General features: G+C 31.9%; 3 protein-coding genes across 3 annotated transcripts; 2 read left to right on the top strand and 1 right to left on the bottom strand.

The window, feature by feature from the left end:
* The first annotated feature begins 2,237 nt into the window (after positions 1-2,237).
* On the top strand, positions 2,238-4,498 carry LOC132745284 (uncharacterized). Its single transcript, XM_060734162.1, has 2 exons — positions 2,238-2,546; positions 3,619-4,498. The coding sequence occupies exons 1-2, from the start codon at positions 2,354-2,356 to the stop codon at positions 4,251-4,253; spliced, it is 828 nt and encodes a 275-aa protein (XP_060590145.1). The 5' UTR covers positions 2,238-2,353; the 3' UTR covers positions 4,254-4,498.
* A 7,022-nt stretch (positions 4,499-11,520) lies between these two features.
* LOC132745285 (uncharacterized) lies at positions 11,521-26,159 on the top strand. Its single transcript, XM_060734163.1, has 6 exons — positions 11,521-11,553; positions 14,136-14,336; positions 15,959-16,075; positions 17,051-17,206; positions 24,086-24,317; positions 24,517-26,159. The coding sequence occupies exons 1-6, from the start codon at positions 11,521-11,523 to the stop codon at positions 24,672-24,674; spliced, it is 897 nt and encodes a 298-aa protein (XP_060590146.1). The 3' UTR covers positions 24,675-26,159.
* A 776-nt stretch (positions 26,160-26,935) lies between these two features.
* Positions 26,936-32,351, bottom strand: LOC132745286 (uncharacterized). Its single transcript, XM_060734164.1, has 2 exons — positions 30,658-32,351; positions 26,936-28,201 (listed from the first exon to the last, which is right to left on the bottom strand). Exons 1-2 carry the CDS (start codon positions 32,290-32,292, stop codon positions 26,936-26,938), a joined length of 2,901 nt encoding a protein of 966 aa, XP_060590147.1. The 5' UTR covers positions 32,293-32,351.
* Between the last annotated feature and the right edge of the window lie 38,068 nt (positions 32,352-70,419).

Here is a 70,419-nt window from a genome sequence, read left to right on the forward strand (position 1 = left end):
GATAAACGCATTAATATCAGCAAAGAAGTCCATAATTTGTCAGTAGTACATTTGTTCTAGTATAAACGCAAAATGACCTATAAGCACATAAATATTTACACATTAATTATACTTACAATCATAGTTAATATACATTCAAAGTAATGCAGGTATATATCGGCTACCAAGGTAAAATTACAAGTGTATTAATTATACAAGAACATAAACAGAAATAGCATACTATGGAAAACAAAAGTATTTTCAGTAATAAAACATCTCTTTAAATAAGTTTATACAATTTAACTTAGGCGAGTGCCAATTCTGATAAACTTAATGACTATTCTTCATTGAACTATTAAATATCGATCAATTATATACTATGCACTTTAATTATTATAAAAAGAGAGATTGATATTACTTGAGTATTATAATTATTATAACGTTGATGTCAACATGTCAAATAACGCATGAAAACACAACAACGGGCATATTCGACTATCTGAAGCCGCGGTAGTACTTGATGATAGAGATATACAATATTTATTTTAATTTGATAAGATTTAATAATCAACTATCTATCATAATTTATTAGATTTTTAAAAAAGAGAAGCGAGACCTGGTAATGTTAATGGTATAGGTATACAATGTATTTGTTACAGATAATAATAAATAAAATTGTTCTACTAAGATAATATATCAATTACTTTGTGGAATGTTTTACAGACATAATGTCATAAATTATTACGCGCGAAGAGCAAGAATTTAGATCATGAAGATATATATAACAGTCCGATACATTAAGAAACGAAAAAAACCGTGATATGTGATCAGTCAAATCATAAGTACCGTTAAATTGTTAAAGTTTTCCCGTTTAAGTTATTTGCCTACAATAAGTAGGTCGAAAAAGTATGTTATGATTCAATACAAACTACTAACACTAAAGTATTACAGTAGATCACAGATGTTATAGACCGTAAATCGTATGAAATAAGGTTATATAATTCATATAACAATGTAGCACATATAACAGTCTTCACATTTCTCAATATTACTACATGCAATAAAACAACAACAACGACTGTTATATCATGTTCTAATCACTGAATGTAAATTGTATGACAAATAACAGTTATTAAAGTAGCATATCAATGAGTATTTTAGTATATACATGAATGTTGTCTTAATGAACTCTCATAATATGAGTTACATTATTAACTGCCAGAAGTTCCCGAGGTTAGAACCACTTCTGCATATGTATGTGTCTTAATGTGCGCTAGATCCTCTTCTGAGTTTATCACGTGCACTTGATTGAATTTATCTTTAGCCAGGATAGTACCATCAGAAGACCACGTGCTAAGTATCGACTTATGCTTGACCAGCTGTCGTGCTTCGAAGAGTAGTGAGCTTCGCTTTTTTGTAAGATCTTCATTAATATAGGAATTCTTATACCCTTTTGATTTAAGTGAAGCTCTTTTAGAGTAAAGTTTTTGTCGAGCTCTATATGAGACGAATTTAACAATAATGTCTCTAGGACGTGTTTCATGGGCCTTCGGTGTTCCAACCCTGTGACTTCGATCAATTTCGTCTAAGGCAAGATTCGAGCCAATAGTATTTGCCATGTCCAGTATAAGTGAATCGGTATTTTCTCCCGGTTTTTCTGGCAGGCCTGATACACGCAGACAGTTGCGTCGGCTATATTGCTGGGCACGATCCGCATCATTTTCCAGTTGAGTGACCCTTTTTCGCAATGTAGTGTTTTCAGCCTCGACGAGTTCGAGCCGATTGGCCATTTCCGTTTGAATATTGTTAGTAGGCTTTTCACCTTTCTATAACTATAATTTTGATAGTGGAGTTTTTTTATTATTATTTAATTTCATCGATGGTTTTGTATTTGGTACCTTATAGGAAGCCTTAGAATGTTGAATTATTTTTTTTCAGGGTTGTAGTAGGGGTCCAGGGGCAGATAGGGGTGGGGTGTCCAAACAATGATACTGCCACCTGTGCTTTGACCGACATTATCAATCACTGTATGGTGACATGAACACGCTGTTATTTCACACAGTCGAACGTATTTCGCGATGTTTTTTTTTTTTTAATCCGGGGTTTATATAACTAAGCGATTACACGAACTTAGCAATCACCCCACGCACATTCCATCACGATACATAATTCTATTCTGATAATAAATAGGCGTTTTATATTTCAGTGTTGGCAAAATAATCACTAAATGATTCTCTATGAATATTTATTATCTTTATTGTTAAATATAAATGCTTATAAAGGCCGAATCATTTCATACTTACTGAATAAATACTTAGCAACTATATACTTTCATAACAATAGACTCTCTTTATATAATTATATAAAAGTAAAGATGATTTTATGTTTTGTGTTTGGACTTGTATTGTTTGGAAGGACACTTTTGGCAAGCCAGGAAGAGCCGGTTTGTACTTCAAGATTTGACTATGATCATAAAATGTTACAGAAAATGGTCATGTTGGAAATAGAACAGAGAAATACTAAGATTGCTTTAGAGGAGATAAAGACAACGTTATCAAAACAAACAGGTAAGAAACCGGCATATATATCACTCATAATAAGTTTGTTATTTTTAATTATAATTTCTAGATTGGATATCCTTGTTATTATTATTTTTTTTTTTTTTTTTTTTTTTTTTTTTTTTTGACTTTTGATTTACCTACTTAAACTCGTGCGCAAAAACGTTGTTGCGTTTTGTTCCTCCTTATGGCATTTTGCTCTATTAAAATATCATAACAGAACTAAAAAAAATTTAATTAATTACTTTCAAGTCCGCAACCAGTATTGGCGTGACCAACTTGACTTTACTTTACTTCCCATGCATAGTTTATTCATCATTTTATTATATGGAGACATATTCAGAAAGAATTTCATACATTTCAATAAAGTTCCGTGAATAAATTTTAATCAATGATGAGCATGGTAAATCTTTCAATAAAACTATTTTTGTCAATTGTCACGTAGTGTTTTCGAAATGTTGAGTATCATAACTGTGGTACTTTTGGCATTCAAAAGATTGTCCTAGTGTGTGTATAATATGAATATATAAACGTACATGATTTATCATTTTGTGTTTAATCTACATGTATTATGACTGTACCTATGACTTTTACTACTAAACTGCATCTGAATGATATAGTCTCACAAAATTCAAGAATAACTTTTAAATGTCAAACACACGATTAACAAAAATAATTCCTTAAAAACTTAAAGATATACTATGCTCATCTTTGTGTAAAATATTTTTATCTTAGAAATGTATTGAAATCAATGAAATTCTTACTGAATATGTTAAATTTGAATTAAATAATGAAGAAACTATGTATGGGAAGCAGCATTCCTTATTACGGGTCAATTAAAGTTGGTATTTTCTTTAAAGAAAACTGCCAGTTTTTTTTAATGACACTATATATTCATATTGTGACCACCTGTAGTGTGTAGAGTTCAAAACATAACATATCTACTTTAAATTAAGCCGAAACCTGTTTATTTTATACATACAAAGAGACTTTGTAGCAATTATCAATATCTTTAAAAATCAAATTTGAGCATAGTATATCTTTAAAAGAAAACAAAAATTAAAATATTAAATGTTTCCAGACGGAAGCAGGCAGGAGAAGTTATTGCTGGCAAACATTGAGGAAAAGATAAAAGAAGTTGAAACAGCTACTTCAGTTCTTCGATCGGGAAATACGTACGTGCGTTGGGGAAGAACACAATGTCCAGAAAATGGAACAGAGTTGGTTTACAAAGGTTACGCTGGTGGTTCCCACTTTAATAATAAAGGAGCTTCCGCCAACTATTTATGTCTACCGGAACAACCGTTGTGGAATGTATACGAAGACGCTGAGCAGACTGCAAGCACTGTCTATGGAGCAGAATATGAATTGTATGGTAGAAATATGAATAATTTCTTCGGAAAAGGAGTGGCAGATCATAACGTTCCATGTTGTGTATGTCGTACGAACAGGGCAAGCATTCTAATGATCCCAGGCCGGAATAAATGCTATGATGGATGGACATTGGAATATGAAGGTTACCTATCGAGTGGTCATTACAGTCACGAAGCATCATCTGAATTTGTTTGTCTTGACGCAAAACCAGAGATCATAAATGGTGGTAGTGCTGATGAAAATGGAAAACTATTTTATTTTGTTGAAGCGCGCTGTGGATCGTTACGATGTCCACCATATGTGAACGGACGCGAACTTACATGTGTCGTCTGCTCTAAATAAGTTCTATATATATTACAAGAAAAGCATTAATGCAAAGCATCAAAGGGCGTCCAAGCAAGAAATGCAGAAAGTGTCCCTTATTATGTTATCGCTATTCGCTATTAGCGAAGACCCCCTCTTAAGGTATCTGTTCACACTTAGTAAAAATATGACACTGGTTATATTACCATGTTGATCATGTTGAGCATGTTGTTTATTATACAATAATTGTAATATCTATTTTATTATAAAAAATACAGATTTTATGAATATTGTTTTCCTCTCTTTTTTGTGTTTTATGTGCTATTTTAATACTGAGTTTTTTACGTTTACTACTCTTTTTTTATTAAAATTGTAAAATAAATTTTAAGAATTCAATTGTCATATTGACCGACGATTATAAGTCAAAACTTAACTGGAAAAAGTCAGTAAATTATGGTTAATCTTTCAATATATAATATTGTTTATTTTTAAACCATGTACATGTACATTTGTATTTTTCTTTATCATTTTTTAAAATATCAATCCATTGTAAAATTCATAAAATCTAATTTGTAACTTTGAAAAATTCCTCGGCATCTTTACTAAACACGAATAACAAATTAAATAAAATGTTTCAAAGTTGATAGTGTCATATTAATACCATAAAAATGTACCTTTTTGCTCAATTATTGTACATATTTATTGTTTTTATCTCATATAGAGTTACAAACTAAGTGACAAACATTTATTTTGGAAAAAAGCTTATTTATCTGTAAAAAATTGGTTCTTTTCTGAAACGATATCAAACATCTACTCCAAAACCGGGAGAGACCGGACAATAAACGTGTGATTCGGGGGCAGGGGACCTAAAAATGAACAATTTTGTATTTCAGTGTGACCAGAAACACAATTCCAAATATTTCAAAATCTGGTTCACAGGCAGATAACCAGTTGCACAGCATTATTCAATGATGTATGACATACATTGAAGAAAATAATAGTTTGCATGCATTGCTCCTTCAAAAAATGACTGACAGCAATTTATATTTACCCCCACCCAGCCAAAATCACACCGAAAATATACCAATATGGGCAATCTTCATGAAGGTGCAGCATACTCCAGAATCCGCCCGATTCCTTAAAAAATATCAGTAACACGCAGTGCAAGCTATGGCATTTTCAGAAATGACCAATAAAGTGTCTGTCATACGTTTAGATTTTTCACAAAATTTATCTAAAATTTCTTACTTGTTTGGCGCCAACTGTCAAAGCTTGATTTTTAACTTTTTCACCTCCATTCGGAGAGTCAGAAATACATATAAAGCTACCAAAATGCTTAGTTTCGGGTAAAAACCCAAAAATACTTCTCATTTCCTACACACAAACAAGAAAGAATTACAATGACAGAGAAATATCAGAAGTTATCAGTACCTTCAAAACACCATGTCTTAGTTATGAAAAAATTTGACCGGGGCCATCATTCGAATATGTCCCCTGCCCCCTTCTATTCGCCGGTCACTAGTAAATATCGGTCAAAATAGACCGGGAGAGACCGGGAATTAACGATAGGAGTACATCCTTCTATAAATAGATTTTCGGAATGTTTAGGTAGACAGTAGACATTTAGGTCATCAACTTATCATTCTATGTACTACAAAATGATAAATAAAAAAAAAACTGAAGAGAAAAGGTTATTTCATTTGAAAATGTCACTCGGAACTGCCTCGGCTATTATCTATAATAACCTCGGAAACAATACGGATTGAAAGTAGTTCTACAACGTGATTTACAGATGTAAACAGAAACAGAGATAATATAAAACGAATTCATATATTTGAAATCTAATGTCTTTTCCGGTACTCTTCTGCTTGAAAATATGTCTGACAACAATTTGTAATTTAAATATGCCCACTGATGTTCAATTTTAAACAAATCCGACTAAATGTAAACAGGTTGGTTTTTTGTACTTTCGGTTTCTTCAGCCATAATAATAAATATATAAATAATGTATTGTTTGCTATTGTACCTATGAATTCACTTATTTTAGGTGAACTTTTACTACATATATTGGAAACAAACTTGTCAAAAACTCCCAGCATTAAATTACTATTTGTTTACATGTTCAGTTTCTTAGCGTAAGTTAGACCGGAATACCGCATCCGTTCTGTGTATTCATACTATTGTGTTCGAGGTCCTTATCCGAAGACTTACGGAAAGGGCCGAGTAGTTGCGATTGTTGAAAATGTTTGCATTGCGAAATTCTCCAGTTCGCTATTAATTGTACATATCGCGACATTTCATTTTTAATTAATAATAATCAAGCACCCTCATACCGATCGGAATGATCGGCTTTTATTATTACCGACTAAAAGGCTCGAGAAGTTGCTATCGCCCTTTCACAAAATCTGATTTCATTCCATAAAGGGGCGCCGCGCTTCGGCGCGGACGCCAATCATTATTATAGAACGAGTGGAGAAAATTTGTCTAATCAAAACATTAAAATTTACAACAACATCGATATTAACTCACAAACCTTTTGGAACATGGGTATTCCTGAAGAAAAGTGAAATGTGTACTACAATATAAACAATCGAACATGTTGGTTATAGTCAAAAGCTGCCATCAATATGGTTGAGATTTAATTGTGTTTATCGATATTTCTTGAACAACGTGTAGTTTGAAGTTATATCTTAATTAAGAACATGTTTTTTGTTAATCATATCTGAAAGACAATAAAATAATACGTCTACAATATATCGGATTTATTTGTAGCTAGATTGACTTTGTAGTCAAAACATAGCGTATTGCATGTGTGTCATACACGAACGACAATTTCAGCTAAACCCGCCATTTCTTAATCTATAAGTAAAATGTACATATAAATTTTAAGTACATGATTATACTTCAACATTAAAGTCGGATTTTCAAAAAGAAATGTATTCATCTAAAATACGTGTGGATTTATGTTTTAACATGACGAAATTATGACTTTATGAGGTCAAAAAAGTCTAAGATATCAGAGATAAGATATACAGAAACTACGAAAAGGCGTGAAATAGACAGAAAAATTGTTGATTTCTTTGTAGTAGAGTTACATCCTTTATTTATCTAGTTTTATTTTATTTACCATCTTTTTAAACCCATTTTTTTAATCTTAACCCCCGTTTGTTTCTTCTTTTTTCAAATAAAACAGTTGCGTTATACTCATTGCCGCGTTACTTATGAAAAATGATCGTTGAGTCGGTATTTCAATCTTACAATGAAAGGGAAAAATAATTACGTACATGTTAATAAGGTAAAACATCATGGTATCTATACGGCGTGAGTTTCTGTGATGTGCGTTTGGGCAGAAAACTAAAACAACAGGTGGTTCAGGTAATAATATTTCTACGGAATACCGTTAGGGCCATCGTGGTTATACGTTAAAATACAGAAGGCGACAATGCGAGAGTGCGACAGTGCGATGACGACAATACGACAGTGCGATAACGACAATGCGACAGTGCGATGACGACAATGCGACAGTGCGATGGCGACAATGCGATAACGCGATAGTACGATGACGACAGAGCGATATTGTCGTCATCGCATTGTCGCACTGTCGCATTGTCGCACTGTCGTCATCGCATTGTCGTCATCGCGTTATCGCATTGTCGACTCGACTCTCGCCTTCTGGTGGACGGTTCTAAACTGCTGGCGAATAAGCTGTCGGTATAGAATATGGGCTTATTTTACTTTTGTCAATATTTTTTTTCTTCTTGTTTTTTTCTTTTTCTTTTTATTATTTATTTGTTTGTTTTTTTTCTGTATACTAATAATGTTTAAATGAAATCATAAATTAATAATAAGAATCATTTTGTATATAAATACTGAAAGAGTTATACATAGACGGAAAATGTAATAAATTGTGTGAAACTTTAATATACAATGTACAATGTAATAGAAATATTTCAGATGAAAATGATCTTATGTTGACATTAAAAAGATGCAAAAAAATTAAAATCATTGTTTATTACTTGTATAAAAAAGACAAACAAATTATATTCATTATTTATGTCAACATAAGATCATTTTCATGTGAAATATTTCAATTACATTGTATATGAGTGAGTGAGTGAGTGAGTGAGTGAGTGAGTGAGTGAGTGAGTGAGTACTCTATCATCCGCTACACTCTATTTTACTTTAATTTATACCCCGGTCACATATTCACGGAATACGACCACGGAAGAGCCACGGATTAAGTCCGGCATCGTCCGTAGCTACCCGTACTGGTCAGTAGCTCTCCGTAGTGTAGCCGTAATCAATCGTAGTAGTCCTTGTATATCCGTAGCGATCCTTGACAATTTTTGAACATGCACAAACATTTGCTACGGAAAAATCAATCGTAACGTATCCCTTCAAGTCCGTATTAAACCGTACTGATAAGTACTGGTCCGTACGAAAACCGTACTAGTCCGTACTGATTCGTTGGCCCCAACTTGTCAAGGATTTCTACGGTTTAATACGGAGAACTACGTATTTGTACGGTTAACCTACGTATTAGCTACGGTTTTAATACGGATTTATACGGCATTGTCACGGAATGGCACGATTGTAATACGTTGTACTACGGGGAGGCAGGGATTAGCACGGTCTTATACGGTTTATTGCGTTGCAACACAAAACGGCACGGAATGGTACGGTCCACCACTGTTTAGTACGATAAATAAAGTATCATGTACTTTTTCAAGGGTATAAATACTATCTTTTTGTTAAAAACAGACATTTTTGCCTTTTCATGTTGCGAACATCATCATGAACATTCAAAAAAAAAGATATTTGCCATTAACTGACTGTAACTGTATATTGATATGGCGCAGAATGCGGAGGCAGTATCGAGCTGCTTGATGACATGCATAGAGGTATAAAATATATTAATATTGTACTACAATGCATTAGTAATAGAATAACATTTAAGGTTTCATATTTTACAAAACATTGGATCGTGAAATTGGAATATATGTGAACATGAAACGTAGTGTCTCCTAAGCCTCGGACGCTGGCCCTTATGTGATAATAAGATTAGTTAACGTACTCATACCGTTGTGTTTCCGTACCGGAACCGTAGCGGACAACGGAATTTCAAATTTCCGTAGTAATCCGTGAACGATTAGACCGTAGCTCTTCCGTGGCGTTATCCGTGAATATGTGACCGGGTCATTACCTTACCTTGCCTTACCTTACCTTATTTTACTTTACTTTACTTTACTTTACTTTACTTTACTTTATTTTCTTTACTTTACTTTACTTTACTTTACTTTACTTTACTCAACGACTCAAAGTATTTTAAGTTAGATTATCAGCGCATTAAACTTACATGATAAATTTACGCTCGTTTTAACGGACTGTCAACTCTTTGAAAACGTTTTGTTCACACAATTATCTGGTCTATGACTTTAGTCTTGATTTTATTCTATTAGACATAATTAAAATTAATTTGCCGTAAACTTTGCAGTATTCCGTTACAACTGAGATTTCATTGCGACAAATTGACCGTAATCAATCCATTGTACATTTATAGGATATTCTGTAATTTTATACCATATTGTTCTTTAATGTTTAATAAATACTTGTGACCTCTTAAGAAAAAGAAAATATTAAAGATTGTATTAATCCGCTTTTATTTCGCTTAAACGCAGGCCTTTTAATCTTAAGTCAACCGCTATAAACTCTAATTACATGTACATGTAGAACGGCATGTTTTGCACACACTTTTGGATTATTGGAAGACAAAAGTTGAATTCATATCGCACATATGTGGGAGAGTTAGAAATTAGTTTAAAAAATATTATCATGGAAATATCAGCTTTATGATTATTACGTAAGTATTTCTTAATTGAAATTTTAATTAAATTTTGTTTCCAGATGTGTGTTTAATTTTATTACAATTTTAGTTTATACTGAATGAAACTATTAGAGTACTGCCATGCGTTAATCACATATTTAGAGGTAATGACATCATGAGTTTTTTCTTTCAATAAGCTTCGACACATAGGACCTATCATAGAACCTAAATCAGATAAACACTGAAAAAAGATACAAAAAAGTAATTTTGCTGCATAAGTAGTATAGATTAAAATTGATATCTATATCGTAAAATCTAAACCATATATAAAGACCATTTGTAGCTAAAATAACTAAAATGATTTTGAAAAAAAATGTTGCACCGAAACCGGGACTAGAACCCGAACCCTCGGGAATACCTTCCGCCGCCATACAGACGAGCTATCCGGCCACACACACCCTTTCCCCCCCTTAGTGAAACAGTATGAAACCGTGACATAAGTTGTCACGCTGAATACCTTTAGACGTTTCATTCATCATTTAAGATGTGCTCTTTATTATTTAGATGTTCCATTCATCATTTCACATGTCACTTCAGACATTACATTCATCATTTCACATGCTCCTTTCATCGTTTCTGATGTGCCTTTTATTATTTCAGATGTGCTTTTTTATTATTTCAGATGTGTGTTCCATTCCCTAGTTTAGATGTTCCTTTTATCGTTTCAGATGTGCCTTTTATCATTTCAGATGTTTTATTCATCACTTCATCTGACACTTCAGACATTACATTCGCCAATTCCTGTCATCGTAGTAGATTTGCCTTTACTTATTTCACATGTTCCTTTCATCATTTTAGATGTTTTATTCATCATTTCAAATGTCATTTCAGACATAACATTCATCATTTCACATGTTTCTTTTATCGTTTCAAATTTGCATTTCAGTTGTTTCATTCATCGTTGTATATGTACCTTCATCATTTCAGATGTTCCATTCATGATTTTAGATGTTCCATTTATCATTTCGTGCATTTCTTACATGAAAAGCATAATATCATATGAAATGAACAGGATATACATTCCATTGTAAACATCATATGCACGATAGAATCACAATTTAACCCGTTAAATTGTAATAAAATTTAAATCGATTACTATAGTATACTGAATTATCTTTAATATTTATATTATGGCGACATAAATGAGAGCGCAGAAGGTTACACAGAAAAATCAGTAAGATTAATTTAAGACATTTCAAAAACGGAATGAAATATCTGCGAAATTGTTTGTCATGTAAGATCAAATCATAATTGATACTAGCCTGTGTTCACGAGTGAAATATAATTTGATCTTACACCGAAACAAACAAATATCTTACATATATTTTTTTTCTAATTTTTCAACATGTTCCTTTACAAAAAAAAAATGAGTTTTCATTTAGACACGGAAATGACCGAAACTTGCCGAACATTTTAAGCGTAATGTCACACATTTATCGGTATGACACCCAGGAGGTATACCGATGACATTACTGTTTTATTCATGCTAGTGATTTATTAGTGGAATTGCTCTGTTATTGAAATGAAACGATCCGATCTTAGATATTAAAGCTCTTGTATAGACGGGTTTTGCTGATAGACCGCATTGTTTGTATTTCCTGTCAGATTATAGAAAATGTTCACGATTTAACGTCAGTCTGTGATGTGGGTTTAAAAAGGCAATCACCAGAAGGTCTTGCTAATCGATAGTCTACCACAATGCTTTGTTGTATGACTGATCTGATGTGACTTGTATAAATGTAATGTGTTTTTATTGATAGAATATACGCGAATACATTACAAAGAGAGGAAGGTATTCTAAAACAGGTTAATCAGAGATGGAGCACGAGCGTTTATCTAAATAAAGTCTTTTCATTATTTTAAAACGCCGCCGTTTACGGAAAAAGAACTGTCACCAATCACTGAATTCTGGATCATAATTGTGTGCTAAATATTGATTCTGTAAAAAGTTGAAAATGTTTTTTGTCGCGAATATTTTAGTAAATTTATACGACCATGGAAATGCATAATAAACAGTGCACGTGCGTTACGAGTTATTCATGTGTTTTTGTCAACAAGCTTAAAGGTAAGTGTGAAGTAAAGCGAAGTTCGAAGCGAAGAATAGATACACAGTGTAGCATAGGGACTATTATAAATGGAAATGTATTTCAGTCGTAATTCGGGATCTCAGATTAAAAAGTAATCGGTTAGAAGGAAAGGGTAGTATAAGAATGTACTTACGAGGACTGTCCGGAAAGTTCGTTGATAAGGCTATAAAATAATTATTAATAGTCACATCAATGATGATCATGATTTGATAATTTTCTAAAGTATTTATTTGTTACATATTTCTAAGATGAAAAACATGAGAACAGCAATATTCGCAAAGCGCCGATCACCATGGCAACGTGATCAACGGTTCACAAAACACTTTGATTTTATTACAATATTTTTTTATTTCAACTAATGCATTAGATAGAGGATATTAAATGAGTGTAGTTTAATACTGAATTTATTGAATGAGTTGAATAAAATCATATTATGCGAGCCTCTGGCGAGCATAAAAATTTTTTTATTCCCCCGAGTTTAAAAAATTTTTGTATTGAACACCGAATATAATATTTTATTTACACAAAATTTTAAAATAGAACCCGAAACTGTTTTAAAAAGGGGAAATTTTTTAAAGACGGCCTCAGTGTAACCCCCCAACATTTGCGCGCTTAAAAACTATTTTTTTTAAAAAGCGAAATACGTCAATTTTTAAAGTGTTATTACAAAATTTGTGTAAAAAAACGTTTTTTAAATTCAATGCTTTTTTTTAAAACCCTGCGCCGGGGGTTTTTTAAATTTCTGTTTCAACTTTAAACAAAAAAATCTATCATCTATATAATGAAAAACAGGTTGATACAGCGTCCTTCTTCACCCGAAATATGGGGACTTAGGGCCAAAAACCATTACAACGAGGGAAATTTTTTTCCCGATTTTAAAAAAATTGTCTTTTCTGTAGGGTTTTATTTTCGGGCACTGATTGGGCCTAAAGTCCAGACAAGAAACAAAAATTCCCAAAAAAAATTTCAAAAAGTTTAAAAATCCATTTTGCATTTAAAAACCTTTTTTTTAATTTTTTAAAAGCTTTCTTTTTAAAGTCCGTTTATTTCCACAAAGACATTTTATTTTCCCAATTTCCCCGAGCAACATTTTTTTCTGTTCTGGGAATAGAAAAAAGAAATAAATTTTAGTATTAATTACGGGTATCCCCAAATTTTTAAAGTTTCCGAAAAATAACAGAATTTTCTGTGGGTTGAATGGAAAAGAGCAATGTTAAAAATAAAAAATTTCAGCTTTTAAACAAAAAAAACAAAAACAAACAAAAAAACAAAAACTGCATTTACAATTTATCAAAACCTTTTTAATTTTACATTTTTTTCCCCCATCATACCCAAAATTTTAAACTAAATAGCTTTGGGATGAAAGGGTAAAAAGTAACGCTTTTTCCCTAAAAACCCAAGGGGCTTTCCCTTTTTTGATTTCTTTTATGATTTTTTTTAATGTACCCTATTTTAAAAAATATTATTTCAGTATGAAAAAAGAAAGTATTTTACAAACGGCGATTAAAAATCTAAAAAATGTACTCAAAAAAGCCAGAATATGCAACAATGGCCGTTATTGCGTTAGTCACGCAGTAGAAATATGGCGAAAAAATACTGCAAAACCAAGAATTGTGAATATTTTTATGTTTCTTAAAATCTTAGAACATTTTTCTTAAGATTGATTTTCTTGAAATAGTTTGGCATATCTGGAGGAATGCAGCTTTGATATTATTTACGAATAGTATCGAGTTTTGAAATCAAGGATAAACAGAATTTATTTATATTTGTTTTGACAGTCCGTTATCTATCTAAAATATTCTGTTATATCTTGATAAAATATCTAAGACCTACTAAAGAATGGCAAGCCAGTAAGGCAGTTATATATTATACTTTTATAAACAGCCGTTCAACTTTAATTTCGAGTTTAAATTTAAATTTAATCATGAAATGTTGTCATATTTGTTCCAGGTTCACCATAAAGATGAAAGTCAGTATGAAACTGATGGGGACGGAATGTCGAGCACTCTGACCATTCAGAGTGGTTATAGCTCTGACTACCGCTCACACACCCAGCCGTTATCCCGGCTAAGTAGACACAGCATCAAAATAAAGTCAAGTTCAAGCTTTCCTAACTTACTTAGTTTGTACCAGACACCAATACGAGAAGAGGTAATAAAATCACAAACCATATCAAAATCATACAACGTTCAAGTTTTTCATATTACGCACAATAATGTATCAAAATGTTCTGGGTTCTGGAGTCGACCCCGATATATATTGCCTGTAGAGTACTTTAGATATGAAGCGATCTATCCGTTAGTTGTTCAAAAGTCCAAAGTTTTAACACTGATTTTTTACTTGGAACACATAACAGAAAATAGTGCCAGAGATATTTCAAATGTTCGTCGCAAGACTGGCACATCGTGTTTCGACACGCATATTAGATAAAAGCATTTATTTATAGAATTTTTATCTTTCGATGCTCTTATACCTATCAAATACTCTATTTCTTCTTTTCATTATTATGAATTCGTTTTTTTTAACAACATCGTTAAAACAAAAAAAAGAACATGATAGGAAAGCTTATGTAGTAGACCTTGTGAAGGTAACAGCAAATGATAATCAAAGACTTTGTACTCTTGAAAATGGTATTCAGTTACAATGTATTCGTTTGATAAAAAAGGTCACGACGTCTATAATTTCCATGTAAGTTTATGAATTATGTCATTTTAAAATTTAATCCAAACAACAAATTACTGACGTTTACTTGCGCTATCATCTTATAATTCGTTGCAATATCATATTATAGTAGACTTATATAAGTGGTATCAAATGTTTTTATTTTCGACGCAGGTATTTTCCTAAATTTAAAGTACTAGTGATATTAGTCTAAATGAAATTAAAACACAGTCATGTTTTATTCTAAACTTATAGTTCGCTTATGTTTACAATTAAAAATTATCATTATTTCATTATCCAAAAGGATTATCAAAGATTGGATACATGATCGACAGTTACATGTTATGAATGTTATACAAGGGTACATAACTGCTACGATCTTTTAACCGAAACATTCAATAATAGCTCCCTTGTACTGATACTGTTTTCAAGTACATCGTGAAGGCTCATATAATCGTTGCAATTTCTTTCTGATATTTTTTAAGTTTTACTTAGAAAAGATCTTATTTTGTTTGGTATAATACCATAGATATTATAGGGCTTAGTGTCTGAAATCTTGAAACAGATTTGTTACACATCGGCTTTCAGTATCAATATCTTTAAAAATATCCAGTATTTTAACTCTTTATCTAAAATATTTGTTGATAAATGTAGGATCGTGTTCTTTGGACCAGTGCAGTACTCTGTGTTATATATTATATAACGTTTAGTGCCATATGTATAACTATACATGGCAATACCAAACATATTACCCTATAGCAAAATACATGATAACAGAGAACAAACTATATATGCGAATGTTGAGCCTATTTCAATGTGTAGTGCAGTTTGTGACTGTATAAAAAGTTGTTCTGAAACCATCATTTTTGTGATGGTGGATTTGCTTTCATGACTGTTCTGCTAGGCACTGTGCCGTAATTGGACTGGCATATGGCGATTTGGTGGTATGTGTGTATTAATTCTCTCATTTCTATGTATATTTGTGTCAATTTTTGCGCCATTTTGTGCCATTGTATTACTCATTGTACATAATACATAACTCTTTGTACTCAATATATTATTATTTCTCCTTTCCCAAATATATTACCATTGTGCTTTTCTTTTACTTAAAGAGTAACTTAGAAGAAATAAAAAAGAAACCGAAACAGCAGAAAAAAGAAAGACGAAGAAAAAATGTCACTAAACGACCAGATTGGGAGGAGCAACATGAAAGTCGTGCGAAACACGAGGTATGTTCAAAATATTCAAACCCGACATAAAATAAATTGGTGATACGGGATATATTTACATTTCGTGGTATGAAAACCAGTATATTTCACTTGTAGCTACCGCCACTTGTGAAATATTTATTTTTAAACCACTCATTGAAAAATAAATATCTATAGAAAGAAATGACTATTCTTTAAACGTGTCTTTGGTTAGCATAAAAATAGAGGATATTGAATGAACGTTTGTTCAATATTAAATTGATTATTGAACGAGTTCAATAACGCCCTATGATGCGAGCCTCTTGCGAGCATGAAATGGTTTTATTCAACGATTTCAATAATTTTAATATTGAATCTACAGAATTATCAGATAAAAGAATCACTTTTCATTGACGCGCATATAGTGTATCGGTAACATTTAGCGCATCTTTACAATTCTAATATTGTATCACGCAGATGACGTCACGTCAAAATAAATGCACGGTCATATGCATGCGACGTCGCAAATACCGCACTGGTGTGTGATAATTTTATTCAGTGAGTTCATGAATTCAGTAATAAACATACGCGAATATAATATCCTATTTATCACATACCCAAAATAAAGACAGTTTAAAGTAAAATTTGATCATTTTTCATTGACACGCCTATTGTTTAAGTCATAGTATTTTCTTTTCCATTTTCACTTGAATATATTTAAGGGTGTAACTAAATAATATATATTTTTTCTAAGTTGATTGAAATGAAACATTTGCGTGTCACGATAGAATTGTAAAATGTCAGGGTATGGGGTGGGGAGAGGTTAATGTTTACAACGGTACATTTCTTAGTTTTTGCGAAAATGTGAAATGGTTCCACACAGTCTGAATCGTTAAGATTAATGGTTCTGCCTTCTGATAGTCACAGTTCTTGAACTGAATAAACAAAGATGCATTCACAGTGACATGAGAAGAAAGTCAATTACTCTTATAGATAATATCCTCGTTATCTTTGCAGTCACGGCAGATACGTATGGACGCAGTGGCGAAAGAACAGCTAGACAAATTTGACAAGTATGTTAACAGTATGAAAGAAAAAGTGGAAAAACAGAGAGACGAAAGGCGAAAATACAATGAGATTCTTCAAGAAAGACTTAAAGAACAAGAAGAAGAGGTAAGTTATACCAGTCTAGATATACAATCTACGTGACTGTAACATCTTATCTGTGGTCACATTTATACCTGTCTATATATACAATCTACGTGACTGAAACATCTTATCTGTGGTCACATTTATACCATTCTACACATACAATCTACGTGACTGTAACATTTAATGTGTGGTCACATTTATGCCAGTCTACACATACAATCTACGTGACTGTAACATCCAATTTTTGGTCACATTTATACCTGTCTATATATACAATCTACGTGACTGTAACATCCAATTTTTGGTCACATTTATACCTGTCTATATATACAATCTACGTGACTGTAACATCCAATTTTTGGTCACATTTATACCTGTCTATATATACAATCTACGTGACTGTAACATCTAATTTTTGGTCACATTTATTCCGGTTTGTACATACAATGTACATGACTGTAACATCTAATGTGTGGTCACATTTATACCAGTCTACACATACAATCTACGTGACTGTAACATCTAATGTGTAGTCACATTTATACCAGTCTACACATACAATCTACGTGACTGTAACATCTAATGTGTAGTCACATTATATACCAGTCTACACATACAATCTACGTGACTGTAACATCTAATGTGTAGTCACATTTATACCAGTCTACACATACAATCTACGTGACTGTAACATTTAATGTGTAGTCACATTTATACCAGTCTACACATACAATCTACGTGACTGTAACATCTAATGTGTAGTCACATTTATACCAGTCTACACATACAATCTACGTGACTGTAACATTTAATGTGTAGTCACATTTATGCCAGTCTACACATACAATCTACGTGACTGTAACAATTAATTTTAAGTCACATTTATACCAGTCTACACATACAATCTACGTGACTGTAACATTTAATGTGTAGTCACATTTATACCAGTCTACACATACAATCTACATGACTGTAACATTTAATGTGTAGTCACATTTATACCAGTCTACACATACAATCTACGTGACTGTAACATTTAATGTGTGGTCACATTTATGCCAGTCTACACATACAATCTACGTGACTGTAACATCTAATGTGTGGTCACATTTATACCAGTCTACACATACAATCTACGTGACTGTAACATTTAATGTGTAGTCACATTTATACCAGTTCTACACATACAATCTACGTGACTGTAACATCTAATGTGTGGTCACATTTATACCAGTCTACACATACAATCTACGTGACTGTAACATCTAATGTGTGGTCACATTTATACCAGTCTACACATACAATCTACGTGACAGTAACATTTAATGTGTAGTCACATTTATGCCAGTCTACACATACAATCTACGTGACTGTAACATCTAATGTGTAGTCACATTTATACCAGTCTACACATACAATCTACGTGACTGTAACATCTAATGTGTAGTCACATTTATACCAGTCTACACATACAATCTACGTGACTGTAACATCTAATGTGTAGTCACATTTATACCAGTCTACACATACAATCTACGTGACTGTAACATCTAATGTGTAGTCACATTATACCAGTCTACACATACAATCTACGTGACTGTAACATCTAATGTGTAGTCACATTTATACCAGTCTACACATACAATCTACGTGACTGTAACATCTAATGTGTAGTCACATTTATTCCAGTCTACACATACAATCTACGTGACTGTAACATCTAATGTGTAGTCACATTTATACCAGTCTACACATACAATCTACGTGACTGTAACATCTAATGTGTAGTCACATTTATACCAGTCTACACATACAATCTACATGACTGTAACATTTAATGTGTAGTCACATTTATACCAGTCTACACATACAATCTACGTGACTGTAACATCTAATGTGTGGTCACATTTATACCAGTCTACACATACAATCTACGTGACTGTAACATCTAATGTGTAGTCACATTTATACCAGTCTACACATACAATCTACATGACTGTAACATCTAATGTGTAGTCACATTTATACCAGTCTACACATACAATCTACGTGACTGTAACATCTAATGTGTAGTCACATTTATACCAGTCTACACATACAATCTACAAGACTGTAACATTTAATGTGTAGTCACATTTATTCCAGTCTACACATACAATCTACGTGACTGTAACATTTAATGTGTGGTCACATTTATACCAGTCTACACATACAATCTACGTGACTGTAACATCTAATGTGTAGTCACATTTATACCAGTCTACACATACAATCTACGTGACTGTAACATCTAATGTGTAGTCACATTTATACCAGTCTACACATACAATCTACAAGACTGTAACATTTAATGTGTAGTCACATTTATTCCAGTCTACACATACAATCTACATGACTGTAACATCTAATGTGTAGTCACATTTATACCAGTCTACACATACAATCTACAAGACTGTAACATCTAATGTGTAGTCACATTTATACCAGTCTACACATACAATCTACGTGACTGTAACATTTAATGTGTGGTCACATTTATGCCAGTCTACACATACAATCTACGTGACTGTAACATCTAATGTGTGGTCACATTTATACCAGTCTACACATACAATCTACGTGACTGTAACATCTAATGTGTGGTCACATTTATACCAGTCTACACATACAATCTACGTGACTGTAACATCTAATGTGTAGTCACATTTTTACCAGTCTACACATACAATCTACAAGACTGTAACATCTAATGTGTAGTCACATTTATACCAGTCTACACATACAATCTACGTGACTGTAACATCTAATGTGAAGTCACATTTATACCAGTCTACACATACAATCTACAAGACTGTAACATCTAATGTGTAGTCACATTTATGCCAGTCTACACATACAATCTACGTGACTGTAACATTTAATGTGTGGTCACATTTATACCAGTCTACACATACAATCTACGTGACTGTAACATCTAATGTGTAGTCACATTTATACCAGTCTACACATACAATCTACGTGACTGTAACATCTAATGTGTAGTCACATTTATACCAGTCTACACATACAATCTACAAGACTGTTACATTTAATGTGTGGTCACATTTATTCCAGTCTACACATACAATCTACGTGACTGTAACATCTAATGTGTGGTCACATTTATACCAGTCTACACATACAATCTACAAGACTGTAACATTTAATGTGTAGTCACATTTATACCAGTCTACACATACAATCTACGTGACTGTAACATCTAATGTGTAGTCACATTTATACCAGTCTACACATACAATCTACGTGACTGTAACATCTAATGTGTAGTCACATTTATACCAGTCTACACATACAATCTACAAGACTGTAACATTTAATGTGTGGTCACATTTATTCCAGTCTACACATACAATCTACGTGACTGTAACATCTAATGTGTGGTCACATTTATACCAGTCTACACATACAATCTACAAGACTGTAACATTTAATGTGTAGTCACATTTATTCCTTCTACACATACAATCTACGTGGACTGTAACATTTAATGTGTGGTCACATTTATACCAGTCTACACATACAATCTACGTGACTGTAACATCTAATGTGTGGTCACATTTATACCAGTCTACACATACAATCTACGTGACTGTAACATTTAATGTGTAGTCACATTTTTATACCAGTCTACACATACAATCTACGTGACTGTAACATCTAATGTGTAGTCACATTTATACCAGTCTACACATACAATCTACGTGACTGTAACATTTAATGTGTAGTCACATTTATACCAGTCTACACATACAATCTACGTGACTGTTACATCTAATGTGTAGTCACATTTATACCAGTCTACACATACAATCTACAAGACTGTAACATCTAATGTGTAGTCACATTTATACCAGTCTACACATACAATCTACGTGACTGTAACATCTAATGTGTAGTCACATTTATACCAGTCTACACATACAATCTACAAGACTGTAACATTTAATGTGTAGTCACATTTATTCCAGTCTACACATACAATCTACGTGACTGTAACATTTAATGTGTGGTCACATTTATACCAGTCTACACATACAATCTACGTGACTGTAACATCTAATGTGTAGTCACATTTATACCAGTCTACACATACAATCTACGTGACTGTAACATCTAATGTGTAGTCACATTTATACCAGTCTACACATACAATCTACAAGACTGTAACATTTAATGTGTAGTCACATTTATTCCAGTCTACACATACAATCTACGTGACTGTAACATCTAATGTGTAGTCACATTTATACCAGTCTACACATACAATCTACAAGACTGTAACATCTAATGTGTAGTCACATTTATACCAGTCTACACATACAATCTACGTGACTGTAACATTTAATGTGTGGTCACATTTATGCCAGTCTACACATACAATCTACGTGACTGTAACATCTAATGTGTGGTCACATTTATACCAGTCTACACATACAATCTACGTGACTGTAACATCTAATGTGTAGTCACATTTATACCAGTCTACACATACAATCTACATGACTGTAACATCTAATGTGTAGTCACATTTATACCAGTCTACACATACAATCTACGTGACTGTAACATTTAATGTGTAGTCACATTTATACCAGTCTACACATACAATCTACAAGACTGTAACATCTAATGTGTAGTCACATTTATACCAGTCTACACATACAATCTACGTGACTGTAACATCTAATGTGTAGTCACATTTATACCAGTCTACACATACAATCTACGTGACTGTAACATCTAATGTGTAGTCACATTTATACCAGTCTACACATACAATCTACGTGACTGTAACATCTAATGTGTGGTCACATTTATACCGGTCTACACATACAATCTACATGACTGTAACATCTAATGTGTAGTCACATTTATACCAGTCTACACATACAATCTACGTGACTGTAACATCTAATGTGTAGTCACATTTATACCAGTCTACACATACAATCTACGTGACTGTAACATCTAATGTGTAGTCACATTTATACCTGTCTATATATACAATCTACGTGACTGTAACATCTAATGTGTAGTCACATTTATACCAGTCTACACATACAATCTACGTGACTGTAACATCTAATGTGTAGTCACATTTATACCAGTCTACACATACAATCTACGTGACTGTAACATTTAATGTGTAGTCACATTTATACCAGTCTACACATACAATCTACGTGACTGTAACATTTAATGTGTAGTCACATTTATACCAGTCTACACATACAATCTACGTGACTGTAACATTTAATGTGTAGTCACATTTATACCAGTCTACACATACAATCTACGTGACTGTAACATCTAATGTGTGGTCACATTTATACCAGTCTACACATACAATCTACATGACTGTAACATCTAATGTGTAGTCACATTTATACCAGTCTACACATACAATCTACGTGACTGTAACATCTAATGTGTAGTCACATTTATACCAGTCTACACATACAATCTACAAGACTGTAACATCTAATGTGTAGTCACATTTATACCAGTCTACACATACAATCTACGTGACTGTAACATCTAATGTGTGGTCACATTTATACCAGTCTACACATACAATCTACGTGACTGTAACATTTAATGTGTAGTCACATTTATACCAGTCTACACATACAATCTACGTGACTGTAACATCTAATGTGTAGTCACATTTATACCAGTCTACACATACAATCTACGTGACTGTAACATCTAATGTGTGGTCACATTTATACCAGTCTACACATACAATCTACGTGACTGTAACATTTAATGTGTAGTCACATTTATACCAGTCTACACATACAATCTACGTGACTGTAACATCTAATGTGTAGTCACATTTATACCCAGTCTACACATACAATCTACATGACTGTAACATCTAATATGTAGTCACATTTATACCAGTCTACACATACAATCTACGTGACTGTAACATCTAATGTGTGGTCACATTTATACCAGTCTACACATACAATCTACAAGACTGTAACATCTAATGTGTGGTCACATTTATACCAGTCTACACATACAATCTACGTGACTGTAACATTTAATGTGTAGTCACATTTATTCCAGTCTACACATACAATCTACATGACTGTAACATCTAATATGTAGTCACATTTATACCAGTCTACACATACAATCTACGTGACTGTAACATCTAATGTGTAGTCACATTTATACCATTCTACACATACAATCTACATGACTGTAACATTTAATGTGTAGTCACATTTATTCCAGTCTACACATACAATCTACATGACTGTAACATCTAATGTGTGGTCACATTTTTACCAGTCTATACATACAATCTACAAGACTGTAACATATTATGTGTATTCACATTTATTCCAGTCTAATAACCGTGATTTTAACACCCAGTTTTGGTGACATTTATATCAGTCTAAACATACAATCTACGTGACTGTAACATCTAATTTTTGATCACATTTATACCAGTATACATATACCACACAAGAGACAAAAACAGTATGTTAACATTTATACCAGTGACGACACCTTGGCTAAAAATCGGGGGGGGGGGGGAGTACATGTATTGTTGTTTCGGTTTTTTTTTTAAAGAAAATTTTGCACCAGTCTCCCATACCACCACTTGAGTGAAACATCTATTTCGAAAAATTCAGGGAATGGCTTTTAATGGACAAATCGCACATGCACACTTTTTAAGATATTTATGTAACTACATTCAGAGATAAATTTCCTTACATCTCCATCAACAAAACAGGTAAGATCTAAATATCGAAAAATTGTTTTCATTTAAATAATTTCATGACTTAATATCAGTTTGTTCGACGTTTTAATTATTTTCAGGAAAGGAAGAAGTTGCGCCTCCATAGAGGACCAAAACATGTATATATTCACGACCGAAGTTATCTTAAAACTCTGCCGGTTTCCAAATATTGTAAAGCTACACGATTAGCTGATGATTTACAACGAAAAGGCGTTCTGCGCACGCGCGCTGATGTCGAAAAGTACTGGTCGGGTTTTGCTAATCAACAAGCAAAAGGAGTTGACATATTTTCAGATACAGCCAGTAATTCAGGTAATATTATTGATTGATTGATTGATTTATTGATTCATAAATCGATTGATTAACTTGTTGATTGATTGATTATTGAACACATACTTTTTATTTAAACGTATTTGAAAAACATGTGCTTCCTTGTCCTTGTTTTTTTCTTTTTTCTTTTATATAAGAACAGACGGGTCGTTTTTAGACAAACATTAACATATCATTTCAGTTAATTATCCGCATCAATGGATGACAACTAAAAAACCGGAAATCAAAATTACAGACGACGGCGACGATAGAGAGGACCATCTTAGTGATGCAGTCACCTTACATCAACGGCATCTGCCCCCTATAAGGAGAAAGAAGAAACGACGCCCAGAAATTTAAATAATTAAAAAACTTAATTGTCTTCAGACTAAAATATTTTGTTTAATTTAATCTGCTATCTACGGGTTACAGTATGTTTTATTTGTTTACATAGAAGAAAAAAGTGCTTAAAGTGTATCTGCTTCGATTGAATTCTAAAAAGCGAATCTAACATGCTTGTATGATTATAAGCAACTAAACGGTTAAAACCTTACTTAAAAAGCAGCATAATAGCTTGTTCTGTTTAATAGCGTGTTAATAAATAAAGGCAAACTGAGCATCTTTTTTCAAAAACCGGAAACAAAACCTTTTTTTTTCGATAATTTTATATAAACATTTCATAAGATATAGAGGCTATTTGTAAAGTTCAGTGTAAGATCGGAATATATTTCACCAAGTGAGCACCAAAAGGTATATTTCACGAGTGGCGCACGATGTTCACGAGGTTAAACATATTTCGATCTAACACTAAACTAAACATTTTTTATTATATGCAACGAAACGTTTAAGAAGACATTTCAACATAATACTTTATGAAAAGCGCGCCAAATAATAATACAACGTGACGTCATTTACGACGTCACGTCATTAAGTTGGTACCCAGTTCTGTGCACGCAGGTATTTCACTGAAACAACGTAGGGGGGCTTAAATTCAAAACAGTGAAATTACCAAATTCATAATTTAACTGTTTCAAACAGTGAAAATATCAGTTTTATATTTCACTGATATATTTCTATAAACCAACGAATAGCTTTTAACCATTTAAACTACGAATTAGGCGGAACCTTGACAGAAACCGTGTTAAATCAACTTAAGAAATTCCAGTGCCAAATTATCTTAAGTTTGTTAGCTTTTTAAAGAAATACATGTATGTATGAAGGCTATTCTATGGTAATCATGCTTATATTCCTTAATGATATGAAGACCGTGCTGTAGTTATCCGTAGTTGAATGAGTTTCATTAATTTTTTCAACTATGAGCATGTTTGTTTCAATTTGTTACATATCATCAAACCTTTAGTTTAATTTTCGGTAAAGGTTTGTATGATTATAAAGTGTAAACTACAAATCGTAATTATATATTTAAACTATTTGATATATATGATTTATATATATATATGATATTGATGATTCAATAATGTACATGTGCACATGGAGCAACATTAAAGGTATCTTATTATTCGTGCATGTCGGACCAAGCATGTTTTATGCGTCATTAAATAAAATAACAAAAAATAAAACCTTAAGTTTCTATTATTATGTGTTCAATGTTTGAAATAATTATAAGAACGTGTAAAATCAACAGTGTAAACATATCTTGAAACTTAAATCAAATGTGTTTCCTATACATGTATTTAAATTTATTCTGATGTAGAAAATTATCAAGTTAATGCATTGTCTTTTGTTATTTGAATAATGTGAACAAAATATAAATCTCACATGGAATTTCGTTTATCTGTAAGTGTGTTTGTTTGTTGGATTATTTTTATTGTTGTTATCTTGAAGAAGAAAAAAAATCATTTACACACTTAACACAATCAACATTTTTGTTATACTTTATACAGATAATTGTAAAGGACAAAACTACACAAACATATGATGGATGAAATGCATAAATCCATTAAAATCTCCCGCAATTAAAAACAGAATTGAAACGTTAATGCCTACATGACTTATACCAGACATAGTGAAGAAGAAGGTAAACACGATCTATTTAATGGCGGTAACAGTTTGGTTTAAGCAAATAAATGCTCAAACGCTACATGATCGCCGGAAAAAAAGTTGATACCATCATGTAAAAAGTACAGAAATTATTTTATATTCATACAATTATCTGGTTGGTAATCTAAACTTTTCGTTTGTAAAATTTTTTATTTTCTCAAATTGGCTTCCGTGGGGTTTTAAAATTCCAAACCCCCAAAATTAAATGTTATTGAGAAGCTTCTACTGAGATATCCCTTTGGGTACAAGGGAAGTGGGGTCCCCTTCCCCACTAAGGCTGAAACTTCCCATAGAGTTTAAAGTTTTGGGAAAAAAACCCTGTTAGAGATGTGTAAAAAAATCACGGGCATTTAAAATGAATGCTATTTATTAAAACCCAAATTAAAAAAAAAAATTTTATTAATTTAAAATTTTCGGGATAAAAATTCATTATTAGTTTTTTTTTTTTTTTGTGTTAATCAAGGGTGGTATAAAGTTTTGTTCTAGCCCCATTGCCAACTGGATACACCCATCGACCACTTTTGGGATCCCCCCTTTTTCTGAATTTTTTTCAAAAATTTTTAATATATCCTTTCCCCCCATTCTCTAAAGCATCTCTGATCATCATACGTGCTATGCCGGGTATAGCCCCAATGATCTCCTTCCGGTTCAGTATTGTCGTTTGGTGTCCGACGACGTTGTCCTCCCGGTACCCCTGGTCGATGTTGGGAAACTGGCTGGCCTAGCATAAGAAAGCGGTGATCTGGCATAGTAAATGATTGTAACCTGTTATCACTGTCCAAACTTGCCTTGACTTTGCCATTGGAAACAATGAAGCCCATGTGACTAGCGTTTAGAGCGTGGGATCCTCGTGTTATTTTCACATTCCAATTCGTCTCAATGTCAACCTCAATAAACCTTGTTTTAAGCCTAAGTATCATTTTCTCTGGGTTCATACGAAGAAAATTTATTGGTCCGCAGTAAACACTGACGTCACCTTTCTCGTTTTGAACTATCTTAGTACCATTAATGACCGTGGTGCTTCCGCATTCACCGTTTTTCCAAAAATGAGCATGCGCTAAAATTTCTTCCATTTTCAATTTGATTTCGTCATATCCGGTGGCGTCATTTGTCGACAAAAACGTCACTGAATCATCGTGTGACATGTCGCGAAAAACAGGTTCTTCGGTCATTTCCGTGACCATTCTATGGTCAAATTTGTAGGTTTTTAATTTATTTCCGAACATTATCATTTCTTCTGTCATCTTAGCTCGTCTGCCTAGGTACAGATCAGTATGTACGTTTGAATCTGATTGGTAAATTCTCGCCGCGGGATGAATTATGCAGGATTTGTTCCCGGTCTCGTTAATGGCAACTACGAGTTTTTTCTCGTGATTTACAAGTCTTAAAACCTTATCGGCAGTAATTTCGAGGAACACTCCTTCTCGCAGAATGACTGTTACTAAGAAATCGTCAGTCATGTGTAGTGCCGGAAAGGACAACCCGCTCTCTGGATCAACATACACACTGTCCTCGTCATAACTGATAAATAACTGACCTTGACCTTTTGATTGCTCGTCATTTGGATCGGTGACGTTACAAGAGTTTATGTAACTATATGCTGTTGACTGCGCTTGATCTGTAACCCAGAAATCTTGTGATGAACCATTCATTGCCCCATAATTTGAAAATTGATTGAGACCTACTAACCCTTCTGCGTTACAGTTTATCTGCTCCGCGTTAACTTGAGAGGCATTTATCTGCTCCGCGTTAACTTGATAGGCATTATTATACATCTGTGTGACTTGTCCCATATTTGGCTGCTGGCATAATCCTGGTCCTAGTGTCTATGAAATACAATCATAAATTTTCAATAACAAGTAAGAATAAGTCAAACTATTTCGCGAGAATGAAACTAGTCTATACATGTGCACGAAACTTAAATAAAAAAATTAATTATATACTTTAAAATGAAACATTGGGAAATATTGATGATTTTTTTAAAATGAGTATTTTTATTTTCCGTAAAAAAAATTCACAGCAGTGAAACATATTTTCAGTATTTTCACAGGTGTCTTACCGGACAACCTTCTTCTAAATTCAGCCAATAAACAACATTTAAAGGGAATTCTTCCGTTTAATAAGGTTAAAAAGAGAAAAAGTATATAATAAACAGAAAATTCAAGATTTCTCTATTAACAGGTTTTACTTTCATCTTGTGGTGTGAAAGTTATCATATTTTACTCGTGGCTACTGCCACTCGTGAAATATTTATTTTCATACCACTCAGTGAAAATAAATCCTGTATTAATAGGAGAAACTTGAATATCATCTATGTATTTATAAATATATAATGTCCCAAAAGAAACATCCATTGACGTTTCAGTAATTAAATGTAAACGCTTAACAACAAGGATGCAGGCCTAAAACGAATGCTCGGATATTAGTCTACAAATGCATAATTTTATATTGGACATATGTACGGTTGGATATTGGACTCGACTGTAAGACTTTAAATGTATAAATTAATTCTTACGATTTTATTACGCTTTATATACAACAGGAATTTGTGCCAATCTTGTTGTTAAATAATACGAAAAACCTGAAGAAATAAACGAATGATGATCAAGACTGAATCGGTCACTTAATGGTCAATGTATGCGAAGTTTACAAGATTTTCCCACATTACCTTTGAGCTTAATGCAGTAAAAACTATATATTTTGATTTATTATATACTGATAAATGAAATATTGATATTTTTTTTTTCATTTTCCATATTTTCACTGTAAAACATTTATTTTTCACCGCAGTGAAACATATTTTCCGTATTTTCACTGGTGTCTTGCCGGGTTACCATCTTCTAAATTAAGCCAATACATAAAATTTAAGGGGAAATTTTTCAAATCGTGATATCAAAAAAAAGAAAAATGTATATAATAAACAGAAAATTCAAGTCTCTTTCTTTGAATACTGGATTTATTTTCATCTTGTAGTATGAAAATTATCATATTTCACTCGTGGCTACCGCCACTCATGAATATTAATATTTCATGAGTGGCGGTAGCCACGAGTGAAATATGATAATTTTCATACCACTCGATGTAAATAAAGAGAAATATTGAGAACTATTGATGAAATAAAATTCCGTATTTTCAGTGTAAAGAAATTATTTTTCATTTCAGTGAATAAAATTTTCTGTATTTTCACTGATGACTTGCAAGACTACTTCTTTTTTAATTCAGCTAATGCACACAATTCAAGAAGAGGTTTTAAGAGTTGTTAGGTCAATAAAAAAGAAAAAAATATATAACAAACAGAAAATTCTTTTTTTTTCTTTCTATAAAAGTAGGATTTATTTTCATCTTGTGATGCGAAAATTATCATATTTCACTACCGCCACTCGAAAATATTATTTTCATTTCACTCGATGAAAATAAATCCTGTATTTATAGAAAAAATATCCTCTAATTATTTGAATATGTAATCATTCAGTGGGAGAATATAATAAACTCATCTTTTCTGTATACATATCTTTGACGTTCAATTTTTATCTTGATAAATTGGTTAAGTATATCAGTAACATTGCAATCGCTGTTCAAACATTTTATTTATGTATTCTTTTAAAGAAATTTTGAATAGCTAAGATCGTAGTTGTAATCAGTTACGTAGCATACACTCTATGTATAATATAAAATTACTAGAAGATAAAGGATCTGCGCACGTGCAAAGAATGATCTCATACCATATCGTAATTCTTAGTACATGTAATTATTCATCTTGAACATTATTGTTTGGAGTGTTTAGTGTTCAAGAGATTTTCTAAGCCACATGGCCTGATCAAATGTTATTATGTTTGCTGTGTCAGGGGCTTTGATTCTTTATTCAAATGCGGTAAACGTTTCGTTAGAAATACTGCAATCCTATTAGACAAAATAATTTCAAACACTAAATTTTGTAAATACAAAATGTACATTCCAATGGGCAATAACAATAATGTTTGAAATTATGTTTTTAGAATTACTAGGCTGAAAAATGTACCAGAGTAAATGTAGTACGAATGATTTGAAATTTTAAAATTCTGCAATCAAATTGAACAAACTTAAATTACATAACTTGTACCAACAAAGAAAGGAAAAAGAAACAAATGTCTCGGATAGACATGAATATTCTCTTATATGCTTAAGATATTAAAAGATATTAATTAATTAACTAACCAATTAAGAAAGAAAGAAAGAAAGAAAGAAAGAAAGAAAGAAAGAAAAAAAGAAAAAAAGAAAGAAAGAAAGAAAGAAAGAAAATTACCTGTTGTCCATAAGCTGCTGCTTGGTGGTTTATCACCTCACCGGACAAACTTTTATGCACTTCACCAAACGCTTCATCTTTGGAGGGAGGTGGACAAGCGTCGTGGATAAACATCGTATATTCCGGTGTTGCTGAATATTCGTATTGCTGATAGCATTCCTGATGAACTGAGTCTGGATTATAGCAATGCTGATACTGGGGACCACTGTAGTATTGGCTTTGAAAATAGTACTGCCCATCAATGATAATATGTTCGGCTTCTACCGGAAGTATGTTGTTACCTGTTTCTTCAGTTGCTGCACAATTACTTAGCACATGCGCATCTAATGAAAACGGCGTTTCCTGTTTCACTTCACTCACGTCATTTGCCAATTCTGTTTTACGCCCCTTTTTGGAGCTATTAACAGTTTTGTCTCGTTTTTCCTTTCTGTTTTCTTTCCATGCTCGAGACTTTTTATCTTTTGGTTTCCCGTTGTCCTTTGTTTCTTCCTTAAACTGACTAGGTTTTTTAGTTTTCATATCAAAACGTTTTGATTTTGTTTCGACTTTGGCTCGTTTACTAGTGACTGGTTTCCCAGACTCAGAACTAGAACTATCAAGATTTTTAAAATCTGTATGAATTATGTTAGTTTGAGGCTTTTTAACCGGGGATTTCTCAATGCCACTGTTTCCTGGATGTTGTTTCTTTAACAAAACATCTTTAGCTGGTTGCTCAATGGAAACTGCTTCTATCGCATTTAAATCATCCTTATTAGTTTGGAGAGAAAAGTTATTGACATTTTCAGTTATTGTTTTCAGAACATCCGATACAAGATACGAAGCGATTTCAGAGGAATCCGTTCCAGTGTCAGGATCAGTCTCACGCTCACTGTCGGTGTCACTGTTCGGTCCGTCGTTACTCGAACAACTCCATTCGTCAGATAAGCTCCCTCGAACACAAATCGGTCTTGGAGAATGGAGTTGCACGCTGCTTTCAAAATGACCCTCGGACGGTAGAATATGTAGATCACAATTTTCAGGCATATCATATAAATCGTGGTCATTTCTTTTTATTTCGTATTTGGTGTTATCAAGTGGTATGTATATCTTTTCACCATTTGGTGCTACAGCCGTAGCAGAGGGGCCTGACTGTGTCATATTTCCCGAGTAAATGTTCCTACAAGGAAGTGTACTATAAGTAAATTCTTGCGGAGGTATATACTGGTAAATATGTTGGCCTTGTCCATTGTAAAACTGCTGTCCTTCAATAAAATTTTGGTTATTAAGTTGTTGTTGGTGTTCTTGCTGCTGTTGTTGTTCTTGTTGTTGCCGGACATTTAGAACGTTTAAAGTCTTGTTACAATTTTTAAAGTTAGCAGGAGCGGTGTTCGGATCAAATGGTTTGAATTTTGCTATCTTTTTCATAGATTGTTCTTGCATTCCCCCGCAATTAATCACTGAGTTGCCACTTCGATTTTGATTCCTTATCTTAGCTGCATATCTAACGTCAGGAAATTCTGTATGTGACATAAAATTTCTTTGATCTAATTGTACACTATTTTGTTTCTGATGTTCGGAAGACGTTGTTCCCGGCTGACGCCTTGGATCTCTCGTCTCGGAAGAGCTTAAATGTCTGTTAGTCCGATTCATAGCCATTTTTATTTTTATATTAGATCTTTAACTTATTTGCGATTCAACGCCGCCATATTGTTTCAGTAAAATGACGTAACGTCAATATACACGCTTTCAACGTCAATACTTTCCCGCGTCTTCTCCGTCCCGTTCAAAATGTATGAAATCTTTATTTATTTATTTATTTATTTATTTATTTATTTATTTATTTATTTATTTATTTATTTATTTATTTATCTATTTGTGGATTTATCTTTTTTATATGTTTATCAATTTTATCTATTTACAATTAAATAATATTTTGATGCATTTATGTGCATTATTGTTTATTTCCAGTTATTTATTTTTTATTCATTTTATTTATAATATGTTGTGATACATACATGTATACATAACAATTGACATAATTACGGTATGTTTTTCTTAATCCAAATAGATTTCAAAATAGATCATTTTTGATGATGACTCATGCTTCATGCTTTATTTCCTACATAATTTTTACATCATGCAATTTGTTGAGAATAGTGAACACATAGTCGATGCGTCTATTAAAGGGAAAAAAGGCATATTAGATTACTTAATATTTATCATTATATTTACTTGAAGGTTTCCGTTGAATATAGATTTCTACAATCATGTTGCAAATTATTATACATGTATATTGTAAATAATCTTTAAACAGTATTTTCCTCATTTTTTCGTAAGGGTCTTTAAACAAAAATTTATACTCATGTTTTACGATATGATGCTTCGTTAACGATTAAATTAGTATTTTACCTGCTTGTTTACCGATAAGAAAAAAAAACCCTAACGGATCAATTATAAGATAGCTTAAGGGAACATACACATGCTTCTTAATAAAACCTTGTCAAAAAATCAGTGGTTCTGTTCAAAAGAGCTTGTTTTGAGCGTAAAACGTAAATTTTATCATTCATTCAGTTAATGTATGAATTTAAGGTTCCCCAGCCATCAAAATACCTCTGACCTGTAAACGCAATTTCGTTTAATTTTCCTTTTCTTATATAATTTAATGCCTTAGGCTGTTCTGCCAATTTGATGCTCTATATCAATGAACGCTTATTAGAAATAAGTTCAACTTAAAGCAGCACGCCTCCAGATTCATGCTAATGTTCATTAAAATTTGAAAATGTATTTAACAGTATAATATTGTGAGGTTACCAAAATAATGCAATTTACACATTATCAATTCACTTACAACCCATGTTAATAACCATAAAGAGGTCAAAATATGCATAAACAGCCCTTACTGCGTTGGTAGCGCAGAATGAATATAATTACAAATACTGAAAAATCGGTCATTATATAATTAATCGCACAGAACATGTACATTATTACTAGAATTTTAGAATCTTTATAATTTTCCTAAAATCTTATTACATTTTCTTAGGTTTGATTTTATCGAAATATTTTTGCTCACTATTCTGGAGGCGTACAGCTTTAAATTCTTTAAAAAAAAAACATGAAGAATTGAATGAAGTATCACTCATTCTTGCAGCCTGTTTTTTGTTTCTTTTATTTTCTTGGCACTTCATTAATACAAAGTACGTATCACAATCAAACGCATGTTCTACCGGATAGTTAAAATATTCCAGCATGGTTTATCTTGCGCAGTGAGAGTATTATGTATATACTCGTATACTATAAGACATTAAAGTTTCTTAAACAATGTATGTTACACTGGAGGATATTTAAATTATTGTAAATAGATTAAAGGGGAATATAGAGAACAGAAACGCAGTTATTTTGTGAACAAAGGGACTAGTGTTATATATCCTTGATGGCTTATTTCCAGTAAAATTGCAGGTTATAATTCACAAAATGTATTACTGTAATCTCTAATCAGTTTCGAAACAGTGCCACAGGTGTAAGGTAGGCCAGATAGATGTTCTTTTATAGTATACAAATATTTAAAATAAGTAAATTAATATGCTACCCAGAATGCATGGTTGAGCGGTTTAGGGCGTTTTTAAGTTTAATAACCTTTTAAGTTTAATAACAAAAATAAAAATAAAAAAAATAAAAAGTCTAAATGTGAGGGAATTGATAACTGAAGATAACAATACCATTATGGAACATTTTGAGTCCACTGCGCTACTTTGCCGTCATTTTGTTGTATGGTAATGAGAAAGTATTAAATATGAATAACTACTATAACATAACGACATTTTTTAAGTGACATTATGCCCATTTAGGGGTATATAGTGAGTGTACGGGTGAAGTCAAAATAAGTTTTCATTTTGCCATAATTCCTTTTCATTTAATTAATAATTTCGCATAAACAATAAGTAACTCACAGATCCAAACGAAATTTCTGTAAACATCCTTAAGAATTTACCTATAACGCTTAGTTTATAAAAAGAGTGGGGCAGTCTTTCTAAATATTAGACAGATATATAATTTTATCCTAAACATTTTCCAATATCAACTGTTTTGACAGTCAATCTTTTGAAATATAAAGTCGATTTAGCTCATCTTGACCACGAAAATATGAGCATAATGTCACTTATAGATATGTATCTAAGACAGGATTTTAATATTTTTTTTAAAAAGGGACAGTTACTCGTATAAGACCTACACTTATATGTCAAGAAAAAGGCTTATACGCGACGAGGGTATATAAGAAAGTATATAATCGTAAAAATACGGCAAATGTCCGCCCTTTGCGTATCTAACAGATACTAATAAAGCGTTGATATGACCACCAGTTAATAAGGATCATGCAAAACAATTATTAGATAATTATAATGAAGAAAATTACCGATTTCATTACATTTGCAGGTCAGCGTAGGCGTCTGTTTGACGTAGTGTTCGTCTCGGTTGTTTTTTGTTTCGTTAATCATCAAAAGTTTATATCAGTTAGCTTTCCACATTTTAAGTTGTCTGACTGGTCGAGAAATTATAGCAAACAGCTTCAAATAACACGACACAATAATGAATCGAGTTCAATATTATTACCATATCTCAGATTGCTTCCTTGGCCAGGTATTTGATTAATTCATTCGTATGAAATTATTGGCACTAACGTGTTTTGGATGAAATATTTCTCACCGTATCATATTCATATAACATCCGCGTGATTTTATTGATCAGCAAATATTGTTTAAAAATTTCTCAGGGATTATGTAGCAGACTACAGCATTTTGAAAATTGTCGTCTGCTCTGAGCGTCTGCTCAGAGCGTTTATAAGTTTAACAATGGTAGAAAATTTACTTATACAGTCCAGCCCATTAACAAACATATATTATAACATAGCAAGTTTCTTGTAAAATCCGGAAGTTTTCAAGGAGAAAAACTATACAATATAGATAACAATGTCGACCTTTAATTACATACATGTTCTATGTAATACAAACAACTTTTCGAAACACATACGTCCTCCTGGGTGAACTATTGGCTTTCACAATCAACATTTAATATTCATTACATGATCGTGCCCTTAAAAATGTTATTGCGTGGCCCTGCATTTATTCATTTTCTTTTTCTGAATTATGATTAACTCGTTGCAACAAATAAGCAAAATCTGTTAGTTTATTCCTTGTGGAGACAAATGATATTGTAGGAACAGAACAGAACAGAAATTTTATTATTTGTAGGAAAATTACCATGTTCCCGCTGTGCTTCCGTACTTTTCGGCTCTTCTAAAATTTACTATAAAAATTAATTTTGTAAATTATAATAAAAAACCCCCAAAAATTCACAACTATTTTGAACAGCATTCTGAAAAAAGTATCAGGTTTACATAACTCTACATTATTGATGGTCTCGGCCTAGTTAAATTTCGCACTCTGTTCTATAGTAAATCATATCAGTCACATTGAAGACTTAATTCTGGATTCAACTGTTCTTGATGAATCATATACTGTATTCTCCTTTTTTTTTAGCACTTTCTAAGTAAAATAAAGCCCGAAATATTCTATTGCGACACTGTTTGAATTGACCGATTTAGAAACTTGCGGACTAAACGGTAATTGGGAAAGTTCATTTTAGTATAAATATACATTAGTATCTCGTTGTAAGGCAAAATAAGGACTTTCTAAATCAAATATTATAATATCATCACAGAAAGTGATACATGTTACTTGTATTTTGTATAAAGAAACCATTACTTGTTCGATGTTCCGCGTCATTTGACAATTATGTGTAAATTTGATAATAAAACTACCGGGCCCTCTCTGCTTGTATCTTTTTTGTATTGAAATATAAGTCTTTGAGAATAAATGGTATTAAAACCAAAATAAAGCACATAATAACTGTAATCTACGGAATAATATAGTCATGCTGTATCGTGTATTGGAATTTGAAGAAAGATTCCGTAATTTACTGGTTCAGATGCTGGAAATTTCTATTCGCAGTCAATAAAGAATCGATCATTTACATGTCTGCTGGCTCGTGGTAAAACAGTATTCCGTCTGCTTGAACATTTTATAAAATTGGAAGCGTATATAGGAACTGTTCTCAAGTAAGTTTTTCGAATTTATTTATAGCAATACATATATCTATAAAAAGATACAAATGATATGTCATCATAAAAAAGACACTGTTGTTTTTTGGTGGGTGGGGAATTTTATGAAAAGTCTATCTTGTTTTTGGCACGCGAATCGTTTTTGCTGAATTTATGCATACACATGAATTATTGAAAAGTTACTGCCAATATGGAATCTATCGAGTGACGCATTGTTTTAATGCGTGAAGTTTAGAATATGGCTTCAATCAACTGAGGTAATAAAGTATATAATTTACGTCTGTATTTCTCTGATATATTTGAAATAATAAAAAAAACAAATCATCTACACAATTATTGATAAGTCAAACGTTCAGGGTCAAGGTCGTTTAAAACATTTATAGAAATTAATTCTTGTGTGAAATCTAAAAAATCAATATGTGAAACTCAAATACAGAAAAGGTTTAATTAAAGTTAAAATTGAAGTATATTTTATAAGAAGGTTTACCTATATTTATGAAAGATTTGTAGTGTTCAATAATAGCTTTAAACAAGAGCTGTCACGTAAAAGTGACGAATGCCACCAAAAAGGTTTCTTGAGCATTGCAGAAAGCTATTGGAAAAGTAAAGAGAATGAAAGTAACTAATTGCTTAATATTGTTCTTGTGAAATGAAGTGCTATTTATAACAACCTTGGGACATGGGTCTTGGATGCGTCACATTATCTTGATGTGGTAGACATTTATTCCAAGTCATTTTAAAATCATTCAACGCATGACAAAGCTACAGTTTGGACACAGATGTGTAGCTTCACCTTTTAGGTAGTGATATGGGCCTTAGCTGCAACACATTGTCTGGATGTGGTAGACACTTGTGCCAAGTTATTTGAAAATCCTTAAATGTACAACAAAGAGACAGTCCAGACAGGAATTATAAATTATAAGTGTGACCTGGACCTTGGAGGTAGGGACATGGGTCTTTGACCCAACACGTCGTCTTGATGAATTTATGCCAAGTAATTTTAAAATCCTTTGATGCATAACAAAGTTACAGTCCGGACACGAATGTGTGTACCTATCATATCTAATTGTGATACTTCAAATTGTTAGTGTGCCCTTGACATGTGAGGTGGGACGCGACACATCGTCTTGATTTGATAGACATTTATGCTGAGTTATTTTAAAATCCTTCGGTGCATGACAAAGTTTAAATCCGGACACGAATGTGTGTAACTATAAACACTTATTGTGATTTTAAATTAGTGAAACTTCAAAATTTAAGAGTGAACTTGACCTTTGAGGTAGGAACGTGATCCTTGGGACGCAACGCATCGTCTTGATGCGGTAGACATTTATGCCAATTTATTATCTATCACCGATGGAATCGGGATGGGATATTGTTTTGGCGTTGTCCGTCTGTCCGTCCTTCCGTCCATCCGTCCGTCCGAATTTCGTTTTTGCGCTAGTTCTCTGCAACTATTTGCAGGAATTCAACGAAACTTAATGGGAATCATCAATATCAAGAGGAGATGCGCATATCATCGGCTTGTCCCAGTTAGACTCTTCAACTCAGAGTTATGGTCCTTGATATGTTATGCATTATGCATATAGATCAAAAATAGTTTCCACGCTACTTCACTGCAACTACTGGCTGGAATTCAACGAAACTTTATGGGAACCTTCAATACCAAGAGGAAATGCGCATAAAGTCGACTTGTTCCGATCAGACACTTTAACTCAGAGTTATGGCCCTTGATTAGTTATGCAGTATACATATAGAAAAATAATCGTTTCCTGGCTACTTCTCTGCAACTACAAGCTGGAATTGAACGAAACTATAGGAACCTTCAATACCAAGAGGAGATGCGCATATCGTCCCCTTGTTCCGGTCAGACACTTTAACTTAGAGTTATGGCCATTGATAAGTTATACATTATGCATATAGAGCAATAACCATTTCCACGCTTCTTCTCTGGAACTACTGGCTGGAATTCAACGAAACTTTATGGGAATCATTAATATCAAGAGGAGATACGCATTACGTCGGCTTGTTCGCTCATAGTTATGGACCTTAATTAGTTATGCATTATGCTTATAGAGCAAAAATCGTTTCCGCGCTACTTCGCTACAACTATAGGCTGGAATTCAACAAAACTTTATGGGAACCTTCAATACCAAGAGGAGATGAGCATATCTTCTCCTTGTTCCGAGCAGACACTATAATTTAGAGTTAATAGCCCTTGATTAGTTATGCATATAGAACAATAATTGTTTCCCCGCTGCTTCTCTGCAACTAATGACTGGAATTCAATTAAACTTTATGGGAACCATTAATAACATGAGGAGATGTGCATAATTTATTGCCTTGTTCAGACCAGATATTTCATTACAGAGTTATGGCCCTTGATTAGTTATGTAGTATGCATATAAAGCATTATTATTTCTATTTCTATGGGAACCATTGATACAAAAAGGCAATTTACATCTCTTTGGCATGTCCAGATATAACTATTTAACACAGAGATATGACAAAAAGGCAATTTACATCTCTTTGGCATGTCCAGATATAACTGTTTAACACAGAGTTATGACAAAAAGGCAATTTACATCTCTTTGGCATGTCCAGATATAACTGTTTAACACAGAGTTATGACAAAAAGGCAATTTACATCTCTTTGGCATGTCCAGATATAACTATTTAACACAGAGATATGACAAAAAGGCAATTTACATCTCTTTGGCATGTCCAGATATATAACTATTTAACACAGAGTTATGACAAAAAGGCAATTTAAATCTCTTTGGCATGTCCAGATATAACTATTTAACACAGAGTTATGACAAAAAGGCAATTTACATCTCTTTGGCATGTCCAGATATAACTATTTAACACAGAGATATGACAAAAAGGCAATTTACATCTCTTTGGCATGTCGAGATATAACTGTTTAACACAGAGTTATGACAAAAAAGGCAATTTACATCTCTTTGGCATGTCCAGATATAACTGTTTAACACAGAGTTATGACAAAAAGGCAATTTACATCTCTTTGGCATGTCCAGATATTACTATTTAACACAGAGTTATGACAAAAAGGCAATTTACATCTCTTTGGCATGTCCAGATATAACTATTTAACACAGAGTTATGACAAAAAGGCAATTTACATCTCTTTGGCATGTCCAGATATAACTGTTTAACATAGAGATATGACAAGAAGGCAATTTACATCTCTTTGGCATGTCCAGATATATCTGTTTAACACAGAGTTATGACAAAGAGGCAATTTACATCTCTTTGGCATGTCCAGATATAACTATTTAACACAGAGTTATGACAAAAAGGCAATTTACATCTCTTTGGCATGTCCAGATATAACTATTTAACACAGAGTTATGACAAAAAGACAACTTACATCTCTTTGGCATGTCCAGATATAACTGTTTAACACAGAGTTATGACAAAAAGGCAATTTACATCTCTTTGGCATGTCCAGATATAACTGTTTAACACAGAGTTATGACAAAAAGGCAATTTACATCTCTTTGGCATGTCCAGATATAACTGTTTAACACAGAGTTATGACAAAAAGGCAATTTACATCTCTTTGGCATGTCCAGATATAACTATTTAACACAGAGTTATGACAAAAAGGCAATTTACATCTCTTTGGCATGTCCAGATATAACTATTTAACACAGAGTTATGACAAAAAGACAATTTACATCTCTTTGGCATGTCCAGATATAACTGTTTAACACAGAGTTATGACAAAAAGGCAATTTACATCTCTTTGGCATGTCCAGATATAACTGTTTAACACAGAGTTATGACAAAAAGGCAATTTAAATCTCTTTGGCATGTCCAGATATAACTGTTTAACACAGAGTTATGACAAAAAGGCAATTTACATCTCTTTGGCATGTCCAGATATAACTATTTAACACAGAGTTATGACTCTGTTATTGCCCTGAATATTTTTCATGTACAAAGAATATTACTGTTTACACCATAATAAATATAATTATATAAATAAAGCCTTATGTCTTCAGTTTTTGTGTTAGTAATAACCAGTACTCGGCGAGGGATATAAATTCAACGAATTTGCTTGTTTTAAAATTGTTCGGTGCATGACAAAGTTACAGTCCGGACACAAATGTGTGAACCTGTAAACTCTTATTGTGATGATGTGAATCTTCAAAATGTAAGCGTGACCTTGACCTTTGAGAGAGGGACGTTGTTCTTGGATGCGCACATCGTCTTGACGTGGTAGACATTTGTGCCAAGCAATGTATGACAAAGTAACAGTCCCAATGAAGTTGGGACGCACAGACGGACAGACACACTGAAGATGCAATTTTTATATGCCGCCCTTCGGGGTTATAAAATAACTTATTTGTATCAAAGGATTTTGTTATGAAAATGACATATCTATATTAATTCACAAGTCAAGTACAATCCCGGGCCTCATCGCCTGGAAAGGTCTGTACAATGCTTCAATCCCCCCAACTGTATGTGCTACACAAATGATTTCGTTGAACATTTTAAGAATATTTCTAATACAATGCAAAATGACTTTTCATTTGACGATGTGCACGTACATGAAGTGAGGTATGAGGAGGTAAACATTGTTGAGCTTGATCGTCCTTTTGATATTGAAGAGGTTAATAAAACAATTGCATCTATGAATAGGGGCAAAAGTTGCGATTATGAAAGGAATGTAGCTGATTTTTTCATCGATTCTAATAGTTTTATCTCCCCATACCTTGTTTCCATTTTTGATAAAATTTATGATTCTGGTTTATACCCAGAAGCTTGGTGTAAGGGTATAATTGTACCAATTCACAAAAAGGCGATGTAACAAATCCTTCTAATTACCGAGGTATTTCCCTTGTGAATGTTATAGGTAAAATATTTTCCTTATTGCTTAGAAATAATTTGAATAAATGGTGTGAGCAAAATCACGTATTAAATGAAACACAATTTGGTTTTAGAGATAATCATTCTACAGCTGACTGCATATTTTTACTTCATTCCATCATTCAAAAAGTGTTGACTAATAAATCGAAATTGTATTGTGCATTCATTGACTATGAAAAAGCGTTCGACACAGTTGTTGGAGATGCCTTATGGGTAAAGCTTTTAAAACAAGGTGTCAGCTGTAAAACTGTTAATATTGTTAAGTCTTAAAATAAACGTTAATAAAACAAAGATATGTATATTTGAGAAAAGAACACAAGTAAATAATTTTGTTCGGAAAATAAATGATGAACAAATTTAGGTAGTAGATAATTTTACTTATCTTGGTGTAAATTTTACTTATACAGGAAACATGAAAAAGTCTGTTAAAGCACTGTCAGATCAAGCTCTTAAAGCCTATAATTCACTTTTGTCTCTTTTTGATAAAGTCAATGTTGATATCAAAATGAAGCTTGCACTTTTTGATTCTTTCGTTGTACCAATTATTTTGTATATCTCTGAAGTTTGTGGTATCTATGAATTTCCTGAAGTAATTTGTTAATATTATGTATTGCAGTAGTAAATGTAAGCTGTACAAAGCTAACTGCAAAATACATATATGAGGCTTTCCAGTTAAGGAAGATATGTCTAGAAACGGAAGCTGCTTCTTAAACTTTGAAAACTTACATGTTTGTTTATATGTTTATATCCTTATTTTGTAAACTTTGTATGCTATATGTCTTGGCCATATTCGTCAATTGTATTTGTTAAATTGGCCAAAGGTATGTTATATATGCCGATTTGCCAAATAAAAACTGAAAAAACTGAAAAACTGTATTAGCCTTATTGCACAAGAATTCATACTAAACTTTTATCACCCTAAACATGCTGTTTTTATATATCTCATGACTTAAGAGAAAGTGGTAAAATGATTCTTTTAAAACTATAATTAGTAATAATATAAAATTAACTTTTGCATAAACTGTGCAAAGTAACGACTGTTGTTTTTCACCTCTGATGTGGTGATGTATACACTCTAATGTGGTGATGTATAAAATTTATATTTTTATTTTGTGATCTTTAATGTATGGTGCTACTCTACGGCCGAAATTTGACATCTCCGATCTTGATGATTTTTATATGTAAATATATCAGCTTCCATTCCGCAGCAATATTTTGAAACTATACAGCGTCCCTTAGCGACACCGGCGAAATTGTGTGTGTTTATTTATATTTTATTTCATTTCTTTCATATAATTATTTATTTACTTACTTATTTGTCTGTTTGTTTTCTTTTCGTTCAAGAAATGATCTGTTTTGATCAATTTTCAAGCGATTGCATTGTTTCAAGTTTTATATTATTCACGATAATATAACCCGATAGCATATGTAAAGTTTGATCAGTTAGTTAGTTTAAACATATTTTATTGCATTTAATACATGTTTACAAATATATCATACAAATAATGAGTATATATCAAAATGCAAATGGGTTGGACAACAAGTTCTTACAACATTAGATTAAGCCCTTCCCAGAAATTAATATTAAATAAGAAAATACTTTGAGGCAACAATGATTATTTTTAACATGCATATAAACTTTAAAATATGTATTTAATTTTTGAACAATTCATTTATTCATTGAAATTTAATGTACAATTTTGATTTTGAAGTGTGATCCGTCCACATGTTGCCATCCTGATCTCACTGTAGTTGTTAAAATAGTTGAAGTTTGGTTTTTGGGGAAGATTGGTAATGAATATTTGTTATTTAAGAACGGTAAAATTAGAACAAATAAGTTAATATAAATGACGAATTTTAGAATAAACACAAAATGAAAAGTCAAATATTGTCAAAACGATGAGTCGTCTTGATAAATTTTTGAACTGATTCGAAAATGACAATGTTCTCTTCGTATTCTAAATTTTCACGACCGAACAATAGTGTATCAATGTTTAATGGACGATAAGATCGGGTTTCTCGAAAGAGTATTATTCGTTGTTCGACGTAACGATAACATTTGAAAAAGAAATGCTCGGCATTTTCAATCATAATATCACATTGACAAAAAGGGTCTTCGCGCAAATGGTTATTATATAAATCGTTATTTTAAATTACTACAATTATTTCTTAAACGTGTATGCAATATTGATAAGTATCTCTGGCCATAAAAATAATGCTTCGGAACCGTTGGTGCTTTAAAAATCAGTTAGTTAGACAATGTTTATTATTTTACTAAGTATTTCAAGTATAAATAACATTAACACAGATAAATTTCTATGTATATTTATGACTGTTGTATATTGTATGGTGTTCTGGTGTTCACAATAACTTCACTTTTCATATGTAATGTTGTTATTGTTGCCACCGTGCTGACATACTGCTAAGCATATTGTAATCCAACCACTTATTCGGAACAATAATTTATTTCCCATCAAAGAAAAGAGAACCTTTTGTTCATATAAACAAGGTTATTAATCATTGAAGAAATTCTTTGACTGTGTTTATAATGGTTCATTAAACTCTTTCAAACGAAAACTAGAAGCTAAACAAAATCAAGTACTTTGAGCTGTTTCTGAGAAATAAATATCCCCCTGAGGTAGACCACAGGTCGTATATCTATCTGTCTTATACTACTTTATAGAAACATTTATAATTGCTTAGGACTTTGGATCATTTGTTTGAAATAAGACGTTTTTTTAATTCAAGCTCACATTAAAGATAACCTTGAAAAAGGCTAGTTTGTTAAGAGTTCAATGAAAATCAATTTTTGAAGCCTATGTAATGGTCTCTAAGAAAAAGGATCGAGAGCGAGGTAGCAACCAAGCTGGATTGTAGTAATCCAAAGGTGAACAGAAGGATAAAATCTATGAATGACTAAGTAACAATCTTATACCAGGTCGGAGTGGGGGGGGGGGGTATGCTACATAACGTATCTAAATTGTACAGTTTATTTGTTTACTACAAACCATAAAAAACACAAGACAAAATACCATGCATTCGAGATAAAAAAAAGCGTTCTACAATTATTGCAGATAAGTTATCTTAGTGTTTGTGTTATTATTAATATTTAGCCCTGATTTACTAGATTTAATGTGGGAACTTGACTAAATAAAATATAAAAAACCTCAACCTATATTGACATTGATGGTCAATCTACCCATGCGACCAGTTGAGGTCACGGTCATTCGACAGATTGTGTTGTCTGATCTTGTTCTGCACTGTTCGCTGTTTTGTGAAAGAAGGTGAAACATATACCGTCGTCATCAGATCTACTTAAAAGAAAGAAGTAGATCTAAACTTTAGTCAGATTAGGCGTGTATGATAATATTTTGAAAAGTGTAACTAAAAGTAATAAATGGTTTAGTCAATATTGAGAGTTAGACAAATCCATTTTAGATATTCAGCAGAATGGTAATTGTTAAGAAATGCAGTACTTATTATCAAGTACAAATTAATTAATAACTTTTTGTGATGAAACTGGCACATTTTGGCAATTAACAAATCATGACAAGTAATATGTGTGTTATAGGACATATATTAAAAGAAGCATGGTTCTAGATTTGTGTTAATGTTTCATAAAAAATTGATAATATGTTTACAAATTAAAGCCGAACGATCTACAATGGGCACGTTCTTCCATTGAGTATTTCAAATATTAATAAAGCAATAGCAAAGTAGTAATTTCATCATATAATGTACATGTATTTATGGAAAACAGTTCTAGGTAATCTAGTATGAACATTTATATGATGGATAATAATACTTTGCTCCTAAACATTATTATTTGCAATATATAAGATACGTAATGCCAGACCATTTATCTAACACTGACCATCAACATTCATATATGTGTCCTTCTTGCTTTGTTGTCATGTCTTGTACTTATATTTAATACTATTAATCTAATTAAATATGGTAAAAACAGTAATTTCTCTTGGCCTTTTAGTGTAAAAGCGTAGAATTTTGATGATGGAAAGAAAAGCAAACTTTGACAAATTTTGCATAATACATTTTAAGATGCGCATGGATACATTTTCTACACTACAGTTATATTTACGCTTAGATTGATATTGTTTTTGTTATTTTCTTTCTTTTTCTCTAATCTAGTCTTTCTTGTTTTATTTTTTTTCATTTCCGAAGATTTATTTTACTTAACTGGAGGCGCTCTGCTCTAAATGGTTCGTTTTGATAAATAAACAAGGTAATATTACATCATAAATCTCTCATAGTAAGCGTAACACCTGGTAGTAACATGGCTGTTTGGCAAAGATAGGTCATCCAATTTACTTTAGAAGTAGGGGTTCTTTAGTGCAGATAAAAAGACTTTAACTGAGCTAAATAAAGTTTGTAGATGGTAATGTATCTAGATTTCAAAAAAGAATTATGGACACAGAACTGTCACTTTTTAAAACATTTTACACAATATTTCATCACTGAAATTTGTTCACAGTTCATGAGAGAAGTTATTTTTAATTGAAGATTTGAGCCGTGTCATGACAAAACCAACATAGTGCGTTTGTGACCAGCATGGATCCAGACCAGCCTGCGCATCCGCGCAGTCTGATCAGGATCCATGCTGTTCGCTTACATACTCTATTACAAGTGGAGAAACTAATGGCAAACAGCATGGATCCTGATCAGACTGCGCGGATGCGCAGGCTGGTCTGGATCCATGCTGGTCGCAAACCCATTATGTTGGTTTTGTCGTGACACGGCTCATTTGTTTTAAGTATATATTAGAATATACCAGGATCGATATTGCTCCTAAGGTTGTTTAAGATAATCTAGCGAGGATTTCTATTTAGATGTAAAATTATATATTCTTGATTTTAACAAATTAATGTTAATTACGCTCTAAACGATTTTCAGCTTGTTTAATATATCAATTAAGTAACTATTTTAATACTAAAAATGCTGTAACAGAAGGTGATAATCCTTTGCTCCTAGTACAGAGTCAGGTCAACACGTATGTCAAGTCTGACAAAGTTAAAGTTCTTTTCTGTGAACTGATTTAATATTAAACTTCCATCTTCATAATAAAGCAAAGCAAAAATGAAAAAGAAAAAAAAAGAACTTACTGAAACGACTTGTCCTAAAATAATTCTCAACACACCCAAACCCGAATATTTTCTGGCGTTAAAATGCAAAGCTTCAGGGTTCTGAAAAGAAATATATAACTGAATTTGTGTTTTTGCTTTTATAAACTTGTCACCATCATGAATCAGACATAAAAGCGTTATACATGTGTGCATAACATGTGTGATAAACATACACATGAAATACGTATATATTTTTTATAGACATGCACGTATACCAATGTCGTTCGCGCATGCTCAGTAGACTAGGTATATAAACCAAGCACGTTTCTGCAAATTCCTTTTTGATCCGCTCTCCGAGGCTCTGAAGCTGCCCTAAACCAACACGGATATGGAAGCAAAACCTATTTAATGATACATGTATTATATTTTATATACGTGTATTAGGTTCAGACTCTATTAACTTTATGTCACTTAAATGACCAGTCATGAAAGATATTTTATGCTAGCTATAAATGAAATTACTTAAACATTATGCGTTGAATTTAGTATTTACTATTTTACATTTTTGGATAAAATAAATAAGGATTTTTCTCCCGAGATTGTGTCAGTTAGGAAAGCATAATAAAATTCTTCCAGAGAAAAATAGCCAGATAGTAAAACGATGTAACTATGCTCGGCCGATCTCTTAATTGGTATTCTGTTCTGAACACAAAACAAAACGTCTGATTTTTAGTTTTAATCAACAATAAAACAAATCTGGAGGCGTGTTCCTTTAATGTTATTTCCTTCAAACCTGTTGGCGTGTCGCTTTTCAACATATCTTTTTTCTTTTCATTGGAAAACAATCAAACCCAAATTCAAGTTTGTAAAATTTGCCAAGATACAAAGTATATAAGATTTATAGAAGTACGATTATATCAACACGTATTAATTACAATGATCTATGTATCAAATCCACAAAAGCAGGAAATGCCTTATAAAACAGTTGTTAAAATGTATCACTGACACACAAATGGATATGTTATAATATTAATTATATTAAGATGTGAAGTATATTTGATGATTAATAACGTTTGTTAATGAATTAAGATCTTCATGAAACATGTTGTATTTTAGGAAATGAGAGGCATAAGTTTCATGTTATAAATAGTAAAATGTATATTTTGATATCTCCACTGGGTTTATTGAGTACTTTAGTGGAGTGAATGTGTATTAAATGCAAATATTTAGTTGGAATCATTCATTTCTGTTTGTTTATATCGGAGAAATTACACCGTTTTATGTATCTCTTGAATATTATCAATCAGACCAGATTTGTTATTTCCATATTCTACATATTGTATATTGATTTCATTTGCTTTTATTGTCAACAAGTGTTGTCTGTTTAAATAATTTGTTCGCCCTCAATCTCCCAAAGGTCGTTTTATTGCGAAAGCAAACATGATAATTTCACTGCTGTTGATGTTATTGTTGTTGTTGCTGCTGTTGTTGTTGTGATAAATTATATTACAAGGGGAAATAATTCACAACAACAATGATATATATTAAAGATTCTTATTTATTTAAGAATGGGAGTAATGGCCATGGCTCACATAACTTTAAGAATAATTTATAAATTACAATATTATGTGACAAAACACAACCAATAGATTTGTTCGTTCTGCATATTAAAGTAAAGCCAATGTCACAATTCACTGCCGCATTTCTATGTTTTATATTGCATTTATACTAGTTCACTTTTCAATGCAATGCATTCTATAATTAGAACAATTCATAGTACTATAATTAGAACAATTCATAGTAGATTTAAATAACTGTATTTAAGTCATTGTATGAGGTCAAAACCATCAACTGATATTGGTTTGCAAATCAAATTTCTGTGCAAAATAAAATTCATTTGATAGCACCTCTATGATATTATATTAGATGATGGTGGTAATATATTATCATATATTGAAGATTATAAAGAGCGCCTGTTTCTTTTTTGAATGCCAGAAAGAAATACAAAGAAAAACATAAACGATGTTTTTAATGATCTACAGCGTGCATGAATTAAATATTTTTTGTATCGACTGGGTGGGTACTCACATTATTATACTTGCATATTGATAATGGAAAGATATTGTTGTATGAAATCAATACTTTGATGACTGTGGAATAGTTTTAATGGTCTGTTTATTTAAACAATTTATGTCCTCAAGTTGCCATATTTGCAACATAACTTTTGTATACCCTTACTTTGCCAGGCTTACATTTTAACATATTTATGTGTTTACAATTTGAAAACAGTTTAAAATTTTTATGTCCTCACTTTGCAAGGTCGTATAAACGTTGTTCGCCTTTCGTCTGTCCTTTTATTCTTTTTTTCTGTTTGAAAAACTGCTTAACTGTGACTTACAGATTATATAACCCTTCAAACAGAAATAAGTTCATTTATAATTTCCATTTAGATAACAATCATAAAACAAAAGTTTTTATATCACATACAAAAATATATAACTATTCTTAAGTAAATAAATAAAAGTAAAATTTCACAACAGTTTCTTTTCTCATTTATTGAGGAAATGCCATTTAGAACATGTTGATCATTTGCGGACAATATGATAAAGGATCAAAATTGTTAGTTATCTGTATAAAGGTACTAAATTTGTACATGTGTGTTCATATCTGAATAGTAATGCTGTTACAATATAAAAACGAATAGTATATTACGTATTTGAACGCTGGCGTGTGATATAATCAAACATTAATGCTTGCTCATTAATCAGACTGGTTTATTAATGTTGTGCGAATTAACAGTCTTGGTAGGTCTCCAATCATGAAATTCTGACACCGCCAGGCATGTAGACAGTTACATAATGGAAAACGTAAATATGCGAGGAAACACATATAAATGTCTTTGCAATTATTTGGCATATTTTAATTAGCCAGGTCAGGTGTTTCTAAAAGGCTGATAACACTGTAGCAATGTGAGGATACATTCAAATTTATTACATAGATAATGCACGTGGAGCTCAGCTCACAGAGACAAATGTGAACACAGTAACATTTTGATATCCTTTAAACTCTATGAAAAATGTCAATTATTAATTGCTGACTGTTTTATATTTTCTAGAAAAAGTAAGCAAAACATTATTTTGTTTCATATGACGGGAATGAATTGCATTAACAATCCTAGATATTGTTGAAAAATCATCATTTTTTTACATGCCAGATTAAGTAATTGGACCCCATCCTTGTTCGTACGTGACTGCTGGGGAAAAATAATGTTATGCTTAATTAAAGAGGTGACACTTTTATATTTTTATCTGATATCGAGTTGTAAGAGCCGATTTGCAGTTATATGGGTAAGAGTTCGATAAGACTCCCTACGGTCGTCTTAATACGAACTCTTACCCATACATAACTGCAAATCGGCTCTTACTCAACAGTAATTAGTGAAGCCGCTTTTTCATGAAGAAACCAGTGCTGATAGTGAAAATTGTGATTGGCATATTTTAATTAGCCAGGTCAGGTGTTTCTAAAAAGGCTGATAACACTGTAGCAATGTGAGGATATATTCAAATTTATTACATAGATAATGCACGTGGAACTCAGCTCGCAGAGACAAATGAGAACACAGTAACTTTTTGATATCCTTTTAACTCTAAGAAAAATGTCAATTATTAATTGCTGACTGCTTATATTTTCTAGAAAAAGTAAGAAAAACATTATTTTGTTTCATATGACAGGAAGAATTGCATTAACAATCCTAGGTAGTGTTGAAAACTCATTGTTTTACATGCCAGATTAAGTAATTGAACCCAATCCTTGTTTGTACGTGACTGCTGGGGAAAAATATTGTTATGCTTAATTAAAGAGGTGACACTCTATATTTTTATCTGATATCGAGTTGTAAGAGCCGATTTGCAGTTATATGGGTAAGAGTTCGATAAGACTCCCTACGGTCGTCTTAATACGAACTCTTACCCATACATAAATGTCTTTGCAATTATCTGCTTCATTAATGAAAAGAAGAAAGGTCTCCTAAAAATTTAATTATGTGTGAAAATTATGTTGTCAGATGTTAACTCAATTAGTGTCTATATTAAATGTTGAAAAGACTGTATTAAAATAACAATTTTGTTTAATTCACAATATCGAAAAAGACACCAAAATACAAATGTATAAGAACTTTTCAAGTACGCTCAGGTTATGATGTTCAATAAGTTAATGTGTTCAATTGCTGTAATGTTTATAAATTATTATCCTTATTTCTTTTTTGCAATATTTCATAAGTGATGCTCTAAATAATAATGTAAATATTGCATATGATTAGAAAAATTCACAAAGTCAAATGGGTTTTATTCTTACATACATGAAATTAGTTTGCCATTGTTATGTAAGCATTGCTAACATTTCTATATGTATCGAAAAGTTAGAGATAACATAGGTAAGTTTACCAGTTTCACTTCGCCCGAGTATCTTTTTTAAAGATAATTCTTGTTTGTTATTGTTTTGTCCATAATTGTTATATCTCTAATTTCTAATTTCAAGTTATGTTATATCAATTATGGTACAGTATGTTAGTGATAACCATAATAACAACCGTTAATATTCTTTTACCACTCAGCTATTGCCAATTTCCTATGGGACTGTCCAGAACATTATCTATTTACGTCTGATAGCATACATATGAATAATTTTGTATAGCTAAATAATGAAATATTCATTCCTAACAATGGCTTGAAAAGAGCTTAGACTTGGAAATAGAATCATTTGATTATAATTCAATGCCTTTAATTGAACTATCATTGATGCCAGTTTTATAATCAATCAAGCAATCGTTTGTTGGTCATTAATATTAAAATGACGATCAGCTTCTGTGTCAACCATTACAATGTTATTTCATGACAGTTGTGATTTAAGATCTGCCACCCGGTCGAACAACGCCATTTCTTTGCAGCTTAATCTGAGAGAATATCTGTGTTTGTGTGATTTCTATTAGTTTCGGTAGTTGGCTAATTTTATACAAAAACAATATTCTGCATATTATATTATATACAAATACAAGTGTTTGCGGAATATAATGAAAATTTATTACAATTACTTTTTTCACTTTCCTCTGAAAAGGTCAATTGCTCGTTGACGAAAAGCCATTTTATAAATTAATTGAGAAAGTATTATGTTTTAGTAATTAGCAATTCATACATGGCATATTTCCTTAATAAACATATTACATTTCTTGATTAAGAACCAAAAATAGAATATAAATGTCAGGGATGAGACATCTTGTGCTATCTATTTTTTTTTTGTAATTTATATGCTTATACTTTATAAATAGCAACAGTAGTTTTTAGAAATAAGAAGAATTTGCAAAGACAATCATTGACATACTAAATGCACGAATCACCATTTTTTCCATAATTTCATATTCTATCTAGCAAGTATGCAAAGTGTTATACTGTCTTGTTATATTCTTAAATATTTAATGCGAGTCTTTTTTTTAAAAAGACATTTAAGTTCTACTGAGCGTCTAATGGGAGCTTCCAAAAATTAAATTACCTTTAGGTTGGTTTAATATTATTCATCTGTGTTTATACTTGAATAGTATTTTTCTGTAACATCATAAAAAGAATACATTATCACGTGTCTGCACGTTGACATGTGATATAATCAAACATGCACGCGCCTCTTTTATCACACTCGTTCGTGCATTTTGTCGGAACAAAGAGTCTGGGTAGACCTCAAATCATGTATGATATTATTAGACCAACAGGTATTTAGACAATAGCATTATAGAAAACGTAGATAAACAAAAAACAACAGATAATTGTTTTCACAATTATCTGGTTCGAAAATGAAACGAAAAATAAGAAACTTGAAAATAAGCTATTTTTAAACTAGATAATGAACACTTTACAATAAGTAAAGGTTAATTGAGATCTTTGGTATCATGCGAAAAATAGAAAAGAGATACCGAGATAACTGTTTCGTTGACTAATGAGATATTATCAAATAAACTGTTTGAAAAAAACATTTATTTCTCTTCTTTTTTGAAATCTTATGGCACTAATTTAAAAATTATCTTATCTTTTATCCCATGATAAAGCTACAGTCTCACTTACATCCCGGCAGAGCCCCGGCAGAGCCCCGGTAGACGTCCGGGGTGATCCGGGAACGACCGGGGTACGACCGGGAACAACCGGGGTACATCCGTAACTCTGCCGGCAACGTCCTGGATGATCCTGGATGATCCGGGAACATCCGGCATTCGACCCCGGATGGAATAAAATATTTAATATCACCGGGGTGGTCCGGGATGATCCGGGAAGGTATAGCTTTGCCGGCATCATCCTTAGCTCTGCCGGGAACGACCGGGGTGATACCGGGAAAGCACCGTAGCTCTGCCGGTACAAACCGGGGATGATCCGGGGTATGATATAGCCGGTAGAGCTACGGTAGAGCTACGGTAGAGCCCCGGTATATGCCGGCAGAGCCCCGGTAACTACAGGCAGAGCCCCGGAGGATAAAGGTAGAGCTACGGTTGATCCCGGTAGAGCCCCGGTAGAGCCCCGGTAGAGCCCCGGCAAAGCCCGGATCATTTAAAAAAAATAAGGACAATTTTTGATGATTGAACTTGTTTGTATTAAAAGCCTTTCCATTTCCCTTCTATCCAGTATGGCATAAGGATTTTTCAGAAAATCATCATGAATTACTATTCTGGAACAATAGATATTATATTAAATAAAAATTATGTATCAAAGTTATCATTTTCGGGCGTTTTCAATCCACCGGGGTTCTACCGGGGCTCTGCCTGGATCGTCCTGGGCTCTGCCGGAGCTCTGCCTGGATCGACCGGGGATCTGCCTGGGTCAACCGGGGCTCTTCCGGCGTCATCCGGGAACGACCGGGGAAGCACCGGCATGAACCGTAGCTTCACCTGGGCTCTGCCTGGATGATCCGGAGCGCATCCTGGGTGGTTAGTAGGGAACTACCGTAGTGCTGCCGGGGTAAGTGTGACCGCAACAATAATTTCATCCCGGATCGTCCCGGATCATCCCGGTAACTTACCGGGATGGTCCTGGGCTCTGCCGGGAGTAAGTGAGACCGAGGCTTAAAACAACCAATGTTATGAAAGCCATGTTCTTACTAACCTGATTTATCTGATAGAGATTATAATAGTCTAAGCGTACTTTGTATAAAGCTCGAGAGTTTCCGGCTTAATTCGTTGAAAGCGTGCACCTAATACAATTAAAGAAGTAAAAGAAGCAAATAAGATGCACACATGCTTTTGCGGTACATTTTATTTATAAACAGTAAAATGACTTTGGCATCGCAGGTAGTTTACCAACAGCAGTGTTTTCCGTTTTATTTACATTATATCATGCTACTCAAAGAGCACGTGTGCTATTTATAACGAGAAAGTGAGGCACGTGAATAAATACAAGAGTCATAAATAAGAAAACTACGCCCACTTTCTTAGATTTAACATAAATATTGTTCACCAAGAACTTAATTGTAATAACTATAAAGAGTGTGAAATATTAACAGATATATAATGCCGCAACATGTGGAAGATGAAATCATAAACTAAAGTTTACAAAGTGTGTGGAACTAACTGATATTCTTACCACAAAAATGACCTGTAGAAAACTTGTTGCATTTATTTAACATAAAACACACTAAGTATTGATTGTGAAATCAGGATTTGTCAAAAACGGACTTGATTTGTTTACAAATACTTGAAAGAAAGACGATTTTAACTGAATAAGAGTTTTGTCTGTTTACAAAGCAGGCAAGAATTTGTCTTTCTTTCTTTTTTCTTTCTTTTGTTTTTCTTTCTTTCTTCATTTCTTTTCTTTCTGGCATGCTTATATAAAATATCAATATTATTCAACGATATCAATGTGAAATCTAGCATGCTTCTCCTCTCTGCAGAATAAAATTCAGATTTATAACAATACACTATGCAACATTCGGTAATAATAAATATAGTTAGATCATCCGATTATTCTATATAACACCTGTACGTTTCAACGCACAGAGGAAATTGTAAAAACACTATAAAACATGTTTTAATACAAAATAAATAACGCACTAGCTTATAATTCTCATCTAGAGGAATGTATGAAGATTGCAGAATGTTAAGGTGCATTATGCTCATTTTTTTCATTTTCAAGTTGAGCTGAATTGACTATATGTCTACTAAAATGATGACAGTTGATAATCGAAAACGTTTAGGATAAAAAATACTAAATCTGCCTCAAATATTGCCCCACTATTTTTTTTATAAATTGAACGTTACAGATAAATTCCGGTGGATATATCCCTTAGACCATTAGAGTTATCCTTCGTGCATTGTTTTTACTACTACCTATTCACTCACTATATACCTTTTAATGGGCATAATGTCACTTCAAAAAAACTTCAAAATGTGAATTAAATACATGTTTATGATATAAAGAAGTAAGGTATATAAAAATATGTTGCCTTGATTTATATAAAAATGTGTTGCCTTGATTTATATGTTTGTGCATTTTGATAAATTTACAAAATAAATAGAAAATACATTGACAAACTTGTAAAAACCTAAACCGGTAAATATGATTTGTTTTCATATAACTAATGTTAATATTTAATGGATATATTTAATAAGTTAATGAATGAAACTTATGTACATCAATAAGGATTATGATCGAAAATGTTGTATTGGAGGGAATAGGTTAACAAATAGTAAAATGCATTTTGCTTCATTTCCATGGGGGGGGGGGGGTGAAATGTTCGGGTTGTTTGAGTGATTGAGTAGAGTGGATATATAATATGCCAATATATAGTAAGAGAATCATTCCCATCCGTTCGTTTATATCGAAAAGATTAAGCCATTTGATGTCTCTCTTGAATATTATCTAACATACCATATTTATTATTTCCTTATTCCAAATGCTTTTATTGTTAACCAAAGAATCGATTCGCAAATTCTCAAATTCATTCCCAAAAGTCATTTTATTGAGGAAGCAACATGATAATTTTGTTGTTAATGCTGTTTTTTTCACTATGTCATAAATTATATCATGTTACAGAAAGAGCTGTAAGATCTTCATATTTGAACTATGTCAATATCACAACCACACAACCATTGCCGCATTTGAATGTTTAATAATTTTTAATATTGCCTTCCAAACTATGTTACTCTTAACTAGCCCATTAGCTTTTTATGAAACGAACAACTTCTAGTAGTTTAAATAACTTAGTGAATGCTTGATATCGAAAACAGTAGATTTTTTTAAAGCTGGCGGAAATTTACAAACAAAATCTTTGATAAATTTTATGCAAAAATTAAATATTACTATTAACATTCTTCACATATTATTATTGGATATGGATCTAATATTTTATAATTCAACAACATTAAAATCCTAATCATGTCATTCACGTGTAGAGAATGTTGGTCGTTTACCTGAGCGTTTGGTGGGATGTCTGATATAGGAGCTTCCACAAATTTTAGTTATATTTATGATGGTTTACTTTTTAAAAATTTATGTTCTTTTCAAAATAGTATTACTAATATATCATAAACAAGAAAAATTTATTTTGAACATTGACGTGTGGCGTAATCAAATCAAACATCAATGTTTCTCATTTATCAAACTCATTCATGCATTTTGTTGGAACTAATAGTCGTGTTAGACCGCCAATCACGAGAGGCATTTAAACAATGACATTACTGAAACAGAACACATATAAATGTCTCAATTATTGTCAGGTTGGTTAATGAAAAGAACAAGAAAAGCATTGATGCAAAGCATCAAAGGCGACGCAAAAAAAATTGATCAAGTTTGGCACCTAAATACTTAACAAAAGATGTGTACTTTATAGCAGTACCATTACATGTGACCTGGAGGCTAGGTCCAGTTTAAGTTGAAACTTAAACCGAAATGAATAGACTCTGTCTTGCCAAGATGCAAAGACAATTTATAGTCAATTAACCAATCACTTATAAGACTCATGCCATAAAAGAGAATTTCTTCAGATTTATTTTACCAGATACAAGGATACATGAGTCATCAGCATATCATAAAAGTTTATTGCTTAGGGTTGCAGACATGTCATTGACATAATAAACATAAAAGAGGACCTGAAATGAACCTCAGGGGGACACCATAGGTACTCGGAGCAGTAGTAGAATGAGTACCAGCCACATCCACCAGCTGCTGTCTATCAGAGATAAGACTTGAAACATGTAAGAATGTCATTACCTATGGCAGATTCTTGAAGTTTCATGAAGAAGAAAACGAAGAAGAAGAAGAAGAAGAAGAAGAAGAAGAAGAAGAAGAAGAAGAAATTATGCATGTGCAGTATAGTGTGATCAACTGTATCAAATGCCTTTTGTAGATCTAAAAGTATCATGCAATACTGCCTTTGTCCATTTCAAATTTAATACAATCTGTTACATGAATCAAACATGCGTCAGTTGAAAAACCACTTCTAAACCCTGACTGAAACTGCCTAACCATGACTCGAACCCATGACTGTCACAAGACCAACTGAGCTATCCGGCCGGCTACACATTTTCTCTTTAATAATGAAACAGTTCTAAACCACGACATATTTCCTCTACATATTGATTTGTGTCCTTGAATTTCTGATGTTTACAGAGCATAGTGAATTAAACGTAGGGTTAGATGCAGTCACAGGATGAGAAAAACTTTCAGCTTGACCAGAACTCGAACCTGTGACCCACATAATAATGTACCGCGGCTGTAGCGATTGAGCTGTCACATTTTCTCCCCTAAATAGTGAATAGTTCTAAACCGTGACAGATATTTTTAGTTAACAGACGGATTAATTCTTAATTAAATAAATAAGAAAAAGTATAATTTATATACTGTATAATTATTTTTACTAAAAAGGGCTTAGTCAGATAATGGTTGTGCCTTATTTAAAACAGGTCAATTTGAAAGTGAACATAACTGTACTAATACATGTACAATATCTAATTTTTTGTACAGATAAAAAACTAACCTTTTTTCTATGATAAGAAATTTTATGAAGGCTGTTTGTATTTTGCATCAGGGGCACCAGGCGAAAACATGAAAATGCAACAAACGAACCACTTTGTGTTTTTTGTGTATTTTCATGTTTTCATCTGGTGCCCGGTTACTTTTTGTACTTTGTTGATTTTCATTTGGCACAAATCACCCAATATAAAATTTAGTGCACAAATTTATTCAAGGGCAAGTAACAATCTACTCTATGAAAAGTATGTTGTCGGGCAGGTGTTCCTCCATTACAAATAGATAAGACAGAAGCTGTCCTTTTCAAATTATACACATGTTAGAAAAAAATTAGAATAACTATTCAGAATATGATTTTTTGTGACTTTATTAATTATATTGCTTGATCCAAGTTTAAGGACATTTTCAATCAATACATGTATTATCATTTATAACTTTAAATGAAAGTCTCATCCCTTTAATAATAATGTCATAACTGTAACTCTTTAAATACAGAAATATTATAAGTCTCATCATATCCATAAACTGAGCCTGCAATTTCGTGAAAATGATATCACAATGCACATGCTTTTTACATAAAGTTATTAAGGTTGTACACCCCTAATGCACTATCTCCACTTTGAAGAGTATTCAACTAGGCTAGAATCACTGTAAAGTGTATTGAAACTAAGGGGTGTGGGTTCAATACCCAGAAGGGGCAACTTTTTTTTCTTTCTTTTTTTCTTTTTAACATTTTTTATTAATCTCTCAGGTCCCATATTGAAGAAAAAATTGTTTCATTTTAATTATATAATTTTTGTAGGTATTTATCTACTAAATAATGCCAAATTTAATAGCAAATATGATAACAGATATTTTCAAAGGTTAATTAAATAAAAACTACACGGTAAAAGTATTTTATATTTTGCAAGACTAACCAATATACATTTAAGAAAATTTAGGCAAACTTTTAAAACAGCCCCTCATTGTGGAAAATTTTAGGAATATTTTAAAAAAGGCATTTTACACATGGAAATGGTCAAATAAGCGTTAAAGTGGGTGGGGTAGGGTTACATTTTTATACATATTAAAAACATTTCGTTTAAAAACAATCATTTTGCTTGTTTAATTTGTTACCAAAATGTCGTTATTTGTTTCTCAACGATGAGCAATAGGAAAACATTTTTCATAATGATGATATTATAGATTATTTACAGTTTCCTCATTTCTGAAAAAGCCCTTCTAATGGCAAAGTTTTAGTTCAGAAAAATGTCCATAACTCATAAACCACACGGTGAATTTTGTTTAAATTTTGCATACAGGTGACATTTAAGGCATATAAATGTTCTATGTTGTCAATTTTATAGTTCCTTATAGTGCCCATTAGGGGCGTACTACCTTAAATGCAAATATAACAACATATTTGTTTACTTGATTTTTACGAATCAAAATAAAACTAATTAACACAACATGACATTAACTGCTAAAAATAACAGCTCCTTCCATAGGCCAAAATAAAAAGCATTCCATAAGAGACGACGCCGCTCACTGGCGTCGCCAACAAAGCGTTTCTTATAAAATACGAAACTTGAAAATAACTAGTTATAAAGAGCAATCTCATAACTAGAAAAATAAATAACAGGTACCTAAATGTAGTTGATTTGTTTGTTTTAATCTGTTTAATCTAAAAAAAAAACATAATATGATTTGTATAACATCCTTTTTTTTCAACGACCAACGATTCAAGTGTGGTTTCAAATATTGCCTACGTAGTGCATAGTTATTTCGGACAGCAAAAAAATGAAATTCAATTTTTTTCTACCAGATTCATCTTACATTGCCTACATTTTTTACCTGCCCTTGCTATAATAACATGTCTGCCGACCTCTATTTCCATGTTGTGAGACGAATGTCTAATTTTTGTAAATGCAATTCTATATTTCTTGAAATTAACATGTTTCAAATATTCTTCCAGTTCAAATTCGTGTTTTAATGTTTCTAATCGGCTAGAATTGTTTATTTTGGCATACCATCATTGTTTATATAAATCAAGAATTCTGAGATTAATGGCTTGTTACTTAATAAAATAATCTCCATTATTTTAGTTTAATCATACATAAGACATTCCTATTTTATCCGATATGTTATGCACTTGAAACGCCTAGTAATTATCATTATATGTTATATTATTATCTCCATCATTCTAAAGGCAATATGACTCAGAAATTCTTATCTATGAAATTCTTTAGAAATGTCATACATGTATTTAATCATGTTTTGATAATGTTAGATGTTTAGCGGCCGAGGAAAGTAGCGCTGAATGTGCAGTGTCGTTAAGGTAGCAAAATGTAAACAAAGTACTATTTTGACGTCCATACAAAATACTACTTATTCACTATAATTTAACCAATTGTCAACAAAGCAAAAGGGGCTATGAAAGTTCAACTATATGGCAAATTTGTGGACAGTTTAAAAGGATACCAAATCAAAATGTTTTGGAAAAATGAAAATAGTACCATTTATTAGGCATCACGGGTCTTTCAGTAAAATATACATTCGTTTTATCACGCATTGATATCAGTTTAAACTAATATTTTATTATGATGAATAAGACGTCGAATTCTCGTGGGGTATCTCCTAAGTTCACCATATGAACTATCAATATTAGTAAACAAAAATCATTATGTTTTACACTGATGAAGGCATATAACCGTATCGTATGCAATAAATAATTACTGAATTTTCGTGTTTGTTCATCATGATTAGTAGACTTTCTTCAATTTAATATTTTCCGAAGAAATTTACAATAAATAAGTTCCATATTTTTGCATATTAGTTGATAAAAAAGAACATACCAAACTATCAAATTATTTACACTTTTCATAAATTATTAGTTCAAATTGAACGATATGAATTGCATACCGTGAATGTTTGGCTAGTTTCTTTTGAGTGTGCTGCCGATGACTATTTTAAAATTCTTTGATACCGAGATATTCAAATACTTTAACATTTTATAAAATTATGTTATTATACATAAAATCGTAAGCCGTGTGCCTTCCAATTTGGAGGTTCATTATTTACGTTTTATTGATGTTGACTGTCAAACTCCATGTATGGCAATAGTTTTGAAGCCATCTAACATTGATTGAAGTGCTTCCGGTTTATGCGCAGATAAAACAGCATCGTGTTAATAAAGCAAAATGAACAGTTTAATATCATTTTATAAAAAGAAACTCCGTCTATGTCGTCATTAACATTATAGAATAGATCATTTACATAAAATAACAAAGAAGTCTTAACTTCGACCCTCCTGTTTGTCACCGTTGTTTGAGCCGGAAAAAATGAAGTATCATATGTGTATCTTATTGCAGTTACAGTTACTGTTCTCGACTTTCCGTTTACTGTATTATAACATATTATTTAAAAACATGCACCTACTTTATAAACAGACGAATGCAAAATAACTTTTCTATTCCTTTAAGTTTATTAACAATGAAATGAGTGAATATTACATGTAGTTTACTTACAGCAGCGTTTTCCTTTATACCACGCCATTCAAGAGTACGTGGGCTATTTTTAACCAGAAAGTGAGGCACATGGATAATGAGAAAAATAGATTATCTCTCTTTGTTCTAGCATAAATATTTTTCACCAAGAACATTTTAATCTTAATAACTCTAAATTTAGCGCTTCTTTATTCAGGTAACAGGAATCTAACATGCTCTAGAATCATAATTTAAATGTTACAAAATTAATATTTTGTCTTTGTAAAAATTAGATATTTATTCGTTTCTGAGGAATTATGTGACTTTAGTGTTATCCATTATAACCTTACAACTCTCTTTCTTTTATTACTTATCGATTGCTCATTCCCTCATTGCTATCACGGGACACACATTTTGCAGAACATTTCTATTTACGTCTGATTGCAAGCCCCGTGAATAATGTTGTACAACTGAATATATGAAATATTCATTGCCCTGTAACGTTGTTAGATCTGAATATATAATCATTTGATTAAAAATTTACTGCTTTTTATTTTTTTACACAGTGTAAAATTTAAATTTATAATTAATCACTCAAACTGTGTATAGAAATACATCAATTTTTATGTATACGGTGCAGCTATATATTATTATGGTCGGAAGACAACATCTGTTGCCATTTTGTTACATGAACAACATTTGTTCTAAATTAAATTAAGTATTGATCACGGCTAGTTTTTGTTGGCAAAGCCGAAACTATTTTCCTAACTAGAAAAACACTGTATAATAAAAGTCAATGATGTATTGTCAATTGCTTTATTTATTTAAAGGTCGTAGTTCCAGGTAATGTAACGATGTTGGTTTTTGTTCAACCTTTTTAATTATGAAATTATTTGATTGCTTTATTTCATGAAAGTGGACGTGAGAGTAATATACAACCAAACCAGATGCCACAAATAAGCATAGTAAATCAAATTTAGTCTACCGTTTACCGTTTTAACCTTTTTCTTATCAATGCATATACATCCCTTTGCATTTGGATAAACCTGGAAACAAAGTCGTATTTAAAATTTTGTATTTCTGTCCTTTACTTTTTAATTTGTATTCGAAATCCAATGTATTTTTATATAATCATTTTAGAATATATATATGATCATGATCTATTTAATTTAAGAATTGTCGGTCCCTTAATGATTTGAATATTTATCTTTATGTACATGTAGTATTTTCGCTCCGATTACGCTATTAAAAACCCTAAGTTACAATGATAACAACAATTTGCAAACGCGGCAGACTTAAAGAGATGTTTGTCCAGTTTACTGTAGAAAAATTAGTCTTTGCACACTTTTAAAGAATTTCAAGAAATGTATCTTCTTGTAGTCCATTAGTAATATATATCATTACACTTGTGCAACAAAAAACAAACAAACAAACAAACGCATATTGTGTTGTTTTTTTAATTTGAAACATTTGGAAAGTTCAGTTCGATAAAACTATTCTTTAACGATAACAATGTGAATATACTATAATTATATGCGAAAAAGTGAACTATCCAACTAGTTTGTGAAGGTATGTGGTTCTACTCAGGTGCCCGCTCGTTCTTGAAGTAATATAAGGGTGAGGTATTCCTTCGCCCGTAATATTTTTATTTTTGACGAACGCAGTGCTATACTTTTTCATATCATTTCAAGGTCATATAATCTTTGACTTATTTCCAACATGACACTTCATTTTCTTTTAATTGTGATGTTCGCGTATTAAGAATCTGTCAGTTTATATATCTTTAAAATTAACATACAAAATGTATTTGAATTTATGATTTATTATGTATAAAAGTGTGTTTTAGATGACCATCATAAAATGGAGGCGTCATATCAAAGACGAAAAAGCATAACTATCTCAAAATAATTAACATATAAACTTTTAATGTATTTTAAAACACACTTCCTTCCACACGCAATCAACATGTGTGAAGGTTGTTATTGATAAGTTCTTTGCATTGAATTTGCGAGATATATATACAAGTTTGTTCCATCTTTAAGTCTTTTCACAGCATGCAATATAACAATTTACAGACACAAGAGTTTATTTATAATTTACTTTAAGATAACTTCAGTATAACGTATAGTTAGGGAATAATATACGTGTATATAAGAAACAAACATAAATGGATATTCATTTTAAAACAATCTACATTCATATAAAATTTCAAAAAGTTCATTCTCCAGAGGCGAAGGCTACATACTAAGATAGGAAATTCTGCTTTTTGTTTTGTTAATAATTGTAAATAATGGAATACAACAAGTATTTAATATCAAAGTTTAATCATTCAAGATTAAACTCTTTTATTTTACATGAATGACACATGTCTTAATCTATCGATCAGTTGTACTGCGTATCAATACGCATGCTCAGTCTGAGAGCTATATTTAGAACACTATATATAAGGAGCTGCGCGAGCCCGCTGCTTCCTTTTCGTTCTGGAACTCTATGAGAAAGGTAGCTGCTGATCATATTTTAAAAATTTTGTTAAAATCTTAATCTAGGTTTTTAATTTCCCGCCCTCCGCAACCCTTTTTTTCTGCTGTGCTTGTTTTACATTTCAGGAGTCAGCTATCACAACGCTTCGTCATGATTGGGACACATGTTTTATGCTGGGCGACGGAGTACCTAAATAACAGTCAATTGCTAATCGAATAGACATTAGTCAATTGCTTGATGCAACCGTTGTCGGTGCTCTTGCAACACTATGATATGATTCAAAGGACATCAAAAATGTTTGTGTAATTATCGGACATACATAACACGTGAAACCGTTGTCGGTGCATTTTAATTGTGTTAATTTTGCAAAATTTCATATTTGACTACTCCTCTCAGCTGAAATTTAACATAACGTTTTTTCTATTTGCGACCGTTGTCGGAGCAAATATGATGTGTATTTAAAGTTCCTAAATTGCTTTTATACCCAGTCATGATGGAAATTATTCGCCAAAAGAAATAAAAAAAAGTTATTACAAAAAAAATGTTGTATTTTCTTCTTGTATAAGACTGATTTGCGATGTACAATGGCCTCTCGGGTTTGAACCAGCAACCTTCGTCCAGAACACTCTTTATTATGCATTCATTGGAAAATAATATTTGTTCAATTAATATGAATTTACTCGACAGGAATCGTAATGTAAATGTGAACGTAAAGGACAAAATTTAATGTTATTTCAAACGTGCAATAAGGTTATACGAATAAATAGATTCTCAGCAAATAATTATTTATAACTGACCTCTTTACACCCAAAACAAATAATGCTATCTCGTACATGTATTAGTCTGACATAAATCAGTTATAAATTTGTGTCCAAAATATATCAGTTTCTAACTCCATGCAAATAATCAGCAATGTTTGGCTTACCCATGCTTCTTTCATATAACGTAACCAAATGTCACTAGTGCCACGACAATTCAAAGCAAGACACTGTAAATTTTCATTCGGAAAATGAGAATAATGAGCTATTTGGAAGCAACTGGTAATTATATTTGCAATTTAATCTACAAAGTTGTATACACCTAGGTAATACAGCAATTTATTTGTAACAGACTGTGAAATTTGCCTGGCTTACATTTTAACATCTTTGGCCGGTCTAAAATTTGAAAACAGTTAAACATTTTTATGTCCTCACTTTGCAACTTTGCATTTCTGACACAAATGTTTTAAAGTTCAACACAAGTTTGTTTTTCTTCTCGGTGAAATATTCTTTCCACTTAGGTAACCCTTCATACAGAAATGTGTTCATTTATAATTGCCATTTAGAAAACAATCATAAAACGAAAGTTTTTACATCAAAGACAAAAATATATAATTATTCTGAAGAAAATAAATAAAGGTAAAAATCCAAAACAGTTTCTTTCTTATTTGTTGAGGAAATGCCATTTAGAACATGTTGATCATTTGCGGACTATATGATTAAGGATTAAATTTGTTAGTTATCTCTATAAAGGTACTAAATTTGTACATCTGCGTTCATATCTGAATAGTATTGATGTTACAATATAAAAACGAATAGTTTATTACGTATTTGAACGCTGGCGTGTGATATAATCAAACATTTATGATTGCTCATTAATTAGACAGGTTCAGTTATATTGTGGGAATGAACAGTCTTGGTAGGTCTCCAATCATGAAATTCTTACACCGAGAGGCATGTAGATATGGAAAACGTTAATATGCGAAAAAACACAAATATTATGTGCTTCATAAATTAAAAGAAAAATAATAATGTCAATATTGCATATAATTAGAAAAATTTACAAAGCCAAATGGGTTTTATTCTTACCTACAAGAAATTATTTACATCTATATGTATCGAAAACTTAGAAATGACATAGGTAAGTTAACCAGTTTTACTTCGGCCAAGTATCCTTTTTAAAGATAATTCTTGTTTGTTGTTGTTTTACATTGTTCAAAATTGTTATATCTCTAATTTCTAATTTTAAGTTATGTTATATTAATTATGGTACAGTATGTTAATGTTAACCATAATAACAACTGTTCAAATTCTTTTACCACTTAGCTATTGCCAATATCCTATGGAACTGTATAGAACATTATCTATTTACGTCTGATAGCATACTTATGAATATTTTTGTATAACTGAATAAAAAAATATTCATTCATCTATATCAATGGCTTGAAAGGAGCTTAGACTTGAAAATAGAATCATTTGATTATAATTCAATGTCTTTAATTGAAATATCAATGAGTGCCAGTTTTATAATCAATCAATCAATCGTTTCTTGGCAATTAAAGATCCTGTATTTTGTGATCAAAGTTGTAAACCACACTAAGTGAAATTATATATATGTACATAATTATGCAAAAAAAAAACAATGTTCAAACATCGAAGAATATGTAAAATATGTACTGCAAATATTTGTGCATATTATATGTAATAATTAAAATATACACATTAATTTCTTATTGTAAAACTTAACTTAAACTTTATAGAAAATAATTGTTATTATCTCCCTTTATTTACATGAAATGTTTCATTCGGTAATATCTTTATGAATAATGTTTTTTGGAACCTACAATATTGATAAATCTTAATTTGAGCATCATATTTACGATTTAAAATCGTACAAAATTGTGTTATAAAACTGAAGATCATCTTCTGTGTCAACCATTACAATGTTATTTCTTTCAGTTCTGTCACCCGGTCGAACACCGCCATTTCTTCACAACAAAGTCTAGGAGAAAATTTGTGTTTGTGTGATTTCTATCAGTTTCGGTAGTTTGCTAATTTTATACAACAATAAAAAATATTCTGCATATATATCATATACAAACACAAGTGTTTGCGGAATATAGCGAAAATTTATTACAATTACATTTTTTTTTTACTTTTCTATATAGCTGCAAAGGTCAATTGCTTGTTGAGGAAAAGTCATTTTATAAATTAATTGAGAAAGTTTTATGTTTTATTGATTACCAATTCATACATGGCATATTTTCTTAATAAACATATTACATTTCTATATTAAGAACCAAAAATAGAATATAAATGTCAGGGATGAAATATCTTGTGCTATCTCTTTTTTGTAATTTATATGCTTATGCTATAGCCTTACACTGTCAATGTGATTGGCCAAAAGTTCACCTCGCTGTTTTCAACAGAGACGATAAATTTGTTAAAGTAAGTTTTCTCTTTCCAGTTAAGCATAAATAATTTGTTAATGAATAAAGACAAGTCAATTACATCATAATTATGCTTTATTAAAAATTGAAGTAAAAATGCATGTATTTGTTACCCGGTGTTCTTTATCAAAAATGTGAACAATCAAACATGCACGCGCCTATTTATCACACTCGTTCGTGCATTTTGTCGGAACAAAGAGTCTGGGTAGATTTCAAATCATGCATGATATTATTAGACCAACAGGTATGAAGACAATAGCATTATAGAAAACGTAGATAAACAAAAAACAACAGATAATTGTCTTCACAATTATCTGGTTCGTTTTTCAAAAAAAAAAACGTTTTATTTACATATTCTCTGTTTGCATACATACAAATACAAGAGATAATACATGTCAATTATTTTACATACAAATAGTCACATGCATAGCAGAGAGCAACACAAAGTTCTAATACAGTTCATTCATAAGAATTATTAACGAAAATTAAACAATTCAGACACATACTGCAGTATAGAAAAAAAAAATAATGTTTTGGTTTTTTTGCCCTTTTTTTACCTACATTTTAATTCAGTGCAACAGTACCCTAGTAATTACGTAACTGAGAATGCCCATAAATAGATTTGTCGCATGATTAAATCGGGTCATAGGTTTGCGGACAGGTGTGGACGGCACGTGAAGTAACAATAAAAGGTGCCGTTGTCATTAAGAAAAAAATATTTTATTTTATTGATTTATGTTGGATGTTAACAATATATAAAATGCCAAAAATCTATGAGTCTTCAATGTTGAATTTAATTAAGATGGAAAAAAGCAAAAGAGTGTGTCATTCAGTTGGTGTTTTAAGTGTTTGTCAGTTTGATATCTAGACTTATTTTATATTGAACAAAGTGATATTATTCTGTTTTGTGGATTTTACATGGGTGCGTGACTTTTTGAAGCTGCAATGTAAGTGTTTTTTTTTAAATTACTTTTTTTGATTTAAGCAGTGTTTGTATGGCCTATTGTAGAGAGTAGTTTTTTGATTTTTTTTTTTTCATCACTGTTCTGGATGTAGATATATCCTGGTATATACAGATCTATTTTTCTATTTCATGTGTAACACTACTGCTTTACTTATTACTTTTGTAAAAGCATAATGAATGGAAATAAAAAAGGGATACATTCATACTGTCAAGCTCTTCTTTTTTGCGAAAACGAAATTATCAAAGAGCATTTGATATATGAAATTTAAGTTGCTTTTTTATTTTTTTTTTGATTTATTTATTTATAGATATATTTTTTAATCTTTATTGGAACATAATTGATATTTCATTCTCACTAAAAAGCATTAATAAGTAACCTAATCAAAGATAATAAGTGCTTGTTGCTTTGCCTTGTAAATGTCCCCCACCCCCCAAAAAAAGGGGGGGGGTTGGGTGGGAAATTTTTTTTTTTAACAATATATTGACATTTTGACATTAAATTTTTAAAAATAATAATGTGCATCATAAGAAGAAGTAGGTAAGTTATATGAATTATATAAATAACAAACACAAAAACATGGTACATACCAGTCAAAAATAGTTTAGAGATCAAGCCATAAACAGGCATATATCTACAAAAAATATTTTAACATGGTGAACATAATATACACAATAACAAATTTATCAATTAATTTCTAAACAATTTCATGAACAGTCATAAATTTGCCTAATCTTATTAATTCCTGTTTATTTTCAATGTTTAAGAGTTGGGCAGAAATTTAAAATACATGTATTGGAGCTTCCTGTAATAATATGGTTTTAATAAATTTTTTTTTTCTTCACAATAAGAATTTGTCAATTGAAAATGTATGCAAATTCATCCCCTACTTCATTTAAATTACATAATGTTCATTTTCTTTCTGTATATGGTACTTCCTGTCCATCTCCTATTCAACTGGGAGCTAATATGATTTCTTGTCCTCAAAACTTGTGATAATTTACAAAAATAATTACGAAGAAAATTAAGATATTATTTGTGCCAAATTCATTTTTAAAAAATTTATAATTAATACTGCCATGTTGATTTGGTAACTAAATCATTCCATTCTTTGTAAGTACTGGTCAATTAATCTTTTTGTTTAAAAGGATAAGAGGGAACCATTTTCTATTATTTGAATTTGTTGCTGCCATATGTTTCCAAATCCATTTTTTTTAACTAAGTCTTTTTATATCATTAACCACTTTGATTTTAATTTACCCTGATCATCGTAATCCAATAGAGTTAAATACATATTTGTTAGATAATTTGTTGCTTGTTATATCAGTCAATTTACCAAAAATTAATAATTCTACTATTAATGTCTATTTGAAGCGGTTTTATTCCTAACGTCACCATATATCATGTATGAAGGTGTTTGGTCTTTTTAAGATTGAGTATCATTTTGTAAAGAATTTTAGTTGTATATTTTTTCAAGTTCTTTACTGCCTGAAAATCCCCATATCTCACAGCCATACAACAAGATGGGTTTAATAGCTTTATTGAAGAGGTCGACTTGTAAATCAATGGTCAAGTTAAGAGACCTAATCTTTTTTTGTAATGAAAACATAGCTTTATTCGTAAATGAAACGAAAAATAATAAGAAACTTGAAAATAAGCTATTTTTAAACTAGATAATAAACACTTTACAATAATTAAAGGTTTATTTAGGTAAATGGTATCATACGAAATACCGCGGTACCTGTATCGTTGACTATGGAGATATTATCAAATGAAATGTTTAAAAAAACATTAATTTCTCTTATTTTGTGAACTCTTATGGCACTAATTTGAAAATTATCTTATCTATTTTCCCATGATAAAGCAACCAATGTTATGAAAGTCATGTTCTTTCTTACCTGATTTATCTGATAGCGATTATAATTATCTGAGCGTACTTTGTATAAAGCTCGAGAGTTTCCGTAAACTTTTTTTATAGCTAAATTCGTTGAAAGCGTGCACCTAATACAATTAAAGAAGTAAAAGAAGCAAATAAGATGCACACATGCTTTTGCGGTACATTTTATTTATAAACAGTAAAAATGAATTTGGCATCGCAGGTAAGTTTACCACAGCAGTGTTTTTCCGTTTTATTTACATTATATCATGCTACTCAAAGAGCACGTGTGCTTATTATAACGAGAAAGTGAGGGCACGTGAAAAATACAAGAGTCATAAATAAGAAAACTACGCCCACTTCTTAGATTTAACATAAATATTGTTCACCAAGAACTTAATTGTAAATAACTATAAAGAGTGGTGAAATATTAACAGATATATAATGCCGCAACATGTGGAAGATGAAATTTACAAAGAGTGTGGAACTAACTAATATTCTTACCAGACAAAAATGACTGCATTTCAATACCTGTAGAAATCTTGTTGCATTTATTTAACATAAAAAACACACTAAGTCTTGATTGTGAAATCAGGATTTGTCAAAAACGGACTTGATTTGTTTACAAATACTTGAAAGAAAGACGGTTTTAAATGAATAAGAGTTTTGTGTGTTTATATACGAGGGTAATATCCGAAAA

Source organism: Ruditapes philippinarum, unplaced genomic scaffold (assembly GCF_026571515.1).
Source record: "Ruditapes philippinarum isolate M1 unplaced genomic scaffold, ASM2657151v2 ctg4552_1_1_1_1, whole genome shotgun sequence".
NCBI classification, from domain to species: domain Eukaryota; kingdom Metazoa; phylum Mollusca; class Bivalvia; order Venerida; family Veneridae; genus Ruditapes; species Ruditapes philippinarum.

What these genes read in the sequence shown, in the direction of transcription:
- LOC132745284 (XM_060734162.1), top strand. Translation starts at nt 2,354, where the DNA reads ATGATTTTATGTTTTGTGTTTGGACTTGTATTGTTTGGAAGGACACTT. An exon ending in AACGTTATCAAAACAAACAG is followed by an intron (nt 2,547 to 3,618) that starts GTAAGAAACCGG and finishes AAATGTTTCCAG; the next exon opens with ACGGAAGCAGGCAGGAGAAG.
- LOC132745285 (XM_060734163.1), top strand. Translation starts at nt 11,521, where the DNA reads ATGTCACACATTTATCGGTATGACACCCAGGAG. An exon ending in ATCGGTATGACACCCAGGAG is followed by an intron (nt 11,554 to 14,135) that starts GTATACCGATGA and finishes TATTTGTTCCAG; the next exon opens with GTTCACCATAAAGATGAAAG. An exon ending in AGACACCAATACGAGAAGAG is followed by an intron (nt 14,337 to 15,958) that starts GTAATAAAATCA and finishes TTTTACTTAAAG; the next exon opens with AGTAACTTAGAAGAAATAAA.
- LOC132745286 (XM_060734164.1), bottom strand. Translation starts at nt 32,292, where the DNA reads ATGGCTATGAATCGGACTAACAGACATTTAAGCTCTTCCGAGACGAGA. An exon ending in CAGCAGCTTATGGACAACAG is followed by an intron (nt 28,202 to 30,657) that starts GTAATTTTCTTT and finishes TGTATTTCATAG; the next exon opens with ACACTAGGACCAGGATTATG.